We start from the raw sequence: 52,328 nt of genomic DNA, 5'->3' as shown, positions 1-52,328 counted from the left end.
TAGTTACTTCAATACATTTAAAAATGTTTAGAAGTAAAAGTATAACGGCCCTGTAAATATATAGTGAAGTAAAAGTGGAAGAGGGAAAAAAATCACTTCATTTTAGTACTTACATACTTCATTTTAGTACTTACACTTCCGGGTGCCGAAGTGGTGTGGTAAGTCTGAACAGCTCTGTGTTTCAATTTATGTTTTTTATCTATTTTTGTCTATTTCGTAATTTCTATTTCAAGTGTGTGCTATATGTTTACTGCAATGTACAATCATGTGTATTAGATCTTCGTGTATGTTTTGCATTTGTGTATTTATGTAAACTGACAGACATCTTAATTTCCTTCGGTATTAATTCAAGCGCTCTACTCTACTCTACTCTACTCGTAGTACATACTAGCCCCTTGACACACAAAGTTCTATCACTGGAATGTGGTAATAGTCGCTGAAAAAAACGTAACAACCATAGTAGTAGCGTTGTGAGTTAACTCTAATTCGATCAATTGCACCCTCCGCTACTTTGTATTAGTCTGAAATACTCTTTATATTACTCTTCATGCAAAGAAACTCACGTGATTTCAGAACCGGAACGAGACTTGCACTTGTTTTCAAATCAAAGCGGCAGTGTGATATACTGCAAGGTTAGCATTACTAAATGCTGTGTGTTACATGGTTAGTAATATTGTTGTAATGTTTTCAATAGTTTACCACAGCTGTTTAAGAGAAGATGATTGCTTGCTATATGTGAATATCGTCTATTGATTGTTATGGGATTTCGCAGGCACGCGCATATCAACAATTGGTAAGTGAAAGGCTGCTAATAAAGTTGTTTTGTAATGTTCCCATGCCAATAATGTGTGAACCAAGCATACGTATGGTTTTGATGGTAAGGCTTGTAACTTTGTTGTTGGATGGTTTATAAAGTGGTGTGACGTTTCTGCAGTGTGCAATTTGTTTTTTACGTGGAGGGTTTAGAAATTGACCTTTAGGCACCACATATCATAGCGCAATCTTCGCACAGGGAGCACCGATTTGCACCAATCTATGGCCTATGGTCAGTATTTGACCACCTCTAGCATTTAGATTTTACTTCAAAATGCCCTTGACTGTCCCTTTAACAATATTCCCATAATTTAAGAACTGCACTATACCAATATGTTGCATCTGTGAACATTGCTAAATTATCATTATTTTATATATCTCTGTGGGTCACTGACTCACAAGACTAAACTATGGTTGTGAAAGGGGGTCTTGTCATAGTTACGTTTGGTAATCCCTGGTGTAACACCTAGTAATATCTTCAGAATACAAAGTATTTGAAGACGCAAGTGCGTTGAGATTTGTTCAACTGGCGTGGGATGACCCTAATGTTTTTGTGACCACCTATCAGTAAAAAATGAAAGTAACATTCTGTTCCAGGCCTGACTTCAGCCACTATGCTCGATGAATCTAGCTCAACATATATGCTATATATATGCATGTTATTTAAGGCCATTTTCTCAATCTGTTTTGTTGTTTACAGAAATTTGTGGAGCATTACGTCAGAATCAAACTTTTCACATCATAACCAACGTCATAGCTACAGAATGAAAATGTGAATGTTTCAAATAAGAATTTATTGCAAAACGTGACTGCTATATTCACAACAAAAAAAGATGAAGAAACAGAAGCAACCCACTGAACTCAGGGACTTTCAAACATTGTGATAACGTGATAAACATTTAGAGTCAATAAACATGATAACCATTTAAAGTAAAATTCGTCATACTGTGAAATATATATGGTCTGTCTCAAAAAATGAAATAACATATAACATTTTAAACCATCAAGTGAACTACAAATGATGAACTTCTTTGGGTAAGCATACTTATCCTATAGTTGTAACTGTATTGATGTTTGTATCACGATAGTGTAGGACTCTGTTCATTTGCTGAATGAAATGGACGCGCCCTCGTAGTCTGCAAGTCCTGACCTCACCAGCGCGTGGTGCACAAGAGTTCCGTCAGGACTGTAGAGGTAGGCAACGGTCTCCTCATCTATAGCCTGAAAGCACAATCAATTTCATTTCATGATTAAAATAAAACCTAATCAAACAGACTACAATGACAAGGCAAAAATACATGGAACATAGCAGAAAGAGGTTTCTGTTTAAAATGATATTCCAGGCATGCAAACTGGTCAGGGGTGAAAAAGGTGAGAATGGTGTGCAACCGTTAGAATTGAACATAAACACCAGCCCAACAAATTAGAGATGGGATATTGGTATTTCATCAGTTTTTCATCAGTATCAGGTTCAGATATCAACATAATTCAGAGATCGGAATAGAATTTTCACAAAGTACTTTCTAGAGGTGCACCGAAAATTCGGCCGCCGAAAGTATTCGGCCGAAAATGCAAAAAAAGACACTTTCGGTTTTCGGCCGAAAGCCAATTGAGCGGCCGAATCGGAGGCCGAATAGAAAATGAATTGAAAATGGGCATTAATTAAACTAATTCAGTAAATCAGTTCTACTCTAACATTTGAAGACATCAAATACACATTTATTTTCTTTCCAAAACATGTCAAAACATTTGGATGTGCATTTCTGCCAAATACAGTAGCCTATTCGAAATTCGATGGCCACTATTGGAATGTTATTCGAAAATCCGAAAAAAAGACGTGCGTTTGCTAACTGAGGGATTTCCACTGTCATCCCTTGAAACGTGTAGCCTAAATTCCGCCGACGTATCATAAAGAGTTCAATACTTATTTACAGTGGCCTTCCATCTACAGCACCAGGGGGAGCAATAGCTAGAAAATGCTGTCGAGTGTACACCTCTGAACGTCCAGCAGCACGTTCACTGGAAGAGGAGTCTGTGCGTCTGTGACAAGAAATATTTATCATTCCCTTCCCCTCCTTCCATTCTCGTGGCACGGCAAAGTAAACCCCACTGAACAGCTGTTCGCTAGTTGGGCTGCATTAGAACTAGTTAGCAATTGACATTGTTGACAGACAGTATCCCGATTCGCACGGCTACAGGGGGTGGCTTTTACCAAGTTTGTTTTACAAATCTGAAGCAACGCCATATGAAACGAACCCCAAATAGTTGCAGATTATAGTGAGCCAGATACAATCGCCTCAGCTAAGAGTGCTCAGCTAGTTTACTTCGCTTGTTAGCTTATCATTATTAGCGAGATATTGAAATAACCTGCCATTGTTGACACTGACTGACAGCTACAAGTAGGTTACCTTGCAGAAGTTTACGCTGGCCAAATCAGACGCAAATTGATGTGACATTATTCCCGAACAGTTACAGATGACAGTCCATGTTTACAAAACCATCACCAATTGCAGATTTACAGTGTCAGCGATTTATTTATGAATGCCCAATGCCCATTCCCGAAATGCACGAGATGCGTGGCTTCTCCCTGGCTGTGTGTGTGTCGTGTCGGCGGGGGGCGGGACGCTTTCAGACACACTCGCCTTACGAGTTGGAAATTAAAGATGAGCATGGTATCTAGACCTACCAGAGAAGTTAGAATACAGGGGAGCTACTGGGTTAATTTAATGTAACCCTGCAGTACTTTTCATTTGTCACTTAACACTGCCAGGGAGGCCAACACAGATTTTTTTTTTACTGGCTGGATTTTTTTTATTCGACAGGACTATTCTAAATTCGAAAGGAAAACGAATATTTGAACATTCGAATATTCGTGCACATCCATAAATAAACCATTATTTCAGCAATATTCAAAAATAGTGAAAAAACTAACTTTTGATCACTTTTGACTGAACTGTAATATTCGGTTTCGGTTTCGGTATTCGGCCAAGTGATTCATTATTTTTCGGTTTCGGTTTCGGCCACAAATTTTCATTTCGGTGCACCTCTAGTACTTTCCGATACTGACATTGAGCTAGGTGTAATGTTAATTTGAAATCATAACACTTGCATATTAGTTTTCAGGATGGGATTGTTACGTTTTTCTTGTCTTACTTAATTGGTTTCCTGTTCTTCCGACTTCCTTTTCTGACCAAATAGTCTACTATAGTCTACAATATGTGGTTTTGGTGTCGGATCGGTGTAGTATCGGTATCGGCAGATATCCAAATTCGGATTCGGATCGGAAGTGAAAAAATGTGCATCGGTGCATCCCTTCCACAAATACCAATCTCCCTGACTATGCAGCTCAGCTGACCTTACACATGTTTAGGCTGTCGAAAACCTACCTTCCATCTATGATTGTGGAAATGAATGTTTTCTACGATGACTTTGAAATTTTGTGAGGCAGTGTTCAGACTCTTGAACACTGATCTCCCCATGATTTAAAATGCAATGCCAGATTATCACTTCAATGTGTAGCCTATATGTTACATTCAGGGTTCCCACTCTAATTCAGATATAAAATTCCATGATTTTCCATGACTTCCCAGACCCAAAACACAGAATTTCCATGACCAGTTCCGTAAAAAAAATGACGCTTAAAAGTGTGAAAACTAAACATTATCTTCACCGACATCGAGCCATCGCTAGACTTCAGTCGCCTCATTGCATTATAGAATGATGCACATTACAGCGCGAAACCAAACCGTCTCTAGTGAGACATTGTAGTATAACCAGTAAGATATACCAAACAAAAAAGTGTATGCTTTTACACAACTGTTGAGAAAACTCCATGATATTCCATGACCGTGCATGCAAAATGGTAAAATTCCATGGTTTTCCATGACTGGAAAAACTTTTATGAAATTCCATGATATTCCAGAAATTCCATGACCCGTGGGAACCCTGTACATAAAAGACATGTAATTTTGTTCCGTTTTAGAAATCACAAGAGAAAAGAATACCTCCAGTGTCAGCGTTCCATGCTAGTGTTTACTCATGGCTTAGGTCAAGTAATGCAACTGCAGAATTCATCTTACGAGATGATGGCAGAATGTCTAAACATTTTAAATAAATAGCTATGCCTGCAGAGAGGTGCTTGTTTCGTGCACCGTCATTCAAAATAGTATGTCAAGCTGGTTAGCTAGGTACATCTATGCTTTGATTGGCCAATCTACGTAGGGAATGACAAGAAGTTGTAGGTGTATGCATGTCGCAGAGAGAAGGGACTGTTGTAAATGTTTGGCATTGGTAGGGGGCATTACAAAACTATTTTACAGGTCCAAAAAGGGGTCCCACCTAGGGATGCAAATCATTAATCGACTTTATATGAAGAGCAATAAAGGTATATTGATTCATATTCATTCAAGAGGTTGCTCGATCAAAATGTATTAATCGCGATTAATCACTAGAGGGCGATAGAGAGTGGACAATATAATATGAATACATGTATGTAGATGATAGCATTCATAAATGATTTGTAGCTGACGCTTTTTTTCATATCCAGAGTAGGGCTGCACGATATCAGAAAAAAAAAAGATACTCGATAACAGCATGCAATACCTCGATAATGATATTGAAACGATATTTAGAAATATAGCCTAGTGCTTTTCTTGTCACCAATTTGTCGGTCTGTGTGGGGGGCGTGGCTTTGGTAACGGCAGGCTTCTTGCACATTTGCTGACATTCAGCAAATGATTGGACTGCACAGAAATTATTTACTTGTTCACGATAATCAAGGCATTTTCTGATATGCATATTGCCACTTTTGATATCTCGAATTCGATACATTTTCGATATATTGTGCAGCCCTATTCTAAAGTGACTTACTATTATTTACAAGGTGTAATGGTTACAGTCCCTAGAGCAATGTCGGCTTAGGCGCTTCATTGCTTAATTGTAGCTGCCCCACAATAAAATTACTGATGTATTCAGTCTCAAGTGTACTGTAAATTGAGCGATCTTAAAAGTTCTGCAACTTTCTGCAAGTATCTGGCCATAACACATTTACTCCCAAGTCACGTAAAAATAAGTTTTTGCCTCCCAAGACGTAAAATTACGTTTTTATGTTTCTTTAATGGATTCTGAATCTACACATTCTAATGCATATTCTGTGTGATTTTCGTAATAATGTGATGAACAGAACTGACATAGATCATGTAAACACATACAAAGTCGAAACTCCTACAAAATCAGGATCTGGATATTTCATCATCTGTGCATTTTATTACACACAGTACTTGAGTTTTATTATAGCGAATCAAACTACTTCCTGATCACGTCACGTCACGTCTCAAGTTACTTTCCAGATAATCAAAAACATATGTCCTGTCAGTGCCTAGCTAGCTAGCCTATTCCTAAACATATGATGGAAGGATAAGGAGTTTTGCTGTCATCAAGATAGGTGTAAAATGGAAGGTTGTAATGAAAAACAACATGCACACAGCAGGAAGTAACCTAATTTTGGGTGAGTACTTTGGCACGTCTACTTTTATCTACAGAACGAAAACTGCCAGTCAAGTGACATTAGCTAGCTAGCATTTCAGATGATGTGGCTCTGAACAACAGCTTGACCAGGTGATTTTTGCATTGAAATAGTTAACTTGGAAGCCACTGGAGTTGTTATTCGGGCGTGAAAATGCCTGCCAACCTTGATTTTTTTTTGAGTAGCAACTTATCGCGGCGCGGCAATTCACGGCGCAACAAAAACATCCAAGTGAGAAAATGTGGCCAACGCAGCGCGATACCATTGCAAAGCAACGGGGCTGCCGGCGGGCCCATCTGAGAGGCTACTTTGTTTTGCATAGTCTGCCCTACACCTAGGGTTGCCAAATGTCAACGGGGAAAATATGGGACACTTCATTCAGGCAGGGGGTGTAGGGGTCCTCCCCCAGAAAATGTGCTTTTCTTAGATGCAATTTCCTGCATTTTAATGCATTTTAGCCTAACATTCCGTGTATCTGACAAATAGTTAATTTCACCAGATTATCTTGCTCTTCACAGTACTTTGAACAACCATACTTTATTAAACTTTCATGGAAGATGTTTTTTTTTGTTTCACACCATAACACCAATAAAATGCTATGATATAGTGTGCTGGAATTCAGGACTCTAAATTAACTTTATTGATCACCAGCCAATATGGCTCTTAATCTTACTAGTCAAACATATCACCAGCCTGGCTAGTAAGTGGCTATTAAGCTATCCTATGTACCAGCCAAACAGAGCATTTGGTCACTTGGGGGTGTTAAGGAGCTGGAATTGAGTATGAAATTGAAGCATTTGCTGATTATTTTTTGGCTGTAGAAGGTACATGTAGGGAAATGTATAATTTGATTATATAATACCGAGGCATTTCAGTGATTTTCATGAACAAAAAGTTGAATTGCAATGATTCTTACATCATCTCCCCCAATATTAATAAATGGTGATGTTGTAACCTACTGTGAAGAAGCATCAGCAGATTGTAGAGAAAAAGATAAAGACAGGTGTTATCTAGGCTAGGATAATATCAGATTAATATTATTACCTTGGGGGCTAACATCAAAATCACACTTGCATTCATTCAGTATATGCGTCATGTAGTGGCTCTACTGAGGGACGGGGGCTAATGGCCATTGCTCTTGGAACTTCCAAAGTAACGTTTGAGGGGGATGACAGTATTCCTATATGGTGTCATGGTAGGTTATGGATGTATTCCGAGCACAACCGTTAGAACTATCGCTTTATTTTCCCCAGTTAAAACGACCCCACACCTTTTTCATGAACAAATTCAAGCACTTTTCAAGCACCTTCAAGCACCAAATTTCCAGTTTTCCAGCACCTTTAATAGGTCGCGGCAAGGGGGTATGAGCGTCCTCCCCCAGAAAATGTTGTGCTTTTAAAATGCAATTTCCTGCATTGTAATCAATTTTAAGATGTCGAATGGCAAATCCCATCTGACATCACTTCCTCAGATTTTTGATGTACCTGAACAATTTATTTCTATTAAATGGTTTACTGAGTTTGACTTGACACAAAATTCAAGCATTTTCAAGCACTTCACCAAAACTCAAGCATTTTTACAACCTTGACAACACTTCACAACCTTGAAAACACAATTCAAGCATTTTCAAGGAATTCAAGCACTCGTGGCATCCCTGCACTGAATTTAGTTCGCCGCTAATCTGCTAATTTATAGCGCAGTCAGTCGACACATTTTCTCATTCGGAAGTAATCTCGTTTTGGTCCAATATAAAAACAAGCAACAACATATTGCCGTCAAATACGGCGAAACATTGGGTGTACCATTACGACAGACCTCGGCCTTTATTTATTTTCACAAGTTTACGGATTTAGCAACTGGACGCAATTCACTATTCCCATGGCTACCTTTCTCAAAGCCAATTTACCTTTGAAACGGTGATTTTGACGGTGCTCACTTGTAAAACTACAGCGACAGTACCAAGATGGATAATATATGATGACAGGAGGAGGAAGACATTTGTGTCAGAGATTATAGGAATATATTGTCCAGTCTCTGCTTGTATGTTTTCGAAGCAAACTTTCTATCGGCAGCTGATGCCTCGACTCGAGAGGAGCGCAGCACAACAAATGAAGACCTCTAAACTAGCGCTCTGATTGGACAATATTTCCCCCCCACACGTTGCTGGCCAATGGAAAGGCCAGCGCGAGACAGTTGCAAGCAGAGCCATATCTACGGCTCTGTCTGGTTGCAAGTCTACAGAGCAATTTATAAGGGCCCGTGAACACACTTTGGTATTGTTTTTTCCCGTATTTTGAAGAGACAGCGCCGTAGTTTGATGTCAAAATCTGTATCTGCTACACAAAATGCGTAATGGTCGGCAGGTATGCTTTCCATTAAAAGCAAATGGAATAATTTAACATCTTTCAGTTCAACACAATACAACTGTACCTGTAGTAAGTGTAACAAAAAGGCCTCAAGTCATTATCATTATGGTTTACATTCATCAGTGTTTTACAACACCCTCTAGTGATTTCTATTGGTAAGTGCAAGTATGTGTGTGTGTGTGTGTGTGTATGTGTGTGTGTGTGTGTGTGTGTGTGTGTGTGTGTGTGTGTGTGTGTATCTTACAGAGATGAGGGCTCGATAAGTCCTGTGTGTGTGTGTGTGTGTGTGTGTGTGTGTGTGTGTGTGTGTGTGTGTGTGTGTGTGTGTGTGTGTGTGTGTGTGTGTCTTACAGAGACTAGGGCTCACTAGGTGTGTGTGTGTGTGTGTGTGTGTCTTGCAGAGACTAGGGCTCACTAGGTGTGTGTGTGTGTGTGTGTGTGTGTGTGTGTGTGTGTATGTCTTACAGAGACTAGGGTTCACTGTGTGTGTGTGTGTGTGTGTGTGTGTGTGTGTGTGTGTGTGTGTGTGCGTGTGTCTTACAGAGATGAGGGCTCGGTAGATTCCTTTCTTCTGCAGCAGGTCAATCATCTCCAGCAGGGCCTTGACGCTCCACTCAGGAGCGTACGGAAGCCGCTTGGTCTCGGTGCACACACGCGGTGGCTGGAACCCTCCTGTTACATTACAATACATTATATTATATTATCCAAGTACACAAAATTAAGTCACTGCTTTGTCTTCTCAGGTGAATTTAATAACCAGAGTGCAACCTTTCGACTCTCAGGCCTTCATCAGGCAAAGTCACTTTGGGTCCAGACTTTATTTTCTCTACTTGGATTTATGCTTTGATTGTCCAGCACCAGACCCATCAGGTGGGATGTGCACACATCTACTCCTTTGAACAATACATTATATTTCACTTAGCAGACGCTTTTATTGAAATCGACTTGGTACTGGTAACACTTGGAACAATGTACCGGTATGGCTAGGTCACTTGCTCAAGGGGACTTAAGACATGGAGAACGCATACAATTAGAACTGCTCAATGATGGGAAAAATCAATCAGGATTATTTCAGTCAGTATTGATATCACAATTTTTGGAAAACTTTTTTTTTTTTTTTAAAGAAAAACAATTGTGCCAAACAATCCGTAATCTTCCCTCCCTTCAGGTGCGTGAGTGGAGAGCCATAGAGAAAAACACAGTGGTGTTCTGCATGAGTGTTGGGTAGCAAGTCCCCTCTGTGCTCACAATGGCTGAAGTGGGGGGAATGTATTGTGCATAGCATAGCCTACCTTTTGACAGTATAGACAATGACGAATAAATCGACTCGATATTATGAAATTTTGCAAGCAATATTGATATCACGATATAAATTTGAAATATTGCACAGCCCTACATACAATCCATACATACCTAACCGTACACATACTGCCCGGCGAGGAATGTCCAAAAGGAACTCAGGAAGACAGCGTAGTCTGAAAGAAGATGATTTGGGACAAATTATGATTATGATTATTAAAACTATTTAAACTTCGTTTTTTTCTTTAAGCCTAGCCTGTTGTAACATACTCTATTTATAACCTATTCTATTTCTATCAACCTGCAATAATCTTCTAACTGCATATGGGCTTTCAGATGTAACATAAAAGAATCAATTATGAACCAGGGTGAGATACAGTAAAGATAGGCTTGAAATTGCAGACCCCCCTTGCACATTTAGGTCTGCATGCTGGATGGTTTCCAAACAAGTAATACACCTACGCGTTGTGAGTGGTAACGTACCGTAATTAATAAATTAAAAACAGCATAGTTTGTGTCTCCAAATGACACACAACATACAGGTGAGTAGAACATGAGGTTATAATGTGAAATCAAGTGACCAATGTACAAAAATAATGTCTTAATGAGGAAAAACTCCTTTAATTTGTGGTGTCTTTGCATTTGTCTCATAGTGTTTGACTCACTTGTCTATGGGCACAGTATCATCAGAGCCGAAGTCCACATGTCTCACAAGCATCTTGATTTCTGGACTGACAGCTACAAATCCTATTAGTTCAGCCCGGTAGAAACTGCCATCACTGTATTCAGATAGACATGGTCCCCCTGAAAAAGATGGAGCCAGATTAAATAATTTTTTTGGGAAACAAAAAGATAGGGAATGAGTGGGTTAGAGACAGCCTGGTTTTGCCACACCACATTAATTACTTTGTAATTCATTTTAGGTCTGGATCTTCGGTGCCTTGGTGTTGTGAAGCTTGAGAATGGCTGCTATAGTCCATGCTTACTGGAATCGATAAGAGAACCGTTAGGTAAACTGCCAAACGATTCCATGGAATTGAAACACACGGAACCGGTTCTCAACATGAACTGGTTCTCGATTCCCAAGCCTATATACAGTATGTAGTGTAGTGGTCTGACGTGCATACCAATGGGAAAGTCGTTGAGGTGGGAGAGGGACGCCGTGTCCGCATTGACACATTCCATGAGCTCTTCAAGGGAGACATCATCCTCCTTTTGAAGGTTAATACTGAGGTATGCCTAAAACCACAACACACACACACACACACACACACACACACACACACACACACACACACACACACACACACACACACACACACACACAGGGCTCTAAATTAACACACGCCAACCCGCCAAACACGGGTGAAAATTAATTTTGGCGGGTGGAAAAAAATGCCTACCCGCCCCTTTGGCTAGTAGCGCCCGAGTTGCCTACAGTAAATTGTGAACGGTAAATGGCTGCTTGTATGACAACGATACGGCGAGATTTCCTACATTACCCATAAACACTCACGTCATGACCCCACCCCACCGTGAGCTTCTGAAGCAGCAGCCACTCCGTGCTGCTGTTGCGCGCGCCAGGACAGAAAGCATTTCAGAGCTCTTGTGCGCTCACACTTGTTTGACAGGCAACTCTCCCCTGCTCCTGTAGCTTTCTCCACCACTTTTAACGTCACTATTAGGCCTACTGTTACTATTGGCATTCACCGACACCGACACACCTTGCTCTAACAGGCTGCCTTTTAAGCTGCGAGGACCTGACCGAAGAGTTTCAATAACAGGAGTGTTGTGGAACGACATAGCGACAAAGGCAGAGGAGGAGAACGGGCTGTCAGAGTAGTGTGTTGTCTTCTGAAATGTTTCTAAGTCCTGGCGCAACTAAGTTGGAAAGCCCACGCCATCGGAAAGAAGGGCAGACCTTATGCCCGTGCGAGTAGGCTATGCGCTACGTATGCTATGGAAGTAACAAAGGAAGCGAACATTTCCGTGATATTATTTGCTTTTAGTTAAATATAGCGTAGGCTTGTTATTTCGTTGCGCATGGTAGAGAAGAGCTCCTGGAAGAAATAATGGTGCCTATAGCATCATACTGTAGGCCACATAAACACACAATAGGCACACACAACAACATCATATCCATTATTGCACAACGTGTGTGTGTGTGTGTGTGTGTGTGTGTGTGTGTGTGTGTGTGTGTGTTGACCTCTCCTCTCCTCTCCTCCTTTTCTTTTCCTCTCATCTCTTCTCCCTCCTTGGAGTGCGAGGTTTTGTAGGCCTAGTGTTTGGCTGTGTGTTTGGTTTAAAGGTCTGTTGTGTGTGTGTGTGGCTGGTGATTCATTGTTTTCAGAGGTAAAAATAAAGCAGAAGTTCAAAAAAGTATATATAATATGCTTATTACACACACACACACACACACACACACACACACACACACACACGCACACACGCACACACACACACACACGTTTTTTTGTTTGGTCATGGTTTTAACCACCCGGTAATGCAGAAACAAGTAAGGACGTAACATGTCATTTTCTGCAGTGAGTGGTCTAGTTGTTTTGCACATCTGGGCTGCATAGTGATCTTGTACCTTGTCGGGAGTGCACAGGTGTTTGATTTTCACAGCAACGCGCGTCCCTGTTTTGGGAAGAGGAGGATCAGGAAATGTCCCTCTCAATGGAGGGGTAGGAATTAGGCCCTGCAGAGCAAAAATGAGAGATGAAGTGAAATGGAAATATATTAACAGTATATTCAACAGCTGGGTCTTTCCATGTGAAATCAGACGCTGCTGGACCTGTTAGGAAAGACTCTCATTCAAGACTATTTCCAGTTTAGTAGTTTTCTTATCTGACTAAATAACCAAGCCAATTTTTTGTGAGCAGTTGAGGTCTGACAGTGTCAGCTACATGAGCTACATGTAACATTGCATTTTATCAATAACTTCTTTGCTATTATTCACTGCTTAGATATCTCTCTTGATTTGACCATTATTAACAAGGTTCAGAACTCCGGTAACAAATACACTATGGAGATAATATCCAATAAGTTACGTTTTAAGCAAAAATAAAAGCAAAATTCAGAGAAATGACCATGACTATCTAGTTGCAGTAGACTTCAACGACAAGGGGCATAACATCTCTGCCCTGCGCTTTTGTGAGATCAAGCAGGTTGATATGTATCTTGCTGTGCACATTCATATGGGACCACTCCGCCTCTGGCCATCCTACCTTGATGTCCAGTTGCCAGTCATCTAGATCAACCAGTTGACTACAGTTCTGCTCCTGGGCACACAAAAACCAGAAAAGAGTCAAATAAGAAAAAGGTTGGCTAGACTGGTCTTGCCATACCCTTGTACTAATTTCATCAGTACAGAGGTTCTGTAACAGCCACATTGAGAAACATTTAGTAGATGTGGGTGTATGAGGCTACAGTGTATGAATACATCATCATGAATAAATCATTTCTATTGTCATCACTGGATACCCTAGATTCTTAGATTTGAATTCGTATGCATTTCATACACTTACAACTCCTGTTTTAGCAAAGCAAAGATGCAACTCATGGATGACTTTTATTTCATGTCCATGTACCTCAAAGTCCATGGCTAACAGGTTAATGCAATTGGGATGATGTTGTGCCATGATCCTGCTCACGGGCATGCCATCCAAAAAGATCTCGACCACAGCACACTCGCGTGGCTCACCAGGTAAGTCCTGAGGGACAGTGAAGCACAAGAGGACAGCATGACACCAACCTACTGTATATGGGTGAAAGAATGTTTTTGTGTTCCTATGTTTTAGTAGGAAAGGTTAAAATTTGAAAATAGACTCACAACTTAAATAGTTAAATTAGAAACCAAGCACAATTTACATGAACCCACTGTATATAAACTACACTCCCCGGCCACTTTATTAGGTACACCTGCCCAAATGATCATTGAATTTTTGATCAGCCAATCACATGGTAACTTGATACGTTTAGGAATGTACACATAGTAAACACGATCTGCTGCAGTTCATACCAAGTATCAGAATGGGGGGAAATATTGATTTTAAGGGGAACTCTGAAATCAGGTGACAGTTCTGTTGCATACAAATGTCCCATTTCAGATTTAAATATTTAGTGGCAGAGGGTGCAATTGATCAGGTCTGAGTTAATTAGGTAATGATATTTACAATTGTGATTGATATTGCTTAATAATTGAAATTGAGTACTGCTTTTCGGCCTTGCCATTTAGACCTACTTATTGAATGGACAATGAATAAAAAACACAGGTGGAAAGGCTACGCCATTCACCTGACGGAAATAATGATGAACAACACACTAACCCAGCCAAAATCGTATGAATAATAAGTAGACATTTTGTTTATAATATTTACCAGCCAAAATCTCACACATTTTAAGTAGCCATGCACTCATTTTGTTGATACAATTTAGTTCAGATGTATCAAAAGGGGCAAAAGGGGGTTCAATACAGTACTAACAAGGTGTACCTAACAAAGCAGTCGGTGAGTGTTTATAGACTGATGCAGATACATATACATGTACTGTATGTGTTAATACCAATGTAATAATTTGTCTGTATATTACCATAATGTCAACATCAACGCTTCTGCCAACCAGTAACTCCTTCATCAATGCCACAGCATCGAGGTGCCAATCCTTCCCCACCTACACAAAGACCAGACCACACAGTCACATATTGTGTCAATGACATTTTTTTGGCTCAGACATCAGGGGGTACAGGCACAGTTAATGCCCATGAATTAATTAGTAATCGGAAATTAATATATTGAAATGAATATGCTTCTTAAATAATCCACTAAAACAAAAACAGAAAATCAGTTAACCCATACAATTGTTGCACCATTAACGCCATTGACCCATTTATGGAACATCCAAAGCAATTATCCAACGGCGGCTCTGCAAGAATTTGCTGGCATGAGAAAATACCAATGATAATACAACACTAGATGTTGTGTTGACTAATCCCGTGTAATGGAACGAATACATCAATTTGAGCATTCTAAATCACCAGACATAACATTCCATTGATTTTCAATGGGGTTTAATTTCTGGCAAATTAGAATGCCCATACCAACAAAGCACCAAAACGTGGTATGGAAATCTATGGGGTATAATGACGCAGTCAGGTCAGGTCTTACCCATGATTACGGTTTTGAGTAATGAACCAGGCTGGGAGTTTTTAAAAGCCTCAGGAATCTTTTGCAGGTGTTAAGAGATCATTTGTTGATTCAGATGATTAGGTGAATAGCTCGTCTAGAGAACCTTTTTAATAATGTGCTAATTTTTTGAGCGTGTAATTTTGGGTTTTCATGAGCTGTATGCCAAAATCATCAGTATTAACATAATAAAAGATCTGAAAAAAATCAGTTGGTGTGCAATGAATCTAAAATATATGAAAGTTTCCTTTTTATCATTACATTATGGAAATAATGAACTTAATCACATTATGCTATTTTTTTAAGAAGATATACTGTATATATATATATATATCTATGAGGACGGAGACACAAACACATACCGGTTTCCCTCTGCCTAATCGTAGGGGGACACATAGCTGTGCCACGTCCTCACATACCACCATGGGGTACACGTGACACACTGGGATGTTCTCAGCAAGGCCCACATCCACATACTGCACCTGTGAAAAAAACAGCACCATATTTAGGAAATAATTACACCATACACTGCCACACTACTGTACTTAGCAGAGTGAAGTTCTAGAAAGCACAGTGTTTTTTTTCTCTTTTTATTATTGTTCAACCTAACTGAATGGGCTCTGCGCACGCACACACACCTTCACTTGGCCTCCGCTGAGCTCCACAACACGGCCGCGGTGCCACAGCATGTCCGTGCCCTTGACGATACAGCCCTTGACATTGCGCCAGTTGTGGTGGTCGAGCACTGGGGTGGTCTTGATGTGCTGTTGCAGCCGCTTCTTCAGACGCTCCAACTCTGTCTCTACACGCGCACGCACGCACGCACGCACACACGTACACACCAAAACAGGCATATGCACCAAACAATATACGCACAAGGAACACCCAGTAATATTTTCAGAAAATTTTGAGAAGTACGTCAAGATTTATTTAGTTGGCGTGGTATGATAATTTACCCAAACACAAAAACATGTTAACAACTACTACTGCATGGACACACACACACACACACACACACACACACACACACACACACACACACACACACACACACACACACACACCAGGGGTGATAGTGAAAAAAAAATCCTGAGCCTGAACTTTTCCCCCTGCTCTAACGACAACGACAAGATACTGCATAGTGACGTAAGGTAGGCCTATTTTGATACATTATTCAAACATTTAATAGCCTGTGTATGACCATTATTCAAGCCTGATAGTAGAAGAAAACCCTGCACCTGTAACACTTTCTGAGATAAGAATAACCTAATGGCTAATTATTATCAATGTTTTTATTTTTGCAAACTCTGTCAAGCCTGAAATCAGGCATGGAGCCTGAATACTATCAGCCCTGCACACACACACACACACACACACACACACACACACACACACACACACACACACACACACACGCACACACACACACCTGCTTGTGAGGTCATGCTATAAATGACCCCGTCGTCTCCGATTGCCGTGATGGTGAGGCAGGTCATGCCAAGATGCTCTGGTGGCTGTGGGGGAGGGTAGTCTTCAGTGCTCGGGGCCACCTCTGCAGTGTGATCAACAGGGTGTGTGTCCTCCTCCTCCTCCTCCTCCTCTTCCTCTTCTTGGGAGAGGTCCCGGGACCCCTTGCGATTGTCCTCACGTGCTGTGGGAGCCTCGACTGCCTTTGCCTCGACAAACTCCTGAACACTCGCCTCTCTTTGGAATCCAGACCTACGGCAACAAACATTGAACACATATACTAAATGTTAATACAAAATAAGAGATAAGAAATAGCTATCCTTGCAGAAGAGGCCGATGAAAACCAATTGATTTCAGACACACACACACACACAGAGACACACACACACACACCTGTACTTGCGTTCTGGTAGTGCCAAACCTTCACTGATGAGGAAGTCGGCCATGCTGACATTCTGCCCTGCCCGATTAGGGCACAGCAGAGATACTCCCACTGGACTGGCAGGAGGCTGCTCCTGCATACACAGAAAACAGTAGCTTAGTGCAGTGTTTCCCAACCAGGGGTACGTGTACCACTAGGGGGTACTTGGAAAAAAAAAATATTTTAACAAATATGTGGAGCTTAGTTACATTGGGATGGAGAAAGCGATATAGAACTTGACTTAGGGGGTACTCATGGCACAACGAAAAGGCTTGGGGGTACACAAGACAAAAAAGGTTGGGAAACACTGGCTTAGTGGTCTCCAAATGGCGGCCCATGGGCCAGATCCGGCCCGGGCATGACAAACATTTGGCCCGCTATGAAGTTGGAACAAATGAAAACATGTGATATTTGAAGCTATACGGTCGGGCAATGTGTTTGGCCCTCAAGCTCATTTGCGCTACATAATTTGGCTCTTGAAGGAAAATACCACTGCAGTAGCTTATTGCATTCCATTCCCCGAGTTGAACGCTTCACTGTTGCTTGAAAAAAAAAAAAAAACCCTAATAAACACAACAACCTTACCATATCATCACATATGGTCTTTTGTAATATATTATTACATGGCTACTGATATTCTGGTAACAGCAAGTTCATAATAATCATTTCTTTTAAGACATATGGTAACACTTTACTTAAAGCCAACGTTATAAGCGCATTTATAACAAATTATAACGCACATTATAATTACTTACAACGTAGTAGGACTACACTCATAATGCTTCATGATGCTTTATATTAACAGTTATGAATAACTATGAATCTAGCTTATAATGCTTTATAAATCCAAGGGTGTCGTGAGTGCTCATGACTGGCTATAAACTACAGGCTGCCTGATGGGGCTGATAGTACATTATCAATTCAATTCTTTATTTACATCAGACTCAAAGTACATGGCCCATATCAAGACTACAGTCAAAACATTACATAGAGAAGTTAAGAAAAATAAGAAATAAAATAAGAAAATAAAATAAAATAAAATGAAAGATGGGAACACACCTATCAAACAAATAGGCACTCTCTCCAGTGTCGCCTAAGCTTGGAGGAGAACCTCACAGAACACTTTACTGGACTCACTAGGGTTATGAGTATCTATACCCCTCTATGCACAGACCTGGATGATAAACTGTCATAAGGGCTCATACGATGCTATAATGTTTCATGTGAGATCATGGGTCGTCAATGTGTGCTCTAAGTAAAGTGAAGTTCATATGGATGCATCTATAATGCACTGTATAATGCACATCTATAATGCATCATAATGTACTGTAAGCCCCATCAGGCAGCCTGTAGTTTATATCCAGTCATGAGCACTCATAATACCCTTGGATGTATAAAGTATTATAAGCTAGATTCATGGTTATTCATTACTGTTAACATAAAACATCATGAAACATCATGGGTGTAGTCGTAATGTGTTGTAAGTAATTATAATGTGCATTATAATTTGTTATAAATGCGCTCATAATGCGCTATAGATATGGGCTTCATAGAAAGTGTTACCAGACATATTATACTGATATTGTCTGCTTTACTGTATTAACACAGACCACACACACACACACAACACAACACAACACAACACACACCTTGACGGTCATCTGAGCCGTTGCTCCGGTCAGGTAAAAGGAGATCAGGTCACAAGATGTTGCTGTCCATTTAGACCCCCCAGCTGGTCTGTACAGGTACAAGAAATTAGACAGGAGGCCGCGGGGTGTCTCTACCCTGCCAATTCTGAATTCTGCTCTCTACAAATTCATTTGTGTTCCTTCTTAAAAACCCTCCACTGTAGCTCAGTTGAAAACAATTATGAAAAGAAAAGTCAAAAGCCAAAATTCCACCACAGCAATGTGAAAGACTCTTTGCCAGTTTCCGCTAACCTTATTCCGCTGAGACAACATTCGAGTACCAAGGAGCCAATCATCTGTGGGGGGAGGGGCCTTAAATTGTCTACGGGCACTGGAATCCTGGTCCCATAGTCACAGCACAGAACCTACAGACAAAGCAATAAAAACATCAGATGGCAGCAGACGATTTAATAAGGTAGAGAAGACGCGCTCACACTATCGCCTAAATAGGCTACTTAACAATTCTTAACTGGGTGCTGAATCCCACAAAAACTTGAATGAATAAATGAAGCAAAGGACAGCACTCTTCAGATTTCTTCTTTGTTTATTCGCCCACGAACGTTTCGGGCAGAGCCCTTCTTACGCTGAAGAAGGGCTCTGCCCGAAACGTTCGTGGGCGAATAGCAGACGTTTTAATCCCAGGCAAAGTGCAAATGACATCCCTCCATTCTTCAGAAAACAACCCTCCAATCGTATAATAATATAACAAAAAGGCACAGTGCATGCTTTAAACAGACCTCGACCAACTTGCTGGAGAGGATGCTGGATATTTTCCCTCGCTCCCAGACTCCTTGGACGAGGGCGGCACAAAACATTTCCACCTGGCTCAGTGACAGATAGGGGTTTGCAAAATGAGAAATCATAAAATGTTTCAATACATTATTCTGAACGCTTCCATCAGATTTGCAAAAGTGTATATTCTGTATTTGTGTGTTTTGCGCAATTTCAAAACAGCTTTTTAACCATTTAGTGCTAAATGAAAGGCTGGTTGCTAGGCCTGTGTGATAAGTGATAACTGATAAGTGATTACTCTCATCAAAAAACATAAGTGCATCGTTACTCTTAAATGATCAACAGTAGCCGGCAGCATGCTCAGTTGCGTTGCAAAGCCTGTCAATTATTTAACATCTGACTATTTAATGAAGCAGTATTAAATTGTAGGCCTATTGGATTAACAAAAAACCTTGAGGGGTCTGATTCGGACCATTTTATCTGCCAAAATCTGACCAGGTAAGACTGGGCTGTGATACAGACACTGTACTTTCATGATCGTTGGCCGATTGATCGGAGCATCTCTACTTAACATATTCAATACAAAATATTGCAGTGATAAGAGTTCATGATTTTCTTTTCATCGCCAAGTATCAAAGAAGAGAAGCTTTCTCAAGCAGTCAGTCACATGAAGCAGTCAGTGATAGCCAGTGATGCAGACAGTGATGCATTTCGTAAACAGGAGATGAACCCCTTGTGTAATGTGCCACCTTTCTTAAAAAACCTGCTCACAAAGACTATCCTTTCATCATTACTTGGGTATCACACATATTGAAATATTTGGGAGGTTTTCCCACCATTTTCAGCATTATATACAGTCAGTATTCTATCAAAAAATTATATAAAAATTGATAAAATTACAATAAAATAGATTTGGTCTTAAAAAGCATAATGTAACGTCATTGACCCACCTCCCAATCAACAGACACTGGGGATTTGGTGGCAAACTGTTGCTTAAGACGCTCCTGAATCCTAGAACATGATTGGCGAAACAGTGAAAAGTCAGTCAGTGACAATGAAAAAAGGAACAAAGGAATAAAACAATAACAATAAAAAAGCACAGGCGCTAAGCGTCAGCAGCCTAAGCCTCTGACCACGTAACTTATCTGCAACATAACTTTAAAGTTGCATAAACTATTATCAGAGTGATTGTATGGATATGACGAGAGAGTTTACTCGCGACTTTTCCTAGTGGCACTGCTCTCTAGGGGCGCCAGCGGAGGAGTGCAGACTCCATTCAGAATAAATGGGCTACACTTGCTCGACAGTGCCCCTGGGTGAACTGCAGGCATGGGTCGAATAGCGAGTGGGGCAGCTGTTTGTAGACCGGCTCAGTGCAATTATTTTGAGGACTAAAAATCCATACCTCTTCAGCTGGCGATCATACTGCAGGAGCTGCACAAAGATGCTGGCTGGAGAGGTGACCTGGCAGACCCTGACTTTAATGTCCTTCTGATTCACAGGGACTGTAATGGATGGAGTCAGCTGGATGCTGTCTCCGTCTCCCGAGCCAGGAGGTTTGCACTCTTCCTCAACAGCCAGGAGAGGGGGGTCCCATGACGGCACCTCTGGGGCCACCGAGGACAGGTGCTTTGGACTGCGCAAATGTGAAGCCATGATCTTAGTGAGTGGAAGTATGAAGGACTGTATTGTGCTGTCCTTCAGGCTGTTCTTTCAATCTCATGAGAGTGCTTCATTTCCTTCGATTTCTTTGGTTCATATTAGCAGACCAGCCTAAAAATATTGTGGTCGTCAGAGATTTTTTTTACCCTAATTTTTCTGTTGTATTTTTCTTACCAAACTACAAAGCTATAACAGTATGAAATGCTTCATCCAATACTACTTGTAATGCCACAGCTCTGCCAAACCTCTCACACCTCTCAAAGCTCTGTATACGGTACACTGCACAGGTTACGTGGCAATTCTACAATTCATTTCAAACACACTTTCATGACAGGCCCTATAAAAAACTATAGGCGATATAAAAACGAAGGGCACTATAAAAACAAATTATTATTGTTGTTATTATTATTTTACTTGTTTTTTCTTATTATTAGGGGCCAAGCAGCGAAGCTGGCGAAGGCCCCTATAGTGTTAGCTGGTATTCTTACGATTATTAGGGGCCAAGCAGCGAAGCTGGCGAAGGCCCCTTGAGTGTTTCTAGTTCAGGGGTACTCAATTAAAAGTCCCCGAGAGCCAGTTTTTCTAAATTCCTCCCAATAAAGGGCCGGACCGGGCCTTTTTTTTAATGACATAATTATCTGTTAGCCTATATTTGCAGACTACATTCATAAATATTTATTTCTTAGTGAGAAAACCAATAACCCTGAAGATAACACTTTTCAAACAAATGTTGCTTATTATGACTTTGTTTATGCAGCTCTCACATGCATAATGAGAATCAGATGCAATAATGGACCCAACAAAGAGGACACATAGATAGGAGAACACCAGGTTTTGTCAACAAGAAAATGGCAGATTTGATGCAATGTTGACTAAATACAAAAGCCAATAATACATTGTCAAGTGGCTCATAACTTTGTTTGCAGTTTTATGAGGGTCTTAGCATTCCAGACGAACTATTTGGGGACTGTTTAAAAGTGTGAAAAGTTTATTAAGCAATTCGTTTTTAATAGGCTACCAATATTTAGCTGCCAGCAGAGCTCAAACACAGTTTGCCTTCATTTGTGTTAGCAACTAGCTACAGCTACTGCTAAACCAATTCGAAGTCCTAACACACTGTTTGCAATCAAATGTGGACCATTACTTTCAAAAAAGAGGCATAGAGAACTTTGTGAATAATTTAATTACAGGCTCTGACACAGTCCTTCCCTTGTAGTCTACCTCACAACCTCTAATGCCACCGTCGTTGGTGCTTCTGTCCAGAGCCTGCAGTGACTGACAAACAGGGAGAGAAACTGCCTGAGGGGGCGGGGCACGGCACGCTTCTTCATAGCGTCTGTGGCGCGATTTCAAAATAAGAGCCGACAGCGCGATCGGACCAAAAAAAACAATTTTACAATTTTTCAAAATTATTCGAGGGCCACAAATAGATGCCCCGCGGGCCACAAATGGCCCGCGGGCCGCTATTTGAGTATGGGGGTTCTAGGTTTTCTTCTCTATTATTATTCTTCAACATCTTTCCTCTCCCTTAGCAAGTCTATGGCAGCCCATAGAACCGTACATAGGAAAATGCTGTAAATTGGCACACACATTCGGGCCCGGCTCAGCATTACCCACAGCAATTTATAGGTCCCCAGCCCCAACACTCTAGCGCCACCAGCAGGTCAAAGTTGCAGGTACATTTCTGCTTGTAACTTTTGAACCGCTGGGCCAATTTTCATAAACTTGGTATCCCTGGAATCCTTGGGCCAAGACGAATCCAACGCACCCTATGACGTCATTTTCCGCCAGGATAGTTTTCCCGCCATTTTGAATTTTATGAAATTCAATAAAAATGCTATTTCTCCCACAATTTCTGACCAATTCGCCCGAAACTCGGTATATAGTATCTCTGGACTGAGTCCAATATGGGGTCTCAAGGAATATTGGATATCTTATATCGTTTAGCCGTGACAGCAAATCAAAATTGACGTAAAAGTGGCAAAACAGGAACTGAGGTCATATCTCAGCAACCGTTTGTCGAATTAGGCTAGGATTTTGTACACAAATAGCAGTCCATCCCATGACCTACCACAAAAAAAATCAGATCCATAGCTCAAACTCTGTAGCGCCACCAACAGGTCAAAATTATAGCTACCTTTTTGCCTGTAGCTTTTACACCATATGCCGAATTTCAAAAATAATACTATCACTAGAATCCTTGGGTCAAGCCAAATCCAGCGCACTATATGACTTCATGTCAACCGGAAGAAAAAAATCCGCCATTTTGAATTTTGTGAAATTCAATAAAAATGCTACTTGTCCCACAATTTTGGTCAGAATGCCCTGCAAAAAGGTACACTTAATATTGGGACTGATATGCTCTAGGATATTCAAAGAATTTTTGACACCTCTTATCGTTTGCTGGTGACAGCCAATCAAAATTGTTATAAAGGTGGCAAAACAGGAAGTGAGGTCATATCTACGCAACCGTTAGTCAGATTCTGTTTGGATTTTTTACACACATACTAGTCCATCCCATGACCTCCCACAAAAAAAATCCAGATCCCCAGCTCAACCTCTCTAGCGCCACCAACAGGTAGCAGGAATTGAGGTCCTATCTCGGCAGCCCTTTAACGGATTCAAACTAAACTTGGTTCACGTGATCACACTCCCCTCCAAGCAATGCACACCAACATTGGCGAGATTTTGGCCAAAGGGGGCGCTGCAGTTCCTTCTGTTGCCGTGGCGACTTTGGCAAGTTTACTGCTTGGCCCCGCATTGCTGCTTGCAGCTATATTTATGTCACCTTTCCTCTCCTTAGCAAGTCTATGGCAGCCCATAGAACCGTAGGTAGGAAAATGCTGTAAATTGGCACACACATTCGGGGCAGACTCAGCATCACCCACAGCGATTAATAGGTCCCCAGTCCCAACACTCTAGCGCCACCAGCAGGTCAAAGTTGCAGGTACATTTCTGCTTGTAACTTTTGAACCGCTGGGCCAATTTTCAAAAACTTGGTATCCCTGGAATCCTTGGGCCAAGACAAATCCAACACACCCTATGACGTCATTTTCCGCCAGGATAGTTTTCCCGCCATTTTGAATTTTGTAAAATTCAATAAAAATGCTATTTTTCCCGCAATTTTTGACCAATTCGCCCGAAACTTGGTATATAGTATCTCTGGACTGAGCTACACATGGGGTCTCAAGGAATATTGGATATCTTATATCGTTTTGCCGTGACAGCCAATCAAAATTGTCGTAAAAGTGGTGAAACAGGAAGTGAGGTCATATCTCAGCAACCGTTTGTTGAATTAGGTTGGGTTTTTTTACACACATAGATGTCCATCTTATGACCTACTGAAAAAAGATTCAGATCCCCAGCTCAAACTCTGTAGTGCCACCAGCAGGTCAGAATTTTAGCAACATTTTGGCCTGTAGCTTTTAAACCATATGCACGATGTAAAATATATTATCATCACTAGAATCCTTGGGCCAAGCCGAATCCAACGCACTATATGACGTTATGTCAACGCAGAAGGGAAATTCCGCCATTTTGAATTTTGTAAAATTCACTGTAAGTCTATGGTAGCCCATAGAACCATACATAGAAAAATGCTGTAAATTGGCACACATATTTGAGGCAGCATCAACATTACCCACAGCGAGTTGTAGGTCCCCAGCCCCAATACTCTAGCGCCACCAGCAGGTGAAAGTCGCAGGTACATTTCTGCTTGTAACTTTTGAACCACTAGGCCAATTTTCATAAACCTGGTAAACCTGGAATCCTTGGGCCAAGACAAATCCAACGCACCATATGACGTCATTTTCTGCCTGCATAGTTTTCCCGCCATTTTGAATTTTGTAAAATTCAATAAAAATGCAATTTTTCCCGCAATTTTTGACCATTTCGCCCGAAATTCGGTATATTGTATCTCTGCATTGACGTTTGTATGGGGTCTCAAGGAATATTAGATATCTCTCATCGTTTAGCCGTGACAGTCAATCAAAATTGTTGTAAAAGTGGCAAAACAGGAAGTGAGGTCATATCTCAGCAACCCTTTGTCGGTTTCGGCTAGGATTTTTTACACATATAGATGTCCATCCTATGACCTACTGAAAAAAAATTCAGACCCCCAGCTCAAACTCTGTAGCGCCACCAACAGGTCAAAATTTTAGCTACATTTTTGCCTGTAGCTTTTAAACCATGTGCACAATGTAAAATATATTATTATCACTAGAATCCTTGGGCCAAGCCGAATCCAACGCACTATATAACGTTATGTAAACACAGAAAGGAAATTCCGCCATTTTGAATTTTGTAAAATTCAATAAAATGCTACTTGTCACACAATTTTTGTCAGAATGACCAGCAAAAAGGTACACATCATCTTCAGACTGATAGGCATTAGGGTATCCAAAGAATGCTTGATACCTCTTATCGTTTGGAGGTGACAGCCAATCAAAATTGTCGTAAAAGTGGCAAAACAGGAAGTGAGGTCATATTTCAGCAGTTTGTCAGATTCTTTTAGCTATTTTTTGCACACATACTAGTCAATCCCATGACCTCCCACAAAAAAAAATCCAGATTCCCAGCTCAAACTCTCTAGCGCCACCAACAGGTAACAGGAAGTGAGCTTATATTTGTCAGCCCTTTAAGGGATTCAAAATAAACTTGGTTCATGTGAGCACACTCCCCTCCAAGGAATGCACACCAACATTGGCGAGATTTGGGCCAAAGGGGGCACTGCAGTTCCTTCTGTTGCCGTGGCGACTTTGGCAAGTTTACTGCTTGGCCCCGCATTGCTGCTTGCAGCTATATTTTCTTATTATTATTTATTGCAGAACCTTTGCCCAAGACAAATTTCCTGCGGGACAAATGAAAATAATCTTGAATCTTGCATCTTGACTCATCTTCACTGAACATTTACCTTTTGGCCAGTCCCTCAGTGATCAGAATGTGTGCAATACTCTTGGATTCCGTCTTGCTGTCCCCCTCAAACAGGCAGAGTGGTAGAGGCCCATATGCGGATGTGAACTCTATGTGCAAAAAATATACAACATACAGAATACATTACTATGACACTACAACTTGACAACTGAATCAGTTTAAGGGGTTTTAACTAACCTAGTGTAAGGGGTGTACTGTATGTAAATCGAATGCATATAGGGTTCAAATCTACCATTGAGCAATCCTTCCATTACATTTTTTCGCTAACAGGCTTTTCACTTGCATGAAATCTCTTCTACGAAAGCAGCCTTCACTTTAATCAGTGCTTAAGTTTGATACAAATCGTGCACAGGCATAAAATTACACAGCTATGCTTTTTTTCTCCATACATACCCATGCATAAGGGTAGGTCCCATTCTCACCAACCATTGCACAGGACCTAACCTGTCTCAAATCATGAACTTTTGCACTTCGGGCACTATGTTTCAGTGTGTAGGGCGCTCACACAGAACATTTCGGTTGAGCCAGGGCCCTGAAAGCGCCTGGATGATCCCCTAACAAGGACGAAAAACGCAGTGCTTGAACGATGGACACTGCGCGCACTAAACGGTCGCCATGTTGACAATGAAACTGAAGAAACGTGACGTTCAATTCAGTAGAAGAGTTTGGTCAACAGTCTCACCTAATTCTGTAAGTAATGTTGCTGAGACACCAACTTTTCAAACAGGGTTTTCGCTATATTAATTTCACTTCGGCGGGCCGCCGCACTTACACTGTGTCCCGCCACACCTCGGAAAAATTTGAGCCCTGTGTCAGGGTTCTAGCTAGCGCAAACTTGCGTTACGGCCCGTTACGCTAGGATTTTTGACTGCTTATTTTAAATACAGCATAACAGCGTCCTGTCTGTATTGTTGGGGTGAAAGAAATGTAAACACAAGCACGAGACGCTGTGCAATGTAAACAGTAGCAAGACGATATTTCGGCGAGCTAATGCTATGCTCAGCTGTCACTTCCAGCGAAGGCACAGTGCATAGTGCTCAAACTTTTCCACAACACTATGCACTGAAGACCTCTGTGCACTAACCGTCAGTGCATTGACACAAGTGCGTGATTTGAGACATAGGGCTAATACAGTATCAGTACAAACTAACATTAGGAAAAGAAAACACACTCACTCTTCATCACGACTGTAACTGGTTTCCTGTCAGCCAAGTCTCTGAAGCGTTTGATGCTTGCATCACTCCAGTAATCTCCATTACTTTCTATATCAGCTAGACGGCACCACACAGCCTGGAATGCCAAGAGGGACAAGGGGTAAACACACTTACATTTACACAGTATAGTGCCTTCCTGACGGTTAGTGTCGTCTGGTTGTAAAAGCACAATGCATAGTATACTGGATGTATAGAGCATCAACGATCATGTTCATTCACAATATTTTGAGTATATCTTGAGCCAATTGAAGCCCAATGACACGTTTTGAAAAAGTATAATGTATTATTATTCACTTTGGGTCATAAAAGTTGCTAAAAACACGAGTGGAAACAGATACCCAAACGCAGGATATCTGCCGTAATACTGCAAAATTGCTTCAATCTGTGAGATAAAATAAATTAGCATGAACATATTGTGGCTGCAGCCATAAAGGCTGGCATGATTTTTCTTTTTGCACATTTCATGTTTGCACAAATAAAGATGTTTTATTTATATTTTGTACTTGAAAATATTGCACATTTTGTATGACGATTATGACTATTAAAATTATGTTTTATTATGGAGAAAGATTGTACATTGAATGTGGAATGCACTCAAACTCCCACGATGCATTGTAGATGATGATGTCACTTCCTCTTCAAAGTTAATGAATGAAGGCTACTACTAGCGTTGATGTTTTTGGCATGGAGAAAGGGTAGCGTTTGTTTTGAGCTCCCGCAACTTAACTTCAAGTGTATCTGAAGCACAAGGCTTCATCAAGTTTACTGTGAGCTGAAAGTTTGAAGTCAACATTTTCCTCTTGGTCTATAACCCGGCAAAGTGGTATGTTGTATTTTATTTTATCTACTATTTTTATAACATTGGAGTCTGTGTGTGTGTTTATGGATATATGAGTAATGTTGTTATGTGTTTGTCTGTGTTTGTGTCAGTTCTACGGTGTACAATAAAGAAACACATCAGTACGAGAACCTGGTCTTGGCGTTAATACCGAGGGGAGAAACACATATGAAACCCTAGGTACAATACTTGATAAACAAATATCAATCAGATACATGAATTAGTAAAAGTATGATGTAGTTTTGTACAGAACTACTAAGCATACTTTTTTTTTTTTTTTTTTTTTTTTACAAAGCAGCGTTTGCCCATTATGACGGTCATCTTTGACTGCTTGTCCCCAGCTGTCGGTCTGATTTTCAGCATGGCAGTAGACCTAGCATCGGAGTAGGACAAATCTTCAACACTCGCTGTTTTCGTGGGTTTCTCGCCTGTTTAAAACCCACCTCCTCAACCAATCATGGTAGGCAATTCTCTTAGTGTAATACAGTCTGTTGTGCTCTCTCGTCATTTCACTTTATTGAGGCTTAAAAGAAATGCTGAATTGTTACTTCCGCCAAGGAGGTACGTTTTTTCGGTCACGTTGGTTTGCTTGTTTGTCTGTCTGTCTGTCAGCTGGATAAAACAAAAAGTTATGAATGGATTTTGATAAAATTTTGTGGTGAAGTGACTAAGTCATTTTGGTGGTGATCCGGATCCCGATCCGGATTAAATTTTTAAACACCATTCACCATTGCGGGATAGGGCGAATTGTTAACTCCATGGCCTTGGCGGCGGTTCGCACTCTCTGAGTGCTTTCAGTTGAACCATTGTATTTGTACAATTAATAAAGCACATGCCAAATGATCCTCACCATGGCAGGCAGAGACAGGAACTCATCTTTGATGACCCTGAGATCGTTTACTGGTACCAGTTGTAAGCTGCCGATGTCCACAAACTGCACCTCTGCCATTTGTGTTCCATGGAAACCTGCAACTCCGGAACACACATGGGACATGTCCATCAACAAATCTAAAAATACAATCAAGGGGGCGCTGTGGCGCAGCGTGCTAAGCCCCCCACATTTGGGCTTGCATGCCCACGGGGACCCCGGTTCGAGTCCGGCCGGGGTCATTTCCCGATCCCACCCCGTCTCTCTGTCCCACTCGCTTCCTGTCAACATCTCAGACTGTCCTATCTAATAAAGGCATAAAAGCCCCTAAAAATATATATATAAAAATACAAACATAACTCTGCATGTGTTCATCATACATGCAATTTTCAAAATGTTTGTGTATGCACATGTACATGCATGCACGCAAATACAGATACCAGACCCTGCCGTGGCTCTTACTACACTGATAGGTCGGCAAACCTTCCCCATCTCTCTCTCTCCCCACAAGGTTCCTGTCATTCTCTCACTGCCCTGTCCCGAAATAAATAAAGTCATAAAAAGACAACAAAAATACAGACACACCTGTGATGCGTGCTCTGTACCACACGTCCTTCTCATATGGGGCCACGCATGCCTGCTCCAGCATGGGGCGAGCAAGCTGTAGACACACGTCCTCTGACTGTTCCTTGTACAAGGCCTGCAGCTTAGCAGTCAGGAGGGGGAACTCCATGTTCTCAGTCTGAAGACAAACAAAAGTGTTTTTTTTACATTACATTACACTTAGCTGACGTTTTTTTTTAATCCAAAGCGACTTAGTTGTTTAGGGACAGGGTATTAGTAACAGGCCCTAGAACAATGTGGGGTTAGGTGCCTTGCTCAAGGCCACTTCAGCCATGGATGAAGGTGCTGGTATTGGCAGGATTTGAACCTGCAACCTTCTGATCTCAATGCCAGCGCTGTAACCATTGACCCATGGTTTACTGGGTATCGGTTAAGACACGGCCCCTGTTATAATCAGAACGGCAAGGACAATGCAAAGACAAAGCTGAAATGTATCACTAACGGCTAATGTGTAATGTCCCAGGAGTGCAGTTCTATGGCAGTCATTTTTAGCCACTTTTACATCATTCTACTGATGTAACTTGGCACATTATGAGGCTACTTGCACGGCCCTTTGCGCATGTTTGCACGTGTGGTGAAAGGGGAACGCTCACCAGCTGAATGAAGAAGTCAGCGGGTGTGTTGATGTGTGAAACGATGGCGCAGAACTCCGTCTTCGGTTTGGGAGAGACAGGAGGGTAGTACTGCAACGGCTTACAGCTGGTAGCAGTAGCAGCCACCTCACAATAGAACCTATTCAAACACAACACACAGAATATACATTACAGCCGTGGTTCTCGACCTTTTTTTGAATGAACGTCCCCTGGAACTCATCATAAGCCTCCTAATGCCCCCTTTGACCTCTTCATTAGCCTATAAAACATCAAGCAATGTATGGATTGACAGGACTCAGGAGCAGACATCCGCTTTTGCATGCATGCAAGATCTGGCTACTATTAATGCCAAAGCTGTCTACACTTTGATAAGTCAAACGTTATGGATACATTTTGGTCTTGCCACAAGTGAGATAGTCTGGAGACCATGTATGCAATTTCTCGTAGGAAATGTGTGTCTTACAATTACAGATAGCTGTTTATTGGACGTTAAGAGTGCATCATTTGGCATATGTACTGTACGTAGCCAATAGTAAATCATGCCAGTTGCATTCAAACAAACCGTAAGCTTCCAATTGTCAAGTAGTAAAACGTTTGACCGGTAGTGTGTCCATTTATCGTCAACTTCGTGTGATGAGGCCCTACCGTGGCTCTATCGGTAGGGCACTCGTCTGCTACGTGGCTGAGCCGGGTTCGATTCCCGGCCCGGGTTCTTTGCCGAGCCCTCCCTGTCTCGCTCTCAAAAATGTTTCCTGTCTCTCTCTCAAACTGTCCTGTCACTAATAAAGTCTAAAAGACAAAACATTTTTTAACATTTAACATTTAGTGCAATGAGGCAGAGTGCATATTCCATATACCTGGCAAACTCCATATAGACCATGTGGTCTCTGAGCGAAGCAGGCATGCGGTTGTTGGCGTGGTCCATAGGGGACTTCTTCAGGTCCACCAGCAGCGTCTTCTTGTCTTCTCTGAACACCTGCATTCGGACAGCTGACGCATGCGTCACCGATCTGAACTCATTTATGCTTTCAATGCTCCAGCCCCTCATCTGCCAGCAATTGGGAGCACACACACACACACACACACACACACACACACACACACACACACACACACACACACACACACACACACACACACACACACACACACACACACACACACACACACACACACACACACACACACACACACAGAAGTTATCTACAACCGTGCATTTATAACACAAACACAAGAGGCTGACTGTTACGTGCTGGGAGTACTTACAGGCTGATGGGGTGGAGTTCAAATAATACCCATCATAAAGCTAAAAGTGTGCGGTTATAACATCTTGTTTGCTTCATTTCAAATCCATTGGGTTGATGTATAGTACCAAAAAGATAAAAATTAGCAAATGTCTAAATATGCATGGCTCTAATTGTATGTGTCAAACAGAAAGTCAGATATGTTGAATGTTGGACAACTTGAAAGTGTTTGCCTCCAAACAGTATACAGGAATCACAAAAATATGGTTTATGCCTCCGTCCACCAAAAATTATGGCATTACTGTAAAGGTGCACTGTGTAGGATGGTGGTCAGAGTAGGTATTGCAACTATGCTGCTCATTGAAACTGTGCTGTCTACTGTCATATTTTATCTTTTCATGAATATTAACAAAATGATGAACTTACTTAAATGTACGTATGTTTTGCAACTAAAAATGTATTTTTCTGGAAATTCAAAATGGCGGACAATGAAGAAGATCCCCCTTTTCATGTATGACAAGTGCAATTTTCCAAGTCATAATGAATACTTAGAATTTGATGGTGGTGGTAAATATTCCTCTAAATATGAATTCTGCAAAGAAACTGCTAAAAACATTAGACAGTGCACCTTTACAGTAACACAAAATTGCAGGAGACAAGGTGGTGGTCGGGGCAAAATCATAATACGTAATATAATGTCCTTGACCACCTGCATTTCGGGGACATAAGTTACTATCTTTCCTATGACTGGACAATCTATGGTAAATCGAGACTATGGGTATGACACGATAGACCATCTTACCTGGGCAGGCACAATCCCGTTGAGACAACAGCGAATCGCTTGTGGCGGCCATCGACCTAACTCTATTCGAGCAGCGTGATCAGGCTTCCTCAGAGACTCACTCAAGTGCTGCTGCGAATCACTGATAGATAGATAGATAGATAGATAGATAGATAGATAGATAGATAGATAGATAGATAGATAGATAGATAGATAGATAGATAGATAGATAGATAGATAGATAGATAGATAGATAGATAGATAGATAGATAGATAGATAGATTAGTTACATACATTCATAAAGCAAGTGGGAGGAATACGTTAGTACACCCTATAGAATTTCTTACATTTTAGTATAAATTGGTCATGAAATATGGTCTGATCTTCACTACAATCTCAAGCAGAAACATCGTCTACTTGCACTTATACCACCCAAACAATTGAATGCTATCATATATTTATTGGCCATAAGATGCAATATTCACAGGACAGCAGGGAATAAGTAAGTACACCCTTGCATTCAATAGGTAGTTGGCACTACTTTAGCTGCAATAACCTGAACCAGACATTTCCTGTAGTTGCAGATAGACAAAACAACAAGAACAAATATTGTACCTTTCCTCTTTCGTACAAACTACCGCACTTCAGCAGCCAGGGTTTGTTTGGAGTAAACAGGTTTCTTGAGGCATGCCATATCACTTGAATTGGGTTGAGAGATGTCATCTCAAATGTCAGGGCCTCGGCCGGCCTATTCCACAGTGTGTATTCCATTGTCCTGAAGGCATTCTAAACTTGATTTGCTTCTGAAATATGGATTGTTGTCCTGTGTCAGCATCCCAGTATCAGCACCCATCCATTTTGCACTTCAAATGTGTAACAGGCTACATCAGGATTTTTCTGTAAAAATGTCTCAATGAACTCTTGAGTTCATTGTTCCACTGATGGTATCAAACTGACAAGGGCCTAAGGCACCAAGCTAACCCCATGTGATGATGCTACTGCCACCCTACATTGAGTGCGTATACATGCAGTTCAGTAATCTCGAATATGATCAGGATATTAAGTATCCCGAATTTGCGTTTGAGCATATAAACACTTCAGCATCTTATTCGGGATACTGAGAAATCGGGATATGCTAGGTGGAGTATTCCGAAAGAAGCCGGGAAACTGACGCATGTACATAGGAATACAGGGGGTTCACATAGAACGCTGTTGCTGGTATTCAGGCTACACTCATTTGAAGAGAATTCTATAACAGCCAAGAATGTAGACTGGGATATAACGTTCTGTGCTCATATAAACACCTTATCCCGAATATGATCATAACCAGGATATGCCTCATATTCGGGATACTGAACTGCATATAAACGCACTCATTGTGTGTTCCCCCAAACAAATGCACTTTGTACAAATAATATACAGCAGCATTTTGGCAGCAAGAGCTTCCTCTGAGCTGTTATCTCATGAAGCCAATTCTTTTTCTTTTTTCTTTTTTTAATTATTTTGTCCGCAGTGTAGATATAGAATAGAGATGATGGCATGGTGCAGTGAATTCTGTAAATCCTCAGATGACATTCATTATGTCTGACCTTATTGAGGACTCTGTGCTTTGCTCTTGGAGCACTTTTTGCTGGGCGATCACAATGTGGGACAGAAGCAACACTGCTGAACACTTTGGAACCCATTTGTAAAGGTCTTGGAGAGATGTTTTTTTGCAAGTGTGCAATAGTCTTGTTTGTCTGAACTTCTCAAAATAATTTTGAAGGATCCTTAGCCAAGGGTGTACTTACTTAGTCCTCCCACTCTTCAGAGGGTTTAAATCTTATGGTCAATAAAATATGATACCATGCAATTGTTAGAGTGGTATTAGCTAAAGCAGACACTGTTCCTTATTGTAATTTTGGGGAAGATTGGTACACAATGTGAATGTGAAATGTGAAAAAAGGATTTTCTAACATTTCCCTCCCACTGATAGATATATCAACAGGATGTGGTGAAGAAGAAGAAGAAGAAGAAGAAGAAGAAGAAGAAGAAGAAGAAGAAGAAGAAGAAGAAGAAGAAGAAGAAGAAGAAGAAGAAGAAGAAGAAGAAGAAGAAGAAGAAGAAGAAGAAGAAGAAGAAGAAGAAAACGAATTAACACCTTGGAATTAAAAGGGCCTTCTGAAAGCCATGGTCAGTGAAAAAAACGTCGAGCTTGGCGACCTCTGTAGCTCTGCACTGTCTCACAGTCTCCATTGTGTCCGCAGTCCGACCCCGGTGCACATCAAGCACATCCACTCTGCTCCATCCACCATGTGAATTGTATGCGAACAGCAAGTCACCTACACAAGCACAACAATAAATCAGGGCTTTAGAGAGAATTCAGGGTGAGAGAGAGAGCTCACCATTCCAAAAGGTACAAATGACTGAATGTTTCAAAGTGCGTGAGTGACTTAAACATACTCAGAAGTTACTCTCTCACTTGCAACAAGGATATGGAACCCACCCATTTGGAATGAAAGTAAATGGAGCGAGTCAAGCGGAATCCTGTTTCCGTTTGACACATTCTCTGGATTTCAAAGATTTGTATGGGTGTTGGAAGACCACTAGTTTTCGGCAGGTAGCAAAAGTTACTTTAGGTTTTTTGCAAAAGTAGGTGGTAGACTACAAAGTGAGTCTCACATAGGTGATATTCATTGTGAGCAGAAGCTTAAAGCCAGGCATACACTGCAATATTTTCAGTCGTGGTTATTAAGCTCCTGCTCACACTGCACAAGGAAATTTCACGATTTAAAAGTTCATATCTCACGACTCACGTCCTCACAATATACGAGCCGACGGTCGGATGCGAGCAGAACGGTCCGACTGTGCGACACGACACACGAGTTTCCTGGGGCTGCAGAGGAGGGAACTTGCACACCTGAGGTGGAGATGAGGACGCGATCAAGTGCGAATCGCACGGCCCTATTAACTTGTTCATGTGTAGTGTCAAATCGGGTCGTAGCACTGCTTTAACTGTGCAATTTAGTCATGAGGCACGACCAGGATTTCAAACGGTTTCGATTTTCTTGCGACCCTGCGATTGCAGGATCGTAAGGCGAAATCGCTTGTCGTTACCCCATGTACACTGCACGATGCGAGACTCACGATTGACCTGCGATTGAGCAAGATATCTAGCCTGGTCCTGACCATCACATAATACTACCATTTCATTTCGTATTTATGGTCTGGCATTTGTTTGCTCTGAAGCGATTGTAGGAAGCAGGAAGTTTGCACTCAGTTATGGTTTGAAATTATTGGACACCTCTCACCCAATCGCTGGCAGTTACTCAACAACAACATAGCGCAGACCAATGGCTCTGGCGCAGATGTGTACGTCATTGTCACGAGTGTCCTCCCCCTTTCGCCCCCACGTGGTGGGCGTATTTGATTATTGGCTGTTTTCTGGGGGGGCGTTGCGATCAAAATTCTACTGCTCCAGACACTCCACAGAGAAGCACGGCCAGACTACAGTAGTGGAGCCAATCCTTTGGCGGAAGTACGTAGGATGGCTCGCGAGGCTACAAGATATCGGCCCGACTCCCAAAAAGTCGTGCGAGTGCCAAATCGGGGCAAAAGTCGCACAGTGTAAGCCCGGCTTTAGTCAGGCAGCCAGCCCTACCACGGCCACTACTGCTGAAGTGGCTGAGCCCCTCTTGTGCAGTCCAAATAATTAATTAATAAGTATTTTTGCACACACACAACTAACAAATTGCTTGAAAAGTTAAGTCGACAATCACACCATTGGTTATCATTTATTTTGAGATGTAATCCACAAGGAAAGGCTACATGGATCTGAAGATAGGTCTGATCTATTCTATTGACCTTAAGATCAAAAGAAGTTTGATAAAGCTTGACCATGTCCGCTCACCTTTGGTGATGGTGTCCTCAGGAGAGAAAAGGCCTTTGTTCCCAAAGCAGAAGGAGTTGATCACCCGGCGTAACTGGTCTGCCCTGCCTTCCTCCGACACGTAGCGGACATAGAAGTGACCTGGATTGACCACATGACTGACAACAACCCAAAAAAGACGCACTAGAAAAACAATGATAAACATGGTCAAAATGCTGTATCTTTGAAAAGATAATATCCTGAACAATTTTAGTCTGTTTAAAATCATTCACCTGGTCATTTTTTTTTGTAAACATTTTACCGTCTCAAAATCACCCAAATATTCAACTTAATATGTGACTGTGAAAATGTAAGATATGTCCAGAAAAAAATCCCTCCTTTTAGGATTTTTACATATACTGTATGTTGCACATATAAAAGGATATTCGGTCTATGCATGTGATGTATAAACAATTGTTGAATCATGACAGTATAAGAAAAAAAAAGGGTCGCAACCTGACTTTTTAAGGCTAATTGCGTGGCAACCCTGATTTTCTCCATTCTGTGCTTTTAAAATACACACAAAGACACCATTAAGTCTACAAATTCACATAAAACGTTGAACACCTTTGTCTTTACTGTCTGGATGCTTTTCCAAAATTGGAGGGCGACTCTTCTTCCTATCCTTCTGCTTAGGCATGGGGGACTGCTGTATAGGGTTGTGCTGTACAGGAGTTGGACACAACCCTAGGAATGCACATACAATGTAGAAAAACAGTACAATATTCAACATTGTATTGCATTGCATTGTAGTAACTGCTTATACCAGGGGTGAGGAACCCGTCTCTGAATCTCAGAAATTACAATTAACCCTATCCAGACTGGGGGCGCTAAAAGTGCCCAAACCAGCTTCGATGTTGTAAAATTCCTTAACGACTTACGCTATGACTACGAAACTTGGGACTTTTCCTAAAATTTAGTTGGCTACAATTTAGTGCCAAAAGATTAAGTTTATCATTTTTTGACGTTGTCTGTCATGGCAATGGTTTTCTGACAGGTATGTCCGACCAAAAATCACTTATACAAGTATCCTCAGTGTACCTTCACATACTATTTATAGTATAGTTATTCCATAACATTTGCACAACTTAAACTAATCTAATGTCAGCTTCATTAATTATAATTAATTTGTGCTAATTTGATGGCGTCATCACATTTATAATCAAATGGCGAACTTTATCTATACCATTGCACATTTCACCTCAAGTTCATTGATTCTTTTTATTTCTCATTGCTTATGAGTGTTATGTATATCATGCCCTGCAAATTTGCTGATATATCCTCTTGCAGAGGACTTACTGCTTGGTGCATTGTTTTAAGAAACTGAAGCCACTTTGCATATCTATGACGCCATTTTGTGACATAATTTTTCATATTTTATGAAATATGAATAGGTATTTCCTTTAGCATCAGAGTACCTTGTGAACATTTAAGTGGTCTGAAGCACAAAATAGCCCTCGAATTAAAAAGGTTCCCCACCCCTGGCTTATACTGTATAAACATCAGATGTTACCACATTTCCTTCCATTTCCATACCTACTGAGCTGTCCTCAATAATTTCCTCAATTATGACATTGGGACCAGAGTTCGACCGAGTATTTGGAAGCCCCCGGTACCCCTGCACCAAATCAGAGGTAGGGAGCGAAGAGGCCGTCTTTGGACCAGACGAGTTACTTTGAGAATCCGCTGGACTTTTGGAAGACCTTCTTGATATTCTCTCTGCACTCTCCATTGGCGCACTGCAGAGAAACAGAAATGCATCTCTCTAGAGATTTAGCAGGTTTAACATTTCAGAGAATATATACAATTGAGTGCTTTTTTTTTTTTAAGAGAGGCTGCCATCACTCAGTGGACACATTGGCTTGGGCACAATGGCACAGTAAAAAAAAAATTAACCATTTTCATTGGAGCAAATTTCATTTGTTCATGTACGTATTATGGGTGGGCGATATCTCAATATTTCCAATATGAGTCAATGACATTTTTTGGGCTCAGACATCAGGTGGTACTAGTGATAATTGGTAGTATTAGTAATTGGTCATTAATATACTGCAATGAGTATGTGTCTTAGATAATGCACTAAAAAAAACATTTAAAGGGACACTGTGTGAGATTTTTAGTTGTCCATTTCCAGAATTCATGCTGCCCATTCACTAATGTTACCTTTTTCATGAATACTTACCATCACCATCAAATTCTAACTATTCATTATGACTGGAAAAATTGCACTTTTCATACATGAAAAGGGGGATCTTCTCCATGGTCCGCCATTTTGAATTTCCAAAAATAGCCATTTTTAGCTGCAAAAATGACTCTACTTGGATCATACTAGGAAATATTTGTTTATTACTTAGTAAACTTCCATGTGAAGATCAAATTTGGCAATAGAAAGTGAAAGTGAAAGCCCATTGGGAAACGCCAACTCCCATTGTCATTGTGACACAGCACTCCACAGCACACAAGTGAACACTGCACACTGCACACAACGAAATTGCATTTATGCCTCACCCGTGCAGGGGGGCAGCCCTCAGTGGCGCCCCATGGGGAGCAGTGCGGTGGGACGGTACCATGCTCAGGGTACCTCAGTCATGGAGGAGGATGGAGGAGAGCACTGGTTGATTACTCCCCCCACCAACCTGGCGGGTCGGGAGTCGAACCGGCAACCTCTGGGATGCAAGTCTGACACCCTAACCGCTCACCCATGACTGCCCTTAGTTTCAATGAGCAGCATAGTTGCAGTACCTTTTTTGACCATTTCCTGCACAGTGCCCCTTTAATGCATACAACAGTGGCATTAGCTGTGGTTGCACCACCCTGACGTGTGCTACTACTAAAACGTCATAGACCCACATATCGAGGTGAAAAACCACCTTGAGATAGATTTCAATTGAACTTTCACCTTGATATAGAGCTCAATGTCACCAAAACCAAAGCATTAGTGGTAGGCTAGTCTAAAAACAGCAAAAAGCTGTACTGGGGTATACTCATGAACGGCCATCCGGGTACTTTGCTTTTAAATTTCCGTTACGCCCCTTTATGGGTGAAAACAAACCGAATGTCTCATTGACTTACATGCTACATCGGCTAGCCTAAATGAACACATTCCATGCTTCAGCCACGGCTGTTTGGCTATATTATTTGAACAGCCGGCAACACAACACGTTTTCGGCATGTTGCGCGTGAACAACGCTAGTCTACCGGTCCCTATCTTTCGTTTATTAAACCCCAACATCACCAATTGACTTGCATGGGTTGTTGTCCCCCACAAATGGGCGTAACGCACATGGAAAACGTCACGCCGTTCATGAGTATAATGAAGCGCGAAGGCAGTGTGGGCGGGATAAATGGTTGACTGTCAAATTGCCTCTGCACACAACGCCACGCAATAGTAGTAGAGTAGTAGAGTAACTTTATTGATCCCCAGGAGGAAATTCAAGTCCAGGGGGAAATTCAGGTAGGATGGAGCATACAAAGACATGAGTCTCACCTAGTACTGTTGCCCTGGGTGATGCTGAGACTCTGTTCCAGCTTCTCTTCGTCAAGACAGCAGCTGCAAGCACACAATATGCATTAAGTGTGTGTGTGTGTGTGTGTGTGTGTGTGTGTGTGTGAGAGAGAGAGAGCATATGTGTATGTGTGAGAGAGAGAGAGCATGCGTGTTGTTGGTACTCAAGAGTGTGCTATACTTTTACTGTAATGTACAATTATATGTACTGTATAAGGTCTTTGTGGAATTTTTGTATTTCTGTATTTATTTAAGATGACAGACACCTTAATTTCCTTCGGGATTACTAAAAGTACTCTACTCTAAGTATGATGTTTTTTGCATCACACTTTAGCATCACATTTATAACCGACCAATTTACATTATCATTATGAGTCATTTACTACCACAGATTCTTTAACAAAACAAAAAAAACCTAAATCCTAAAATCTCAATTTGAAAAATAAGGTAAATAAAAATGTGAAAATCTTACAAAAAAAAAACCCTTCTGGGGCGTGTGTTACGAAGAGGGGTTACTGCTATCAAGGTAACCTTAAGAGTAACTTGGTCAGGACTTAACTTCCTGATTGACCCATACTACAAAAGATGGATATGTTTGAACCGAGGTATGTTGCCGTGGCAAATTACTCTCCATCTCAAAAAACGAATCGTGGCAGGTTATGTTCAAGGATAACTTGGGTACCCAAGGGTAACCCAGGTACATGATACAAGGTGTATGTTTATGTGCATATGAACATGTTTGGGGACTTACCTGAGCCCTGAGCACTTGTTTAGACAGCTCAGATCAAACATCTGCATCTCAACAGGAGCAAGCAGAGCTTCTATGACCTAGATTACAAACAGATAATAAAAAACACCATCCCTGTAACGATACGACAACACCGAAAGCGACAAATATGCCGGAAGTACAGTACTTGACTTTGAATAGAAGAGCAGGCGGCAGGGCAAGAGGTGCAAAGCGACAAGGGTGACAAGAGAGAAGTTTAACTTCCGCAAACTTTATGGTAATAAACTATGGTAGATAGTACAGTGACAGCCACAGCAGACAATTGGAATGTCAGAACGTGTTGTACTGTTCTACTATGACACTTAAAGGATAACTTCAGTCCATTTCAACATGCAGTTGTTATGCTCACACTACCCTGGACTTGTCAGGACCTGTTTTTTTCACCCTTTTCCGAGATCCTGGTCATTGTAATGGGGGCAGCTGTTTGTTTCCATTTAAAAAAAAACATTTGTATTTATTCCCAAAAACATCCAAAAGGTTATGCAACATCAGTAGACAACTTGCAAACAGCGGCACCTTTTGGGAAATATTTGGAGTAGGCTCATATTATCTTATGTACTTTTTTAACAATGTAAACAAACGCTGCCCCCATTAGAATAGCTCATATCTCGGAAAGGGCTGAGCCGAAAAATGTGGCATCATCGGGTACTGACAAGTCAAGGGTAGCGTGAGCAATACAACAGCATATTGAAATTGACTGAAGAGGTCCTTTAAGCTACTTCTGCCATTGCTTGTCTGAAGGCAATGCCCTCTGGGCTTCGTTTAGCTTTTGATGCTTTCAGTGTGTTCGTACGTTAAGCTTGACAAAGCCATACATTAACAGTTTAATTTATAAAGCATGTTTCAAACAATGAAAACTGACCAAAATGCTAACACTGTACAGCACCTCTGTCAGTTTCCCCTGGTTTAAATGCACTTCATAAATTAAATCAACTTATTGTTCACTTGGGAATATAAACACCTATTTTATGGTACTGGAGCGGAGAAAGGCTCACCAGCAAAACTTTAAAAGCATGTTGTCATCTGTTTCTTTGTTCACCAATATTTATCTATTTGTTTCTTTTCAGAGCACTGAGTCTTGAAAAGCACTAAATACCGTAATTGTGATATTATGGTCAACTCCTCCTCCTTTTTAGACTGGTGTGAAAGCTACCCAGTAGATACAGCTATAATTGATGTGAACTGCTATTGTTGTCTGAAAGAAACAGATGCTATACTGCTACTATAGCTTTGTAAAATTACTGTGACTGGGCATCATCTACTGTATGTCGAATTCATTTTGTAGAGTCCATCTTGTAGTTTTAAGCTGGGAACCCTCAGAAAATGACTTTGTAATGTGCAATATCATCTTGTATGTCATGCGCAGGTAAGATAATAGTAATCGCTGGGTAAGATAATAGTTTCCCATTTTCGGTATAGTGCATGGTATAAATCATGAATATACGTACAGTATACTGTTTTAATAAAACAAACCATAAATCTATCTATGTTTAATGCCTGAAGTTCAACTACAAATTCTACTACAAATTCCATGCAACTGAATTTGAAGTAAATATTGCTATTGTTTCAGGCTCAGTGCACTAGCACATAGTGCATTAGGGTACCTTCTCTGCATCGCTATACTCTTGGAGCAGAGGTGATGTTAAGTTTTTGGCCTTCACAATAGCACTCTCGATACTTCTCTTCTTTTCTTCAAGCTTCTGCAGCATGGCATGGCTTTCTGAGAACCAACGTTCCAGCTGATCTAGCTCTGCCACCAATGTCATCTTCCTACAACACAAATACAAAAGAACACAACCACCCAGTATGGACAATGATTATGGTGGCTGTGTTAAATGCAAGGACTATTACACTCATTGAGCTGACATGAGAAGGTTTATAAATATTCAGCTCTTATATAAAATTTGAAAAAATCAATTGCAACACAGGCAGATGTGGCACTCAAATCTCCTTGAATGTGACACATTCAATGTACAGTCCTGGTTATGTTTACATGTTTACGTTCATCAGTCATCACATCCTAAATTCCTTAGGCCGTTCCTACCTTTTCTGAACTAGGCCCGCTGCTTTTTTGGTCATCTCCGTAATCTCTGACATCAGGCGGCTCTTTTCTTTTATCATTTGACTCTGCAGTTCATTTACCAAAGCCTGCACGCAAAAGGCACAAGATACAAATTTACTATTGAGGTACTACACATAGTGTGGGCACAAATGTGAGGCAGTGTCATTTCTACATCCAGTACGTAACACATTTCTCGTAAGCAATACTGCCCTACAAAGGCAAAGTACAGTAACTACATTTTGTACCTAAATTGAGTTTAAACGGAAAATGGTCTTCATTACACCCCTTTTGTCTTGTGACAAAGCCTTGTGGTCCAAACATGTCACGTTTTAGAGATATTGGTATGTCAAGTCTGCAGTAAATACAATAGCCAACCTAATACCAAACTTTGAAGGCATTTTCCCCAGATTCAATGTTGGCATAGTTACTGCACATTGCTTTTGTAGGGCAGAATAAACCATGAGAGGATGCCTTATTATACTCATTTTACAACAAAGGCATGTGTCATTGGAACCTGTTCGGCATTAATCCCGTTCAGCAGTGATTCACTGATTTTGTTCAGGTTGATTGTGTTACCAAATTAAGAATGAAAATAAGATACACGTACATTCAATAACTCTACAGAGTGGATTTATTAACCAATTACAATCTAGGAACCAAGTAAGCAGTATTAGCAAAATATGACATGCTACCTCGTAAACACTCTGCAACTCGCTCTGCTTTTTAATGGCTTCACCAAGGGCATCATCCAATGCTCTCCTCAAAGTCGCATCCTGAAAGACACCAACACTCATCACATACAGGACTGCATTCAAAGTATGTAATGTGTATGGTGGGTTCATGGTGTGTGCCTGAGATAGGAGACAATGAATGGCATGAGGGTTGTGTGTCTATTTCTGTCAATACACCATAACATACAGCCTGGCCAAAAGAAAGTCCCAACTAAAAAAACTGTCACGTACATAATAGTTGTTGGACCGACTGTAGCTTTCATTACGATGCACATTTGGTGTCGTATTGTTCTCAGTAAACTTCTGCAACATATTTCTTTCCAGTGTTGCATTAAGGGGTAACTTCTGCCAAATGTTTAGATATTGAGTGATCAGCAATAGATGGAAATTAATCCGGGTTTTTTTTAGCCAGACAGACAGTGTATGTAAGAATTACTTTACCTTCTCCTTTTGGGGTGATACAGCACCAGTGATGTTTTCCGTATTGGCATTCTGTCTTTCTTCTCGGCTATTAGAGAAATGCCCACAAAACTATGTCAAGAATCATGGCATAATGGCACTTGGGAAACTAGTAATCAGAATTTGAAATAATAACAATAATAATATGTATTGTTTAGAGTGCAAACAAGAGTGTGCAACTATTTGGGATGATACAGGATTGGACAGAAATATCTGTTTCATAAGGTAAGACAGCTGATGCTTTGTTACCTTGTTTGAGAGAAAGATAAAGCCCTCTCAAATGTGTATTAGTTCGCTGGAGTAAGCTTATTAGCAATTGCCATTGGCAGTAGTCAATGTTACATGGATAGCTGAGAAAAGCAGCAGCTGCCTAATTACCATCCAAACTAGTTTGTTTTTGCCCAATCCAATCCATTATTCTATATGTTTGCAGACCTATTTCTATGACTACAAAACCCCTTAACCACTGCCATATTAATTAATATATATATATATATATATATAAATTATTAATATATATAATAATAAATATTACAAATGTATTGGTAAAATGAAATGACCAACTTGACACCATATTGGCCATTCTTGACAACTATTAGACCGTTATTATAACAGCTCACCATTGGTCACGGCTTTGTAGGTAGACCAGAGGGTCCCGTTATTGAAAATGAGGCATATTATAGAACCATACAGTGTTGTCAATGAAGCTATTCTTTTTGTAGGTGCAAAATAATGTAGCCTAACACCCTTGTGCACGTTGCCACTGACCTCAGCTGTCATGCACAACTCTCAGTTCCCACTTTGCTTACCTCCTCCTAATTTTGGCAGTGTAAACAAGCCCGATGGTCTTGCTGTCTACCTGCAGCCCGTCAAGTCCTTCTCCATTCACGGAAGTGGTCATCTGAAACAGATAATGTTAGATATACATCTTATTTGCTTCAACTTCTTACATTGAGTTTTGATAATAAAGCACACTTTAGCATTCAAAAGGAGAAAAAAAATCAGAGTTGAGCCTGATTCTTAAAGGTAGAGTATGTAATGTTTTTAAACTTTTTAGTAGTTTACTTCTAGAAGTCATTCTGCCTACAAATGCTACGAATCTTTGTCATGAGTGTGAGGATTGATCGCAACTGGGCAGCAAATTCAACGACCATGACAAGACTTGCTTGGTCTTGTGAAGGCAGGGATAAAAGGCTAAAAATATCATACAGTGCACCTATAAGATCTCCACGTATTGTACAGGCATGTATCTGTCTGAAAACTAGTTCAAATCTAGATCAACTGTTTGAAGTGCTGTAAGGTTTTAGAAGGGCTGATTGCTTTCATCACCTTGCAATCCGGGCACATGATTGTGTTCGATGGCGAGACCAACAGAACGTTCAGACAGACGGCGCAATATACATGGCCGCAATGGAGCAGGTGCGGGAGGTTTTCCGCCTCCTCCTCCCCTGTAAAAACATAGTAACTTTCAGATACACGAACACCCCACCCAACATGTTCCACGCACAAAACTAAAAGAAAGCATTAGTGTTGCCCCTTGTCCAGGCTTTTCCTGATTGTCCAGGAAAAAAATACGTTTAGGACAATGAATGACCATTGCGTACAAGCAAAAAGGTCGATTGCGTTTGAAATGTCCTGGATTTATCTCAGAACGAGGTGGCACTGGCAACCCTAGACAGCAGCCCGTTACGGTGGGGAAATACCCGTAGTTCTAATAGCCAAGGCTCTCTACATAAATAGAAAATGCTGGTGAAAATTAAGTTTGTACCCACGTTGGTAATGAGAAGGCTACACGCGTAGGCCTACGTTTGGCTTGTAACATGTCTAGAAGCCTAATTTGGCTAGTCAGGGGTAACGTTAATTTAAGCCCCGTGTATAACCATGTGCCTCACACGGTTATAATACTTTCAGTAGTGATATTCGGATAGCAATATCCAAACTTAATTTACAGTGATAATATTCATCAGTCACAATTTGCAAACCAACGAAAGCTAACAACTGGCTAACAATGCTGCTAGCAAAGACCAGCTCAGCCGGTAGGCCTAGAAGTCGGTGGAAAATATGTGCACAAATAAACATTAGCACAAAAGTGAGCCATTGCCATGAGCCATTAATGACATACCAGCTAAAGTGTACACCTGACGACATATCTTGCATGTTGTTTCATCAAGACTTTCAGACATCTTGGTTTAAGCGACGAGCCAGCCAACCTGTCCTACTGACTGAACAGCATCAATCGACGCCGCTGACCTCTGGACCATGTGTTGTTGGAATGGACAGATGCAGAGAAAGAGCCATAGGCTCTCTAGCGCTAGTTCTACAGGTAGTTCTGATGTAGAGCTATGGACCAGCCAAAAACTACTCTCAATGTCCAAAACCCCCCTACCTCCCATTTCTAAATGTCAGACCATATTTTTTACAGAAGTTTAATGTTAACCACAGGAAAGGTAGGGTAGATTCAGGTTGAGTGGGACATCAGGTTGAGTGGGACACTTAAGGTTATTGGTCAAATAAAGGGTCATTTTTTTGCCCAATCACAGATATAGTGGATTATTGCCGAATATCTAGTGGACAAGAAACAATGATTTGATTGGTCTGACATCACAAAGATGATCCTTTTTTTTGTAGTTCAAGTTGTGTCACCTCTTGAACCTGACAGAATTCACACCGTGCAAGTGATTGGGTATTTCTGCACCCTAAGGGTGATAACTCTGTCCTTTATAGGGTAAGAATATATATTTTAGCTTTTAATGGATCATAATGTGAGTGTTATTATAAATCACCATCATTTAAAATGAAACATTATTTATTTTTTATGAAAATTGCACTTAAAACACTGTCCCACTCAACATGAAAATGTTAGGTTGAGTGGGACAGGGCATTTCAGGTTGAGTGGGACAGTGCTTTTATTCATGTTAATATGTCTAATTCAGAAATTTCTTCATTTTTTTTTCCTTAATATTGTATTAATCAATATTTTCAATCAATATATATCAATATCAATATCAAAATTCCTTGTAATTTATTGTTGTCTGCAAAAAAACCTGGGCCTATGCAGTCACCCTCCACAGCCAGACATGTATACCATGAAATCCCCCAAATCTCAGGTTTGTACAAAATTACTGCCATCCTAAGCATTTGAAAACGCCAAAATGTAATTACTAAATGTATCTCTTATGAAGTGATGGCAAACCAGATAAGATTTTGCTCACAAAATGCTGTTTTGTTTAGAAAATTCACATGTCGAAAAGTTGCGCAACTACAATTGCACAAACCATAGGTCAGCCATCTTGAAAAGTGGACCATCTTGAAAGTGTTTAACTCCAAAATTTTACCACTTTATTTACATTTTATACTGTGATAGCACACCAAGTTTGGTGCAAATATGTGCCCCACTTCAAAAGTTATAGTGGTAAAATGAAATATCTGCTGCAGTGGTGGATATGGGGTGGATGTACCGACAGTGGGCATGGTGGTGGTGGCGGATAGGCCTTAACCATAATATCCATGAGTCTCCAAATGTGTGATTTTTATATTACTTGGTGACAATACATTCTGATAAATGTTTTCATATGCTATAAAACAAAATTTTCAATTGCCCCTATAAGTCAAATTTGATCACAAAATATTGTCCCACTCAACCTGACAAAGTGTCCCACTCAACCTGAAAGATTCGATTTTGTTAAGGGGCTGTCAGCTGGTCTTCAAGGGGTAAAAAAGTGTTTTATTAGTTAATTAATTGAAATCATTTCCTCTTTGATTTATTCACAGCAACCTATTTAATGATAATATAGAGGCATTGGAAACATTCCGATGAATTTAGATGGTTTAAACAGCATGTTATTAAAAAGTGTCCCACTCTACCTGAATCTACCCTATATTACAGTAATAGTAAGAGTAATTCATTGTATTACCCATTGAAGGAAATATTGTTACCAACAATGTAGGCCTATGCAAAGGTTATGAAAGCACATATTCAAGGTTTTATGCAAACAGTCCTTTCTGTGTGTGACCCCTCTGCAGTACCTCCGTGACTCCCTTAGGGGTCATGACCCCTAGTTTGGGAACCACTGGCCTACTCTATATAGTAGTTCTATCTAGAGTAGAGGTGGGCAAACTCAGACCCGGGGGCCACATGCGCCCGCTGAGACACTATGGCCCACAGAGCCTTCCAAGAACTTTTAATTAGGCCTACATATTCATACAGTCCCTAAAATTTCTTAAAATGGCTATCTAAAACAGGGGTCTTGCGAACTTTAGATTAACCAAGGACATACGTAGGCCCTAGCTACATTCCATTACAATGTGCGGGAATGACATGTCATTACAACATTTCTTATTAATACTGACACAGGAAAGTTGTCTGCAACATCTTTCACTTTGGTCAATATTCTACACACAATCTGGCCCTTTGGCCAAAAAATTCCCAACCTTGGTGTGAGTGGTGGTGAACTAGTTGGATAGGAGACAGAGCTGGAGTCACCCACCTGTGAATTGTGACCTCTGCAGGTGCATCCCCATTTACTGCATGGTTACCCCAATGAATAGCAGCCTTTTATCAGTAAAGAAACACGAGCACTATCAGATAAGGCAAATGTTCAACTTGTTACATTAGCAAAATACATTGACAAACTAGAAATGCACTCAGAGAGTGTAGACCTCCGCCAAGGAAGCAGCCTCCGATATCATTTTAATGTTATGCAGTTTCACATGAAATGTGACGTTTTGTACAGCAATTTCAGAAATTACTTTTGCAATACATTTGATTTATACAGTTGAGGACGATATTATTAGCCCCCCTCCTGAAATTAGACATCTTTCTTGATTTCTCAGTGAGAAGGACCATTATGAACAATTTCTGTTATTCTGGAAACAAATACACTGATGGAGATAATGTCCAATGAGTTGAATTTGGATTTTTCCATTTTCACAATGAGTTTAAACAAAAAAGGGTAAAAATGGCACATTTATTAGCCCCCTCATCATTAATAGTCAATAGAGTGCCATTTATGAACCAAAACTGACATCAGGCACTTGAATTAGTTGTTCACTATGTTGGCACATGCCCTACCAGGGATTTTTTGCAAATAGTTAAAGTGATCCAAATTGCATGGATGTTGAGGATGGACATTCATTTTCAGCACTCCTCAAAGACTATCTAAAGGATTGAGATCTGAATCACAACATGATCATGGTTTTAGTAACCTTGAAGAACATTTGAAAAATTTTGGATCAAAGTTTTGGGTTATTATCTTATTGGAAGATCCAGTGAAGATCTTAGCTTCCTCTATGATCATATTTTTGGATGTTCACCCTCCACATTCTATCATAATCTTCTGTTTTTATGGTGTCATACACCTAAACAAGGGTTCCTGTGGCTGAGGCTGCCACAGAATGATGCTTCCACCACCATATTTAATTCTGGAAACCATGTTATGAAGTTTTAAGGACTACCCCTTTCTTCACTTGACAGAAGCAGAATTCATGCATCAAAGAAGGTGAAATTGAATCTCATCAGATGAAAGCAGAGACTTTCAAAACTCATTTTTGACTTTCAAATGTTCATAGGCAAAACTCCATAACACTCTGATATGCACCACCTTTAGTAAAGTTTCCACAGTTACACATAGTGGTGGGGGCATCAAGTTTTTAGACTGCTATTCAGCCTCAGACACAGGGAGTCTGGGTCTGGATCTGGATTGCTGGGTCCTCCAACAACATTGTAACCCAAAGTAAACATTTAAAATAGTTCAGAGGTTCTTCAAGGACACTAAAACCATGATACTGGAATGACCTGCTCAACGTCCAGTCCTCAATCCCACTGAGAGTCTGTGGCAAATGTCTATGCTCAGCATCCATGCAATTTGGACCAGCTAGAACACTTTGCAGTGAAGAAATGGGCCACAGTGGGGCATAAGCAACCTAGGTAACAACTGATCAAAGTGTCTGTTGTCAGTTTTGGGTTCATACGGCGTCATATTGACTATTAATGATTCTAAGTACTTTGTCCTTGTCATTTTTGCCCTTTTTTGCTTAAGCTCATTGTAACGATAGAAAAATGCAAATTCAACTCATTGGACATTATCTCCATCAGTGTATTTGTTTCCAGAATAACAGAAACGGCTCATAATGATCATTCTCACTGAAAAATCAAGAGAAATTTCAGGAGGGAGGCTAATAATATCGTCCTCAACTGTATTTTCAGGGGAACTTCGATAGCTCGCAAAAGGGTCTCGGGGCGAGGCGAGTTGAGCCCGAAGTGCTACGTGCACACCATACTCGATCACACAGATCGAATCACAATCGTGGAGCGGGGTGTTAACAGGTATGATCGTGCGCAACAACACAGTAGCACAACATCCGCTTTCAATATGATTGGTTGAAGTACCGGTAGTACGTCATTCAAAATGACACAAACATTGAATTCTCCAATCAGGTTCGAGATTTTTTTTTTCAATACACCCCCGCCTTGTCAGAGCTATAGACAAACGCTGAAGTTCCAGATGGATCTGCATGTGAACAAGGTTAAGTGAAGGTGGGGTCTGTTGTAAAGGTGGCCACCTTCAATATACCATGCCCAAAGTGTAGGGGGAAATCCTGGTTTGTGTCCATAGTATGGCCTTGGAGGACGTTAGCAAATTTGAAGTGGCCCTTCGAATGAAAAAGGTTCCTCACCCCCTGCTCAGTACCAACAGGCGTCTCCAGGCCGTCGAGCCAAGAGCGGAGGAGGTGAGGCAGGAGGACATGGGGAGGACATGGGGCTACACGTACCTGTGCCACCCAGTGGCTGGTAGAGATGGAAGAACATGTGAAACTGGGGGACTGTTGCCTGTGTTACTGCTGTCACTGTTACTGGATTTAACTCTCGGTTTAAGACCAGGGAAAATACACTTGTTCAACCTTTAAGACTGGCTGCATCTATGTGCATTTACCTTCAACTGTGTTGACAATTCTGTTTATTCTTTTGACCTGTTAGATCTGGGTGAAATAGAGTGCGGCCACTAGGTGGTGCCATTGTTGCCCTGGAAGTCTGAGGTTGAACTGGACCAGCTCCACTTTCTGGTTTATGGCCATACAATTCTTACAGCTGGAATATGCTTGATGTAGCCAATGTAATACATTGTATTTAATTGCTCAAGATGTAAAACTGGTATAATGTGTTGTGTTTAGAGTAGGCCTAAGTAAAATCTCTGGGTACACCTCACAGTATTATAAGCTACAGTAAAATGCAATAACATCACTTAATGTCTTTCTGCCTTTTGTGATACTTTGTGAAATTTATAATAATGTGTAAGAAAATAAATTGAAACATGATAACTTGGTGATCATTTATCATTATTTTTTATCAAGCAACCTGCAATAGTTCTGGCAGATCACGTAGTCAACACGTCCTTTTGCCTATTGGCTGCCGAAGACCCAACCTATACAGCTCTCCACGAATCGGCTGCGCTTTGGTTAATCAGCTGCTGCTCACAACTGGATGCTGACCTTTGGCACGCTTCATTTAAACTAACGAAATTGTTTTCCTGTCATTTCGTTTTTGCTATTTGAGTTGCTCCCACCACCTTCCCTGCTCCACCTGACTAGGCTAATCATTGCCAAACAATTTCATACTGTTGTAATTGTTGCTTGCTCTGTTCTAGGGGGGACGTTGCCTTTACAGCGAAATGGAAGGCAATCCACCTGAGGATGCTGCTGTTCCCTGTATTGGCTTCCATGGAGCTCATGGAGAAGCAGGGGAACTTCCTCCGAGCAGAGCCAAACAGAAATGTCTGCATTCAGAAATAAAGCCTCTGAAATGTATCTCTGTTTCCCGTCTCATTTTTGACGAGAGAGGATCTGACAGAAATGTATTTATTCCAAGGAAGCTTTTTGATAGAACATTTTTAATTGACATTTGGCAGCTTCCCAGCACCACAGTACTGTAGTATTATGTACATTTTAGTACACGGTAGATAAATACTCTCTACAAACTTATATACTTACTACGGCAGGGCTGATTGTTCATTATCTTTTCTTTTTGTCCTATTCTATTGTTATACTATTTTATTTTTGATCTCATACACATTGTGGTCTGATTGTTAATTATCTTTTGTTTTTGTCCCAATCTATTGTTATACTTCTTTTGATCTCATACACAGACACAGACACACAGGCACACACACACACACACGCACACACACGCACACACACACACACACACACACTGACACAAGCACACACACACACACACACACACACACACACACACACACACACACACACACACACACACACACACACACACACACAGACACAAGCACACACACACACACACACACACACACACACACGAGCACACACACACACACACACACACACACACACACACACACACACACACACACACAACAACAACAACAACAACAACAACAACAACAACAACAACAACAGCAACATAATATGGCAACATATTAGACAATCAAGTTTTAAAATCTTTGATATTTTACTTTATTATTTGTATTATTATTTTATTTTTATTTTTTTTGTTTTACAAAGTGTTCTGAGACCATGGTGTATGATATTTACCTTCGCCAGAAGGTTATGTTTTGCCCGCCGTGTATTTATTTGTGAATATGTCTGTCT

General features: G+C 40.8%; 1 protein-coding gene across 1 annotated transcript; it reads right to left on the bottom strand.

The window, feature by feature from the left end:
• Positions 1 to 1,588: 1,588 nt before the first annotated feature.
• rnf17 (ring finger protein 17) lies at positions 1,589 to 46,016 on the bottom strand. Its single transcript, XM_063208251.1, has 38 exons — positions 45,826 to 46,016; positions 45,033 to 45,151; positions 44,513 to 44,604; positions 43,686 to 43,752; positions 43,206 to 43,286; positions 42,496 to 42,599; positions 42,056 to 42,221; positions 40,416 to 40,492; positions 39,647 to 39,709; positions 37,696 to 37,898; positions 36,727 to 36,846; positions 36,142 to 36,303; positions 34,393 to 34,573; positions 32,274 to 32,394; positions 31,085 to 31,275; positions 30,228 to 30,366; positions 29,596 to 29,752; positions 28,993 to 29,108; positions 27,266 to 27,380; positions 26,071 to 26,179; positions 20,902 to 21,132; positions 20,447 to 20,507; positions 19,502 to 19,585; positions 19,017 to 19,129; positions 18,726 to 18,813; positions 17,049 to 17,170; positions 16,618 to 16,907; positions 15,827 to 15,990; positions 15,551 to 15,670; positions 14,596 to 14,676; positions 13,596 to 13,718; positions 13,233 to 13,286; positions 12,596 to 12,703; positions 11,130 to 11,241; positions 10,668 to 10,806; positions 10,117 to 10,178; positions 9,245 to 9,375; positions 1,589 to 2,034 (listed from the first exon to the last, which is right to left on the bottom strand). Exons 1-38 carry the CDS (start codon positions 45,884 to 45,886, stop codon positions 1,915 to 1,917), a joined length of 4,647 nt encoding a protein of 1,548 aa, XP_063064321.1. The 5' UTR covers positions 45,887 to 46,016; the 3' UTR covers positions 1,589 to 1,914.
• Positions 46,017 to 52,328: the final 6,312 nt, after the last annotated feature.

This window comes from Engraulis encrasicolus, chromosome 10 (genome assembly GCF_034702125.1).
Source record: "Engraulis encrasicolus isolate BLACKSEA-1 chromosome 10, IST_EnEncr_1.0, whole genome shotgun sequence".
Lineage (NCBI taxonomy): Eukaryota > Metazoa > Chordata > Actinopteri > Clupeiformes > Engraulidae > Engraulis > Engraulis encrasicolus.
Note: the sequence above shows the minus strand (reverse complement) of the source record. Positions and strands in the feature narration are given on the sequence as shown.

Coding starts and splice junctions, on each gene's coding strand:
- rnf17 (XM_063208251.1), bottom strand. CDS start 45,886: ATGTCTGAAAGTCTTGATGAAACAACATGCAAGATATGTCGTCAGGTG. Junction 34,574..36,141: donor TGAGGACACCATCACCAAAG/GTGAGCGGACAT, acceptor GTGCTTGTGTAG/GTGACTTGCTGTTCGCATAC. Junction 16,908..17,048: donor CTACCAGAACGCAAGTACAG/GTGTGTGTGTGT, acceptor TTGTTGCCGTAG/GTCTGGATTCCAAAGAGAGG.